Source organism: Benincasa hispida, chromosome 2 (genome assembly GCF_027475165.1).
Source record: "Benincasa hispida cultivar pf3 chromosome 2, pf3_genome.v1.1, whole genome shotgun sequence".
Taxonomy (NCBI): domain Eukaryota; kingdom Viridiplantae; phylum Streptophyta; class Magnoliopsida; order Cucurbitales; family Cucurbitaceae; genus Benincasa; species Benincasa hispida.
In genome coordinates this window covers 12,982,883-13,054,971 of record NC_143479.1, presented here as the reverse complement: position 1 = coordinate 13,054,971, position 72,089 = coordinate 12,982,883, and the positions used below count along the sequence as shown (strand labels likewise).

Sequence of the window (72,089 nt, the reverse complement as noted above, 5' to 3'; positions counted from 1 at the left end):
AAGTATAGTTGTGGATATCTATCAACGATATGAGCAATTTCTCGATTTAAACCTCCAAGGAATTTAGACATGATGTCTTCTTCTTCTTCTCGAATATTTGCTCTTTCTATCAAAGTTTCCATCTCTTGATAATATTCAGCTACACTTTTTGTTCCCTACCTCAAAACTTGCAATTTAGTTCTCAAATCTCTTTCATAATGTTTTGGAACATACCTCTTTTTCATGGCTTCTTTAAGTTCTTCCCAAGTTTCAATGGGATCCTCCTCTTTCCTCCTTCTCTTGGATTTGAGATGTTGATACCAATTTTCCGCATGGTTAATGAATTCGGCAATGGCAAGTCTCATCTTCTTATTCTCACTGAATGTGTTTCAATCAAACACATATTCTATCTTCCTTTCCCATTCCAAATATGCCTCCGCATCCGACGTTCCACAAAATGGTGGAATTTTGAGCTTGACTCCACTATCTCTATCTTCATGCATTCTTTCTCCTCTTCTAGGGTGCATATTATTTCTTCCTTTTCCTCTCATGTTTCCTCTTCCTCCAATTTGTCTTTCTTGTTCAACTAAGTCGATTACTCCCTCATCTTCTTGTAAGACTCTTTTTTGCTGTGCCCTTCTTTCTTATCTATATTCCCTCATCATTTCCATCATGCCTTGAATGGCTTGAAGAATAGCCATATTAGTATCTTGTACTTGTGGTACTCCTTCATCCTATGACATTTTAAAGTTAGTAATAAAAGGACCTCACCACACTTCTCACCAATTTCACTCAAGAACACTCGTGTTTATCACTCAAGGGTAGGCTTTTGGTACTAGGTCAAAGATGTAAGGGTTGGCTTATATTTTTGGTGCAATCTCACTAAGAGATTGATAAAAACCAATTCAAAATGATCAACTCTCACAAACTAAGACTAGAGTAACTAAACTTAGGCTAAAAATAAAACAAATCTGGTTTTTTTTTCCTTCAAATGAATGGCAAGAAATTTTCATGTGCTTTGAAACTTTGATTTCTTTTCTTCTTTTTTTTTCTACTGTTTTTTTTTTTTTTTTTTTTTTGCTGACTTTTTTTTTTTTTGCTAACTTTTTTTTTCTTTATGATCCAAGAGTTGATTTGAAGAAGTTTTAAAGACAATTTGTAGTATGTCTTGTTACAAGATGTAAGCAAATGCTATGGAGAAAAAAATTGAAATAAAATAAAGATAACACCTCTAAAGTCAGCCAAGAACGATGAACAAATGCTCTGATACCAAATGATAAGCGCTCGCGATGCTTGTTGGATGCAAAGTTAGAGGTCCTTCTAGGATCCTTGCAAACACTCACAAAGAAAACTACTTAGATCGAACTTAGAATATATGATGGTCACTCTTAGATCCTAAGACAACTCACTCCAGAATTAGCTTGATCAAGACTAATCCAATGAATTTATTTAAATATCAAATCTAAAACAAGATTTGAAAGAAAAAGACAATACCAAAGGGTTGAATAAGAACAAGCTTTTTACTATTGATAATTTGAGTTTTGAAGAACATTACAAGCCATTTTATAGGTCAAATGGTCGTGGATGCAAGAAACTCAAAAGCCATTCAAATACAATTAATTGCAAATTGTAGAAAATAACACCTAGAAACTTGAAACTTAATTGCATACTAAATTATAAGTCAAAATGCAAAACTAGGAATGTAGAAAGTCTTCAAATTGCCTTAAATATCTCCGCTAGAAGGCGGCAAATTAGTTATGCACGTTTGACAAGGTTTGACATCACATTTCCCCATGCAGTGCACACTTGACAGCATTTTCTTCACAAAATCTGCACATTTTTTTTACCACTATGTCATCTTCCAAACTATAGGACTTTTCCTATGCCATCTTCATGTCATTCTCTTCTTGACTCATTGAACTAACATTATATAAAACTTTGGTCTCAAAATTATTTGTCATTTCTTGTGAATTTACTAGTTTTTTAAGATGTAGTGTGAATGCCTCTTGAATCTTTTTTGCCTTGTTTCTTGTAATTAGTCCTTTAGGTACATGCAATGATTCAATGGTTGAATTTACATCACATAGTTGATGCGTTATTTTATGCAATGAAATAATGGAAGGGTTGCATTGGTGGAAAATGCGTTGTGCAAACAAGTTTTCTTAGCAGGACCCAAGTATAAATCCTACTGAGTTTCCTGGTAATCCTACTAAGTTTCCTGGTAAGTCTAGGGTTGAACTCAGGGACTAAAGAAAACAATATGCGGTAGTAATTTTTAAGATCACTTTGCGGTAACAAATAAATTAATAGTTTGGTTGGTTTGTTGTTTGAAGTATGAAAAGTATGCAGCGGATTTGAGAAAAGATTGATTATGCGACAGATATACACTGAGTATGCGGAGGAACGGGTTGAGAAGGTCTTTAGCTAGCGTTTTCTGAGAATGTGTTCAAACTATGCAATCATGCTACACTCATGCGACAACAAATCATTTTCCAATGCAAATGCAGTAGCTCCTAATTCTAGGATGCATGCGATGAATTTGATAATGTCTATAAAGCTTATTCCTAAGTCTCTACTTCTTGTCTATGCGATTATGCAAGATGCACACAAGGACAAGGTGACCGCATACAATCATAACCTATCTCTACGATGCATGCGATACGTTAATAGCAAATAGTGCTTATTCCTAAGCTTCTATCTCTTGATTATGCATTTCTAATCTGACTCTCCCGAGCCTAGATTCTAACCTGACTTTTCCAAGCCTAGATTTTATCCTTAGACTACCCTCCCGAGTATCTCTAATGGACGAATGACGCATACATAATATAAGATAATCGCATAGAATGAAGATCCCCAGTTATGCTAGCTAAGTGCTTCTCAACCCATTCGACAGATTTAGCTACTCATGTATAATGTACAGAGAGTGAACAGATATAAAGATGTAAATTCCATTTCTATAAATAAGTTCAGAGTACAAAACAACAATGGAAGATAAAGATAGAGAGCCTGGTAGCAATTCCTTGCTTTCCAAGGCTTTTACATTGTTAACTCTATTCTACTCAAAAGATGTTCCTGCTTCCACAGGAGTTGACCCTTTCTCTGATCTCGACGCTTCCGGCACTCTTCCAAGTTCATTGGAACGATCTCTCTGTACAATCTCACTTCCCTCATTTCCGCCTTCTAAGTTAAAGAAAACTAAGAACAAGGCTACTTCTATCTAAAGGGAAATTCTCTAACTATACGAGCTGAACTAACTGACCTAACTACACGAACTCCTTCACTGAAGGTGGCCTCTAGTATTTATAGAGCTTCGGGGTGAAAGGCTTCTTCTCTCTTATGATTGCATTGATGGGATGGCATTAATTCTCTGTCTGATGCACCGAATATTTGTCACCGAAAAGTGGAGTGTGCTTGCTACAGTAGTTCGTTAACGGCTTGTCAACTTAATTCGGAATCGACCGTCATCAGCTTTCTGTCCCATCGTGATTTATTACGCTTTTCACCCAGATGTGCCCACCAAAGATGCACCGGCTTTATGCGGCAACCTTCTCGAGCAGATATTCACGAGCGCAAATGATCGCATAGTCTTGCGTTAACGCAATCTCTTAATGCGCTCGGTCGTTGATTTCTTTGGATCGCATTTCACCTTGCGTCAACACATATTCTGCACAAAATACACAAGTTAGCTATTTTAATGTGATGGACGCATGCAACCGTAATATTGTGAACTTAATACTTTTGGACGCAATCTTGTATATTTTTATCAACGTAAACCTGCATTGTTTTATAACTTAGCACTGTAATAACATGCATTTCTGCCTGTTATCAATAGTACACTTAAGTTAGTGGGATTATCCAACAAAAATGTTGCATAATTCCACTAACTCTTAGTCAAGGGCAAAATGGTCTTTTTCTATTTGGTCAAAGTCAAACTTTGACTTTTAGCGAAAAATCAACCCTTTGACTTTTTACAGTTTTAACCCTCTTGACTAATTTTGACCTCCCAAATATGAATCCATATTCATATTTTCGAAATTCAAATCACATTTTAATATAGAGCGCCATACAAAAAATCGATAGTGATATCGCAAATACTTGTCGGTTTTAATCCCTTTTCTTAATTTGAACAATTCGAATTAATCCAACATACTGTTCTAATTTTAATCCATATGAGCTAGCAGAGGGACCTAATGGGGCTACAGATCATGGGCTCCAACAATCCGAGATTAACCGGTAAAACTCTTTAACCTAATTAGTCAACATTTGTTAACTAACGGGTCATTCCACTAAAGTCCCGTAGTTGCACTCCCCTCACTATAGATATATTTCTGTCCATCTGATATAACCATAACCAGTAAGTCAATCTTTCACAGGTTGTTTGTGGTTTTGGCTGGGTAAAAATATTGTTTTACCCCCGAGAACACTTCTTGTTCCTTCAGTCCCACTGAACCTCTAAAGAACAATTGATTTGTGGTCCAACCAACAAATCCAGTCCCTCTCAGCCTAGTGAGAGGATGGGGCCCCTTGTTCTTATTTCGAAGTTAGCACTTAAGGGAACAACCTATCTACTACCCTTAGAGATGGGTAGAACTGAAGTCTGTCTTGCACCCTATGTCCCCAGCTATAACCATAACAAGGGAACAAGAAATGCGTATCAGTTGAAAAACTCTTCTTCACAGAAAACTCGTTCTCTCCAAACGAACTGCTTCTCTCGCTCTCACTGAGAACGTCCACTCCAGTCGTTCACCAAATCACAGTCGTCTACTCACGAACAGCCTCCACACGAACACAACAATGGGAAGGACACCACCACTTAGAACCCTCGGTATTCTTAGTGTGAGAATCCAGAAGGTGTGGGCTCTGTTGGATTTGGTAGAGGGAAGGAGAAAAGGAAGATCGTATACCCCGACCAAGCAAGTGGGAGAATATCGGGTCTATCGTATAGACAATGCTCGATCGTTTAGGAAGCGTTACACGATCGTTTAGTAAATAAGTTGCAATCGTATAGATGATCATTTAGTAAATGCTCGGGCGCACGATCATTTAGGTAAAAGCTAGACGATCATTTAGCAAATCCTATGTGATCATTAAGAAAGAGGCGTGCGTGTATACAATCGTGTAGAAACGTTGAGCTATCGTGTAGGCTCTCGGTTTTTTATGTGATAGGCAGTATACAACTCTTGAGCGAATTCCCTGATCTCTTTGCAAAATGAAAATTATTTTCATTTTATTCTTTAGTTACAAAAACTGCAAGCAACCTCCTACTATCACATGGTTATGGAGAAAATGTCGGCACAATTATCCCATAATTGTCCAATTAAAAATAATAAATATAATCATATTATATTCATTAACCTGCGGTTTAATATCACATCAAATGCAACATATGAACCATAATCTTTTCTCCTCAAGAAATCATATTTATATCATTTTCCTCCAAATAATGTATCTTATACATAAAGTCAATCATATCATATATAATTAACCAGTTCAATCATATCATATATAATCGAACTCCCTCTTGTTAATTTGAACACTTCAAGCTGACCCAAAAATTGATTCTCAACTTGAATCCATTAAGCTACCAAGGGGACCTTATGGACCTATGGCTTGAAGCTTCAACAGTACGTGAATATCTGACTAAACTCTTTAGCCACGAGATCCACCATCCGTTAACTGCCAGACATTCCACTAAAGGCCAACAACTGCACTATTCTCACCACAGATATATTTTTATGTCCATCAGATATAACCAATCAACAGTACGATAATCCTTCACAGATGCTCGTAGTACAGTTGGACCAATTTACTATTTTGCCCTTGTAGTTACATCTAACTCCTTAAGTACCACTGGTCACTCTAATGAACAATACAACATAGTCCTACTATGTGTGGACACCTCTCGGGCCATGAGAAGGTGTGTGGCGCCACATCGTTCAAGCCTCAAAATCAGCTCTTAAGGGAGCAATCTATCTACTTACCCATGCTTCGGGGAAGGAGTGAATTCCATCTTGTGTAGTTGAGTTCCCAGCTCCTAAATAAGATGAATCCCCAAAGTGGTAGGTTTGAGTCGGTGATCTGGCTACTCACACCCATGCAAATCAAAGGACCGCCCTTAAATGTAGGAGTTCCCAACTCACTCAGGATTGAGGTCATGTTACCTATGGTCATCCTAGTGAAGTGAAATCTCTGTCATGAACAACGTTATATTACAAGACTATAACACTTCGTGGTTCGGTCTTATACAAACTCTTTGTATAGGGCACCCCCGCTTGCATGTCCCCACATGAATGATCAGGATCAGATCATCTATAGCAAGTCACAAAACTTGTAACTATTCTATAAAGAGGGCCGCACCCATAGCGTTACCAGGATAAGGTTTCCCTCTTATATCCATATACTACAGACCATTTTGATTATCTCTTAAGACATGATCCACTTGTATGTCTCCACATATATTGTTGTGGACGCTTGTAGATTGATCGAGGGAGTTTGAAGAATGTTTCTTCAAAGGAATGCATACTCTATCCCTTGATATTCTATGTAAGCATGCTGTAATTTCTTGTTGTGTATGACCTATTAGTTTCCGTTCTTGTACTGTAATTGTTTATATTCAACTTGAATGGAATTTAGAACGATCTCTTCCACTACTCATGGAAATCCTCGTGTCTAATTTCCTTCAGCTAGGTTAGCCCGATTTAATGTGTACCTAAAAAAGGGGGAATGACCGTCATGGCCAATAGCAAAAATGAACTGATTCCCCCACGAACCGTGATAGGTTGGCACATTTGTATGGATTACCACAAACTAAATCAAGCCACAAAGAAAGACCACTTCCCTCCCCCCCCCCCCCCCCCCCCAATTAACCAAATGCTTGATAGACTCACGGGGAATGATTTTTTCCTTTTTTTCTAGATGGCTACTCTAACTATAACCAAATAGCTATTACATCGAAGGATCAAGAGAAAACCACCTCACATGCCTGTTTGGCACTTTTGCCTTCCGAAGCATGCCATTTGGCTCTACAATGTGCTCGGCACCTTTCAGAGGTGCATAATGGCAATATTTTCTGAATTCTTGGAAAATTTGGTGGACTTATTCATGGACGACTTCTCAATCTTTGGTAATTCATATAGAGTGTGCCTAACGAATCTGGAAAATGTGTTGAAGAAATGTGAGGAGACCAACCTTGTTTTGAACTGGGAAAAATGTCATTTTATAGTTATAGAAGGTATTGTGTTGGGCCATAAGGTGTCTAAAGCTGGAATTAAGATCGACCAGGCAAAAATTGATGCTATTGCCAAGCTGCCACCACTAGTAAATGTGAAAATACTAAGAAGTTTTTTGGGACACGCAGAATTAATGAAGATTCATTTGTGGTTTTTCCCAAATTGCAAGAGCTCAGTGCACTTCTTGAAGTTGACAGGATGTACGAATTCGATGATGCTTGCTCTCAAGCATTCAACACTTTGTAGGATGCGCTCATATCTGTGCCCATTTTGGTGGCGCTAGATTGGTGCAACCCTTCGAAGTGATGTGTGACGCAAGTAATTACGCAGTAAGAGCTGTGTTGGGCCAATGACAGGATAAACTTCTTCATCATATTTACTATGCTAGAAAAACTTTGAATTGTGGGATGGTACCAGCACACAGCAGAAGCGACGAGGATCGATAAGCACTCTAATTGATTATTTTTGGCAGAAATGAAAACATGCTCAAACAGAATTTAATGGGTTTCAAGACATATCTTTGAAGAATCGTTGAAATCTCAATTTTCAGCTGCTAATTCCTCCAAATCTTTGTGCAGACCACCATAAGATCTTCCCTACTATTCTCTTGGTGCTCTAGATTGAGTTGTGGGACTCAAAGTAAGCTGGAATCAAAGAGAACTTGGAGAATGCTCACAGCAGCAACCCAATGAAGAACACCTTCTTCTACCCGAATTTTCAGCTAAAATTCTATCAGTTGCCTTCTCTCAACTTCACTCCAATCTCTTCAATATATTACAGGCTATCATGCAAAGAGATTTGCTGCATGGGATGCAGCTCATGCTTAGATTTATTGAAGGTTGAAGATAATGGTTCTTTGTGAGCTAGTTGGAGATAAAGTTGAAAAATCCAATTTTTCATTTTTGTATTTTTCTATTTCCAAAATCCAAAATATATTTTAAATTCATATTTTATTTCTAAAATAAAATTTTATTAATTTTACAGATTAATCTAATAAAATTAATAAATAATTATTTAAACAATTTAAATAATTCTAATTAATTTAATATCCTATATTAAATTAAGTTTATACAAATCCATCTTTATATATTTAAAACATATTTAAATATATATTCTCCAATTCTGTTTGATTCTAATTTTTACGTTTCAAATTAACTTATCACGTTAATCTAGAGCTAATCCATTTTCGAGCTAGTAGGGGGACCTCATGGACCTACAAATCATGGGTTCCAACGATCTGAGATTAATCGACTAAACTCAATAGACCGATATAACCCCCATTCGTTAACTAATGGGTCACTCTACTAAAGCTCATAGTTGAACTCCCCTTACTGTAGATATATTATGTCCACTCGATATAACCATGATTAGTAAGTCAACCCTTCATAGGTTGTTTGTAATAACGGTTGGGTCGAATCTCTGTTTTACCTCTAAATTACCTCTTGTTTCTTAAGTCCCCACTGATCCTCTAATGAACAATTGTTTTGTGATCCAATCAACAAACCCAAGTCTCTCTCGGGCCAGTAAGAGGGTGGAGCCCCTTGTTCAAGACCCAGAATCAGCACTTAAGGAAACAACCTCTCTACTATCCCTAAAAGCGGGTGGCAGTGAATTCTGTCTTGTGCTCTATGTCCCCAGCTATCTATCCAGTCTTACCCCTGAAATTGGAGGTTTATTGAGTCAGCGCTGTTGAGCCAACCCTCACCTATGAAAATCTAAGGATAATTCCAAATAAACGGGAGTTCATAGTTAGCTCAAGATTAAGGTCAAGTTACCTAGTTCATCGCTTTGAAATAGTTAGTCTTAAACAGTAAACAACGTTATAAAGTAAGAGCGACTAATTTCATGGTTTGATCTTGTACAAACCCTTTTGCCCAAGGACACGCCCACTCCTCATGTCCCAACATGAACGAATTACGATCACTTTATTTGTAGCACTTTACAACTCCTTGTAACAACTATAGAGCAAGCCACATCCATTAGTGTTACCAGAATAAGATACCTAAACTTATTCATATACTATAGATCATTTTGACTATTTACTCGAATCTGGTCCACCTTTATGTCTCCACATAAGGTTCAAGTACTCATCCAATAGTCAAGGGACTTTTAGAATTATTGGATTTCTAATAAGCAATACATCTATTCAATAACACTTTATTGAATTCCAGAATAAGTTCTATTGTTTACATACCACGAGTTTTAGGACATAAAACCTAACATGAATGACTCACAGGAAAATTACACCACCACTGAGAAGGAAATGCTTGCAGTGGTGTTTGTGCTAGAAAGGTTTCACCAATACTTAGCGGGAACGAGCATAGTGGTATATACGAATCATTCTACGGTCAAGCACTTAATGGCTAAAAAGGATGCCAAACCCTGATTGATTCGGTGGGTTTTTCTTTTGAAAGAATTTGATTCGGAGATCAAAGATAGAAAAGGAACCAAGAATTAAGTGGTTGACCATTTATCAAGATGGGAAAACCTGCAGACACAGAGGAAAGAAAAAGACATAGAAGACTGTTTTCCCGATGAAAAATTGATGATTATGAGTGGAAAAGAACCTTGGTATGCAGATACTGTAAACTTTTTAGTTTGCGGCCAAACACCGGAGGACTATTCCCTGCAGTAAAAGAATAAGCTACACCATGAAGCCAAGTTTTACTCTTGGGATGACCCTTTTTTGTGTAAGCTGGGGCCAGATCATATTTTACGTCAATGCATTCCTGAACATGAAACTCAACACATCTTGGAACAATATCATGAGTCCCCATACGGAGGGCAAAGAACTGCAACTAAAGTCCTTCAATGTGGCTACTTCTGGCCAAATTTATTCAAGGAAGCCTGAGCCCATGCGGTGAATTGCGATCATTGCCAGAGAATAAGTAATATGGCCAGAAAGAACAAAATGCCGCTAACTTCCATCCTGGAAGTGGAGTTGTTTGATATATGAGGCATAGATTTTATAAGTCCTTTCCCAGCATCAGAGGGGCATCAATACATTCTAGTTTCAATTGATATGTCTCAAATTGGGTGGAAGCAATCTCTTGCGCCAAGAACGATGCGAACACGGTGGTAAAATTTTTAAAGAAAATATCTTTACGTAGTTTGACACGCCCCATGCGATAATCGGCGATGAAGGTACGCATTTTATTAATCGCATCATTGCTAATCTTTTAATGAAATTCGATGTTAGTCACAAGGTTGCAACAACTTACCATCCACAAATAAATGGTCAAGCAGAGGTTTCCAACAAGGAGATAAAATCCATCTTGGAGAAAGTTGCCAACATCTCCAGGAAGGACTAGGCACAACGACTTGACAAGGCTCTATGGGCATATCGCACCGCCTACAAAACTCCCATTGGAATGTCTTCATATGCATTAGTCTTTCGGAAGGCCTGTCATTTACCGTTAGAGCTGGAGCATAAAGCACAATGGGCACTCAAAAAGCTAAATCTGGACTTAACAAGCACGGAAGAAACCAGGAAACTTCAATTGAATGAGCTGGCTAAATAGTGCATCGCTACTTACGAAAATGCTAAGCTCTATAAGGAACAGACGAAGAAATGGCATGAGGACAAGATTTGTAAGAAGAACTTTGCCATTAGGCAACAAGTTTTATTATTTAATGCATGTCTTCGTCTGTTCCCAGGAAAATTAAAATCGCAATGGTCCAGGCCCTTCATCATCAAGAACATATCCTGCATGGAGCTGTCGAACTAACTAGTAAGGATGGAAGCAATGTTTTTAAGGTCAACGGTCAATGTATAAAGCCTTACTATGGAGGCTTATTGGATCGCAGCAAGGAGGCCATTGATTTAGCTGGGCAAGCTTGATAGCCTGCATGGATGCATCTTGTGGTATCATGTTTTATTCTTTCAAGGGCATCCATCCCTACCCTTTTACTACTTTCCTAGATTAATCTATGATCTTGTCTTTCATCTTTTATTTGAACTTGCTATTTTGAGAATTTGTTGCTTACTCTACGATTGAGTTAAATTTATATTGAATTGATTGTGTTATTTCCCGCGATAATGGTCGCTTAATGTGCCTGTAGTTTTGTCCTTCCCTAGCTCACGCGATAATTCATTAGGCGTCAGCACAGGAATGAGGATGTTTTATAGGTTACATTTTCAAGGCATCAAAAATGCGTCGTCAGACAAAGTGTCCTTTCGTCTATCAAGCATTTAATGATTGGTAGGCTTTTAGAATTCCCGAGCTTGCCAATTATTCATCATTGCGATGCTTGAAATTCCCGTTTGCCCAACCTATTTCAACCCATCTCATTCCAGTTTTCTCGCTTCTACCTACACTTTGAGCATTCTACTCTCTCTCAAACTTTAAGTCCTCAGTTTTCCAATTGTTTGAGTCCTTTTCGAAATTAATGGCCGACCAAGCCTCCCACCCCCTGTCACATCATCTTCGCCAGCCGGAACCCCTTCCTCTACCCGAGAGACCGTCATCCTAGCATCCAGCCATCGCATTTCAATGTAACCAAAACCACTGCCCCGACCTTCTGTTAAACCCAAAAAGTGAACCATACCTTCATCCACCATCGCCTTACCGTTCGTCAACCGAGAGGGGTTGTGGAAAAAGAGTGCTCTAGCCACCAGCTCTGAGGTGGTAGCATCCCTACTCTCATCTGAAAGTGCGCTAAAGAGGAATGATGATAAGGAAGTGTTCGGGAGCATTCTGAGTAATATGGAATGCGATGGGGGGTTGCCAGAAGCTAGTGTGGTGAATCAGTCTATGCCCCATGAGGATGCAGTAATTATTGTGCCGCAAGTTGAGGTCGTTGTGACAATGGATCCTAAGGAGAATGCGCCAACAGACTTAAATGAGGGACCCATAAGGGTTGTGTTGGAAGATGTAGAATCAAAGCGAAGGGTTGACAAGGAAAAGGTCACCACGAGCAGGAAGACTTTGAGGAATTGGAGCGAGCCCAACGAAGAAAAGAGAAAAAAGAGAAAAAGAAGGTTAAGAAGGAACATTGCAAAAAGGAAGAGAAGTGCATCAAGTGCGAGGAAAAATATCGGCAGCAGGCTGAGAGCCCGGTTGTTGAGGGAGAATCAACCACCGCAAGGGTGAAAGAACCTTTGACAATGAAGCATGCCGAGCCAAAAATGGAAGAACATCCCACAATCCCTCATGATCGTTTGGCCACATCTGAGGCTCAGTCGCACAGCCCTCAGGAAAATGATGATGCGTCCGTTGCTCCACTCGTCCGTCGATCAAGGAAGCGGACTATAGAAATTAAAGATGTTGAAGTATTGAACGCAACCCAAGCGGGTGAACTGGTAATTGGTGGCAGGGTCTTTTGTGGACCCAAAGAATGCGCAAGTACTTGAGCATATTAAAAAAGACAAAGAAGAAATGGAGCGAGTGTTGAAGGAAAAAAAAAAAGCAAAAAGGGAGAAAGCGCGCCAATTCATCGCATCTGCAGATTTGGCAAGACACTTACATGATGAAGAAATGTGTTGTGTAAATACGCTAGCAAAAAATGAAGCTAAGAAAAATCTCGAAGATGAACGGCGTATAAAAATTGTCACTGAGCAATAACAAGACTTAAAAGAGGAAGAAGAGGCAGAGAGGAAGCAGAAGGAAGAGAAGGAGACGCATAGACGGGCGAAAGTCCAGCGTAATATTGAGCTAAAAAGAAAAGAAAATGAAGAGTGGAAAAAGGAGAAGCTAGACCATGAAAGGGAAAAAGAATGTGCAAAGCGGCAGAGGGCTCTGCTTGCCACTGTGCAAGTGAAGGGCAAGGAAAATGTGGAAGGGAGTAGGTCATCTCCTGCTCGGGGGCATTCAAGATCTGGCAGAAAAGAAAATGATGATCTGTTTATGGAGATGGGATTCTTCCCTGCATCATCCCCACTGCTAGATTTCATCATGGGTATTGTGGTTGAGCTTGGATGGGAAATGTTCTGCTAGTGTCTGTTCATCGTAATCCCAAGAGTGGTGCGAGCATTCTACCAATGCCGCATACATGAATCAACAGACGTGGTGGTCATTGACGATCGGGCTGTGCCATTCAGTGCCCAAGATATCAACCAATTATATAAGTTAAAAGACTTCACAGATGCGCTCGGTAATCGGTTGATAAAGAGCTCCGATGACGAGCATTTGGAAGATGCGCTGAGAGTGTTGGCACAACCAGAAACTCAATGGACCATCTTTTTTACCGAGATTCACAACTGGCTTCCAATCACCTTTTCCTCGAAGCGCGCTTATGGGTCTATTTGGTGAAGAAACGATTCATCCCGACAACACATGATAAGACTATCTCACGGGATCGAGTCATGGTACAGCATTGCTCGTGGAATTCCAATCGATGTTGACACTTGATCGTAAGGCAAATACGTGGATCGGTTGGCAGGCCTCCTGGCTAACTCTTCTTTCTTTGGATCGTCACAAACCTCTACCTATCGGTTGGATATAGAATCAAAGAGGAGCCAATGGCTAAGATCCACGGATTGATTAACACCAAAATCCTGCGAATTCTACAAAAAGATTCATCGCATTGCCCAGAACTCCCTAAGCGCCCAGTCATTGACCTTAATGCCCCACAACCACCCAGACCCAAAAGGCTGCACAAATCTACTAAAGGGAAAGAAGCTACTCCTGGAAGCTGAGAGTGCATTCCAATTGATGAGTGCATAAATTACCTTCTCCCTTTGACAATTATCCTTCCAAGTCCTTTTGCTCCTTTGTCGCCTCTTCTTGAAGCCTTCACCAACCTCCTCCCCCTGCCTGATTCCAATCATCAGTCTCTAGCAACTTCACCCCACCAATCAATCACTGCAACTCCATCCATCTCTGCCTCGCTCGCCCCATGTTGATGACCCACACGATTCGGATGTTGTCCCTCTCATCAGCCCTGAATTGAAGCTGATGAGACATCCAGGGCATCACCGCATCATTAACCTCCACTCTACACAATTGCTGCCATTGATGATCTTCGAGCTCTCCTTAGCCATGAACTTTCCTTCTTCCATCAATCGCTCACGGAGCTGCACTCTCACAATGCCACGCTGCAACAAGCTCTTGTGAATGTGCAATGCAACATATTCACCATCGGCCAGAATCAACACCAACAGGCTGAGCACATCCACGAGTACTTTTTTCTCAACTGCATACTTACATGACCCCATGGTTCCTCCTCATTTTTGCCAGCCTCTATTCTTCCACAAGCCGCCAGCCACTGCACCATAAGCTCCTCCCCACGATGCATCGCTAGTCCCTCCCAACAATGATCCTCCACCACCAATGTAATTTGAGGGTGTGTTTTAAAAGTTGTTCTCTAAATCTCACTATTTTCTTTTACTTGTAATTTATTTTGTGTTTGTTTTAAGTGTACCTTACGCTCTATCATTTTTACTTCTTAAATTCCAGTGGATATGCATTTTTTTTCCTTTCCTATATTTCTTTGCCTTATGTACTACTCGTTTATCCTTTTGAAATTCATTCCTTTCAATCATCTTTTTGCGTTGTTAGCTTAACAGCTATGATGATATATATGCAATTACTTAACACATCTCAGTACATCACATGCTTCTTTTTACCCAAGAACCTTCTTCAACTCTTATCCATCTTACCTTGTATTTGCGCAAGCATCTGCTCAAGCCTTTTTTTCAAAATTTTTGAACAAGTTTGTTTCCCTTTTTTTTTAACAAGTGCAATGAGGACCTTGCACCTATAAAATTTGGGGGTTGGGAAAGGTTTGAGCAGATGCGTTCACCCTTGAATTTTCTATCTTATATATATATATATATATATATATATATATATATATATATATATATATATATATAATATATACTCTCCACTATCAGTATAAAGGAAAATCCTAACCTGATAAGAGTTAAGTTGAGAAAGGAACTTTCCCTTAGTTGGATACTTCACATGACACCCGTGCAGGTAAGCCAAAACAAAAGTAGATTAATAGGATCAATGTAATTCAAATATAATGAAATAAAGACAACTCTACAATCTGGCACGAGTAAAAACTTAGCCAAGATAAGAGTTGAATTGAGCTTGGAACACAATCGTAGTTGGATGTTCGCATGACACCCGTGGGGGCAAGCCAAAATGAAGAGTGTGACCAAGTTCAACCTCTTGAGCGCAAAAAAATAATCGAGATGCAAATTGTACCCCTGCAAGAAACACATGTTGTTTTATTAAAATATATATATATATATATATATATATATATATATATATATATATATGCAAAAGTTGTTTAAATCTAGAAAAATACTTTTGAGCAGAAATTTGTTGAATCTAAGACTAAAAAAGATTTCCTAAAGAAGCGACCAAGAGTTAAAAGAAACAAATTATTTTGAAGAGATTGTGTAAAGTTGAAGCATTTTGAGCACCTAGTCTCCTCTTCTTCAGGTCATCCTCAAAATTTCACCAAGTGTTTAAAACACTTAATTGACGGTTGATGCCCTAAAGTCTCGTGTCCTGTAGTTTGTAAACAGTTTGTATGAACGCTTGTGTTGTATAATATATAATATTTACTTCACATCTTGTATTTTGCTCAGTTGCTTGTTTTATTTATTTTACCACAAACCAATAAACATAAAATCCCTGGTTATCTGTATGTGACTCAAGCATGTATGTGGTGACATACAAGTGGATCATGTCTTGAGTGATAACCAAAATGGTCTGTAGTATATGGATATAAGAGAGAAACTTTATCCTAGTATTGCTACGGACACGGCCCGCTTTGTGGAATGGTCACAAGTGTTGTGACTTGTCACAGATGGTCTGATCCTGATCATTCGTGTTGGGGACATGCGAGTGGGGGTGTCCTGTACAAAGAGTTTGTATAAGATCTAACCACAAAGTATTAACGTCTCGTTATATAACATCGTTCATGACAAAGACTTCACTTCACTAGGATGACCATAGGTAACATGACCTCAATCCTGAGTGAGTTGGGAACTCCTGCCATTGAGGGCGGTCATTTGATTTGTATAGGTGCGAGTGGCCAGGTCGCCGATTCAAACCTACCATTTTGGGGATTCATCTGATTTGGGAGCTGGGAACTCAGCTACACAAGATGGAATTCATTCTTTCCCCGAGGCAGGGGTAAGTAGATAGATAGCTCCCTTAAGGGCTGATTCCAGGGCTTGAACGATGTGGTGCCACACACCTTCTCTTGGCCCGAGAAGTGTTCACACATAGTTTGACTATGTTGTATTGTTCATTAGAGAAATCAGTGGTACTTAAGGAGTGAGATGTAACTACAAGGGCAAAACGGTAATTTGACCCAGCTGTACTTACGAGCATCTATGAAGGGTCATCGCACTCATGATTGGTTATATCCGATGGACACAGAAATATATCTGTGGTAAGAAGAGTTCAGCTGTTGGTCTTTAGTGAAATGCCTGACAGTTAACGGATGGTGGATCTCGTGTCTAAAGAGCTTAGTCAGCTATTTACGGACCGTTGGAGCTTCAAGCCACAAGTCCATTAGGTCCCCTAGGTAGCTTGGATAAAGTCGAGAACCAGTGTTTGGGTTAATTTGAAATGTTCAAATTGACAAGAGGAAGTTCGATTATATATGATATAATTGGACTGGATAATTATATATGATATAATTGGTTAAATGTATGAGATACATTATTTTGGAGGAAATTAGATATAAATATGATTTATATTAAGTAGAGGAGAAAATACTATAGTAGATATGTGATATCAAACTATAGGTTAAAAGTATAATATGATTATATTTATTATTATTTTAGTTGGTTAATTATATGATAATTAACCCAAAAAACACGTTTGAACGTGGGTTAGTGGGGCAACGTCGATTATTGTAACTGATGAAATAAAAATGAAATTGTTTCATTTTGAATGGTGCGCGAAGTCGTCGTCCAAAAAGATCAAGAGACCGCGCTGGTAGAATAGTAAACGATTGCTTAAGCATTTCAAGAGCCTATACGATAGTCACTCTCCGCCTAAACGATCGTCTACCTCCGCCTAAACGATTGCACATTATTTCCTATACGATCAGATAGCTTCTCTAAACGATCGTATAGCATGCCGATTTTGTTAAACGATCGTATACCGTTTCCTAAACGATCGTTCAGTAAATCCTACACGATCATGTAGTGCCTCCTAAACGATAAGCATCGTGCTATGCAATAGTGCCTTTTTCCCTTCCACTTGCTTATCGCCTATACGATCCGTGTTTCCTCCTTCCTCTACCAAATTCACCAAAGACCACACTTTGGGTTCTCACTCTGAGAATATCCGGGGCTCTTTTCTGGTGTTGTCGTCCCCGCGGCATTCATGTTCATGCGGTTGTTCGTGCTGTTGTAGTCGACGTTGCTGCTGGGCATTGGTTGATCAGGTGGAGGGTTCCGTTGCGTTGAGTTCCGAAGATTGAAGATTGTCTTCAACTAGTATGGAACTCTCTCCTTTGTTATATCTTGTTCATAGCACGCCATTAATTAAGATTTGTTTGCATAATTGTATGTTTAAATGTATATTGTTGTATTTTGGTCACAGTGAGATCGGAGCGATCCGAATGCGCTCATGGAACTCTTCAGTAAGAGTTCCTTCAACTTAACTACCCGAGAACTTCACTTCATGATTTAACTTAGAATTTCTCAAGCTTAACACTTAGAGAAAATCCCATTATTATTTCATTCCTTTACCAAGTTCCACACCTATATCATAAGGATTAAAATTTACTAAGTATCTTAAAGCATACAACACCAAAATTAACTTCAAAGTATAGATGCTTAGGAACTCAAGTTCTAGGGTTTAAAATTTACCTTGCCCTTAGAAGAACTTCGTCTTCAAAATTCAGTTGAACGTCCTCATAGGAAAAGATGTGGGTATATGCTTCTCATCTGAGCTTCTGTTTGCCAAATGGCCTCTTCCACTTCATGATTGTTCCACAAGATATTTACTAAAGTAATAGTCTTGTTTCTAACATTTGTTCTTTCTTGTCCATGATCTGAACTAGTTCCTCTTCATATGTCAAGTTCTTCTTCAGCTGAACTGACTGTGGTTAAAGAATATGAGATGGATCTGGAAAATATTTTCTCAACATTGATACATGGAATACATCATGTATTCTGGACAGCTCTATTGGCACTTCTAATCTGTAAGCTGATGGTTCAACATGTTCTATAATCTTATATGGTCCAATATACCTCGGACTTAGCTTCCCTTTTCTACCGAAGCGTAATACACCTTTCAATGGAGATAACTTAAGAAAGACCTAATCTTTGACATCGAACTCTAATTTTCTTCATCACTTGTCTGCATAGCTCTTCTGATGATCTCGAGCTACCTTTAGGCTTTCCCTGATCAACTTAATATTCTTTGAGATAGCTTGGACTAACTCTGGCCCTATCATCTTTCTTTTTCCTACTTCAGTCTAGCACATTGAAGTCCTACACTATCTCCCATACAATGCCTCATAAGTTGTCATTCCAATATTGGAGTGGTAGCTACAGTTTTAGGAAAATTTCATCAAAGGAAAGTGTGTACCCTAACTACCTTTGAATTGTAGCACACATGCTCGTAACATGTCCTCTAATGTCTGTATGGTCCTTTCTGGTTGACCATCTGTTTGAGGATGAAAAGCTATATTGAAATGAAGTTTAGTTTCAAGAGCTTCCTTCCAATCAAAGTAACATTTACTCTTGACAAGTTAGCTAAGCTTTATATGGGCAAGATTGTAAGTTATGGGCTTCCCAGCTCACTTTTTCAAAATGTTTTCCTTCCCTAGGTAGCGATTGGGTTCTCGATACCTAGCTTACAACTATCAGTCTACCATAAAACTATGAGAAGATTTAGATAGACCAAGAAGTCCTTAGGTCTATACTAAGTTTGAAGTATTTTGTATTCATGTACATAAGAGCAGAAAAAAGGTAGAGACCTAAGTCTATAAATATGTCAGTGAGTTTGCTGAGTATGAGCTTTGGTCTATCAATAATTATACGAAGTTTATCATGGACAACCTAGCTATGTTATTATCTGAAGTTCATGTTGCCTCTATGGCTTATGCTTGGGACATCTGGATATACATACATATATACATACATACTTACTTATTTGTTTATTAGATTATGCAAAAACGAGGAGACAGATTACAGGTACTAAATGAGCAGTAAATGTCATAAGAGGGTTGACATCTGTTGTCTTCACATCTCTTTCCAGATTAATAGGGTGTCTTGGGAGAGGGTGTGACAGGAAATCCTAAAAATTAGATAAATGGTAATAATCATTTAAACCACTCATTGTTACTGATAAACCCAAGTGATGCAACAATAATTGATGATGTATGAGGACAAATTTATCGATATGATTTTTTATTCCATTTAGTAGTAGACCAGAAACCCTAAAAATTGGGTAAATGGTAACAATCATTTATACCACTCACCATCACCGATAAACCCAAGCAGTGCGACGATAATTGATGACTTGTGAATTGCAAATTTTGGAAAATCAAACAAAATTATCAACAAAAAAAAATGTGCATCCCACTCAATATTCAAACACAATTCGATTGATCATCCTACACCTTTCATTCATATTACATTACTTCATTACGGATTTTCAATGGGAGACCACGTATTAGGAAAATTGTGGGACACCAGTAAACACAATCAAACGTAAAAGATGAAATAGATCCCACTTTTCAAATTACCGACCTTTACGATTGAGAAGTGATATTAGATATGAAAATGAGAGCAATTCATGATAAGCTTCTCCAATGAAGATAATTAACCATCAAATTCCCATACATGATAAAACTCCCCAAACGGCTCTCTCGTAGAATTCCCATACATCATAGAACTTTGCTACAACATCAAATTTCACTAAACTTTTTTTTCTCACTTTGTTTGGTTAATTAACCTCAAATTAAATAATCTTCTCACTACGCGCCATGGAGAAAATATAATATATAAATATGTTTTTAGAATTTTTAGCATGTAAATATGTTTCTTGAATTTATAGTAAAAATACTCCATAGATAAGATTAAATTTAAAATTATTAAAATGATCTGAACATAAAGTTGGACAATTGACTTAGTTGGAATAATTTTTAACCTAAATAAAACCACCACCTTGTTCAATATATATGGAACGAAAATAAAAATATTTTTAAATATAAGAAAAAAAAAAAATGGCTTCATCATCCATGATAGGTATTGATATGATTTATTTTCTTATAGATGAAAAGAGTATTATTTTTATTTATTTATTTATTTAGGCAGAAGATAAAGATATATATATAAATAAGAAAAAAAGAAAAATCGAGGCGCAAATGTGGGCCCGGCGTCTATTGGGTGCAAGCCACCGACCAGACGCGGTGGCCTACAGGGCATCTTCAACGTCGAGACCGAACGGACGAAAAAGGAAGAGGAAGAGGATGAAACAGTAAAAGCACGTGTTAATGGTTGTAAAACCCATGGGAATCGTATCTCGGAATCCTTTTGTTTCAAAATCATACTTCGACTTCGCATTTGAGTCGAATCGGAATCTTTTCCCCTTCTTCTCCTCTACCTTCGTACCAAATACCCAACAACAACCATTCAATTTAAGGATCTCGTTTCAAATTAAACCAATTTTACATTGAAACCCCAATGATACAGTATCAATCACAAGTCTCGTAACAACAACCGATAAATTAGGAAAAGAAAAAAAAAAAGCCAATAAAGAAACGTACAGATAACAGGGGCATAAATTAAAGAGAAGAACAGAGTTTAGCCAGTGTAGATATGAACGCCGATGGCGATGAGGAAGATAGTGATGAGGCCGAAGAAGATGACGGCGTGGACTAAAATGGAAGCCCCACTTGTTTGCATGTTCCCAAATTCAACGACTCGTCCTGATCTGGCTGGGATCTGAAAGAGGAGGCCAGGACTGAGCAGCACGAACAGCACCACCGCTATAACCACCGGCCCCCAATCTGCCATTTAGTCTCTAAAATTAAAACCACAAAGAAAGTGAGATTTGGCTTTGGCGATAGGGATGGGGTTTGGCTGGATAGAAGGTTTAAGAAGGGAAGCTGTGGAGTGGAGTGGTTTTGGAAACTTGAAAGCGGGACAGCGATTCGACAACTGCGTTGATCTTGATGCTTCACGTGGACGGATGAGCCTCCCCCATTTTTCCGTTTCCCCTTTATTTATTTTTTCTGTCATCCTCTCACAAACTTTATGACCTAAATATAATATTTTGCTCTCTGTTTTTTAATTTTGGTAAACAATTGTATCAATTCTATAAGTTTTTCGCATCACTTTTAAGAATCCAATTTATATTGTAAATTTGGGAACCGATTTTAATATTTATGGGCTCAATTTTATGTTATTACATATCACTATTTTATGGAGATTTTTACCATTTATCATTTTTTATTAAAAAAAACACCAATAAATTAAGGATATAAAGTAAAGACAAAAATCTAATCAATTTTAAAATATTAGTTAAAAAACACATGCATATACACGTGAAATCTTGTAGTCTTTATTAAAAAAATTAAAATAATGTAAATCATTTTTTGTTTGTAATTACCCAAAACTTTTAAGAATTAGAAAATGTAACAATTTTTATTTTCATATTTTCATATGATTATTTTTTTTCATAAATAAATTGTTCTACATTGTAGAGTACTAAACAAATTTTATTGTAAGTATTCCTGGAAAAGGGTGATAAAAGATAATTTTACGAAAAACTAAGAATTAAATAGTAAGATATTAGGTTCTATAGTTCCATAAAATTTTGTAGTTTTAATTTAAAGTAACTAAAAAATGTTTAGTTTTTATTTAAAGATCATTTTATCATAACTAAATAGTATTTGAAGTTTGTTTTAATCTTCATGAAATATATGGAAAAGTTTAAAGTAACTAAAAAATGTTTAGTTTTTATTTAAAGATCATTTTATCCTAACTAAATAGTATTTGAAGTTTGTTTTAATCTTCATGAAATATATGGAAAAGTTGATTACAATATAGTTTAAAAAATCAAGATAAAATTTTAATTTTAAAATAATTAGTACAATACATGTGAAATTTTAATTTGAAGTTTAATAATTTCTTTTGGAATTCAACGATCTCAATTTTCTTAACTATTTTAGGATTTATATTCTAATTTTTAAGTAAAAATTCAATATTCTTAAAAAAATTGTGCATGTGTATATAGTTTAAGTCTCCCAACTTTTATGTATCAATTTATTTTATTTACTTTCATACTTGTCTCTTTAAAAGATCCTGTATTTTTTTCCCCTCAATTTCAACTATATAAACATGATTTTGTCCTAACTAAATAGTATTTGAAATTTGTTTTAATCTCCATAAAATTATGAAAGAATTTAATGCAATATAATTTAAAAAATCAAGATTCTATTTTAATTTTAAAAGACCAATATAATACATGTAAAATTTAATTTGAAAATTAATAATTTCTTTTGGAATGAAGTAATCTCAATTTTCTTAACTATTTTGGAATCTTTATTCTAATGTTTACATAAAAGTTCAAGATTATTAACTAATTTATGCATGTGTATAAAAATGGAGGGAAATTCTTATAAATAAAAAATCTAAAAAATATTTACACTTTATAGCAAAAAGTTACAAAAGTGTTTTGTTGCTATAAAGTATAAATATTTTTAAATATTTTTTAATATTTAAAAAGATCTCTATAATTTAAATCTCCGAACTTTTTATATATTTAATTTACTTTATTTACTTTTATACTTGCCTCTTTAAAAGATATTGTATTTTTGTTTTTTTTTTTTTTTTTTTTTTTTTGTTCTAAATTTTAGCTATGCAAAATATTCTTTTAATTAAGAACATAATCAAACAATTTATTTTTTTTCTGTTATATCTACATTTCACACCTATACGAGAAGAAGCATATGTTCGATGTATAACCACCACCTTCTAAATAGTCACATTCCATTTGCATTATTTGGTGCTCATCAAACACATACTCTCAAAGATTTGTATCCACCAACAACAATTGCACCTATTCTATGTAAAACTTTAATTTTGAAATATATAAATATAATTTGTGAATTTAAAATTAGAAGGTCAAATCTATTTTATTATTAATGGACACCTACACTCGAAAATGCTCATTTTATTGACAAAGAGTAATATAAGAATTCAATAAAAATAAAAATGCAAAATAGGTATATAAAAATTATCCCCTTTTATAAATAGAATATTGGGGAAAAAAAATGTAAATATGAATATTAACATATCATTGCAAATATCTAGTTATGTGTAATGGCTTGGAATGCAAGAAAATCCTATCCATATACATTGGTTCTTTGCCTTTGCGAAAAGGTGCAACTAAAGAAACATACAAAACAACAACAACCAATTCATTACTCCAATACCTTTTAAAACATTCACAATGTCGTATATTATTTCCTCTCAACACCTACACAACATAAGTTATAAAAATTCGTCCAATTAGCCAAAGTAAAAATTCCACAACCATTAACATTTTCTCCAAAATGTAATTTGAACAAAAGTAAAATAGAGGGAAAAAGAATATGGAATTATCGTTTTGAAATTCAACTTTAATTTTTCATTTTGGAATTGTCATTTAGTCGTATCAATGCATAAATTGTAGAGTCATGTGTGTTTCGATCCCATTTCAATCTCTGGTAAAATAGTTACTTATGAACAAGTTACAAAATAAAATGCTACAAAGATTTAAATTTAAAAATAAAAAAAAAGAAAAAAAAAAGAAAAAAAGAAAAAAGGTTAGGGTGGTTATCGTAGAAAGGAAGAAGTCTCTTTGCATAAGTGTGTTCGATAAAAGAGTTTGATTGGTGAGGTATCTACCAGTAAGATTTTAACCGAAGAGATATAATAACAACATTTTAAAAATTGTAAGGGTAAAAAAGAAAGAGAAAAATTCTCTCCTTATTGCTTTTTTCAATATAGTATATATTTAGATAGAATGATAATTTAAGTTTTATCTAATTTTCATTAATCCACCTCGCTTATAACTTACCACTTTCTCATTTTGAAAAATATTAGTTATCTTTGAAATTAAAAGTGCATTATATTGCGACATTCATTCAGATTCATATTTTAGTTTATTATTAGTATTTAATATTGACATTTGGTAGAGTAGTTAGCTCAAAATAAAAAGAGGAAATAAGAGGAAACTGAACAAAGAAAACAAATAAACATTGCAAAAGAAAAATTACTAATAATAATATTGAAACTAAAGCAATACAACGCAGCTAGATATCACAAAAACATGGAATATCTTAACAAAGTAATAGCAATTAGTTAATTGATAAGGTAGAGAGCAGCAGGCCTTTTTTCGTTCAGAAAATAATTTAGCATATCTAATCATAGTTTGTTGATTAGTTTCTAAAAATCCAAAATCTCCACGAATCCCCGTCTCCAAATTCACTTTTGAAATCTTTTTCTTCAACAGGTTTTTCCTAATTCTCGCAAGATGATTCAGATTCCTCTCTGTTGTCCCATCCACCGAAGAAACATCATTACTCTTTAAACTATCGTCTTGAATTTGAAGGTAGTTATTCTTAGAGTGATAAACTTCAAGAATCTCATCAAGAAATAAATCTACCAAATCAAAACTTGCGTAAGAAAATCCATCAATAGTTAGATTCAACCACTCTAACAAATCTCACTCTGCTTTCTTTGTCGTGTATTTATACATCTCCTCTCTTGACGACTCTATCCCTATAGATATCACTAAAAATTGCAACGAAGACGACTACTATCTCCTTTATTACTTCGGAAATCGTCAACAATGTTTGTCAAGTAATTGTGAAAAAACGAGCACATTTTTTAGAAATTACGAAGGAAAAAGATAATTTTTTAAATAAATAATATTTGAAACTTATGAATTAAGTAAAACTAAAACATACAACTTATGGGTGATTGAAGTGGTGCGTCGGAAGATATGTAGGTGCTGCTGAAGTTGAGATACATATATCTGATACCAAGGCGTCTAATAAAGGATTTTTCTTTAGTTGTGTGTCACTAAAAATTACATTAATCTAACAATTAATTACGAAAAATTAAAATTTGGACTAAAATTAAAGATTTTAACTAATTTAATTAATTACACTAACCTTATAAGTGAAGATGATGGTTGACTAGAGGAGTTTAATGTCGAATGTTGGGATAACCACATTCGTAAGAATTTGGTGCAATATTATTCTTCCGAGTTTCTCCCTAATGATCTTATGGAGATACTGTCTGCTGTATTTTGATCCTATCAATTTCTTGAGTGTCAATGGTATCCATCTAGCATTTAAATATGATATAATTAAATTTATCTTAATTCATCAATTTTATTTATTTTTTTTAAAAAAAAATAAAACCGTCTTGGGGGAAAGTTTTATGACAATAGTTAAGGTAAAAATCCTTAATATCTTTAGTAGGAAACAAAGGTCTGTTGTTTTCATTTGGTATAGTTAACATTGTTGGGACTAGTCCGTCGGTGCTTATTCTGGCAGTCACGTTGAAGTAATTTGCATAATTCTTGCTTCCCCTCCATCAAGTTTCTGCATATTTAAAATTTAAAAAAAAATAATATAATATATAATAGATAATTAGATTGTTATAAAAAATTAAAATTTTAGAATTAACGAAGCACCTGAAGTTGGGACTCAAAAAAGGAGAGGATAGTGGCGGCAATGAGGCCTCAGATTCCATCGCCGTCGATGCTCAAAGTAGTAATGAGCTTTACAGAAGAAGATGAAGCTGTCGTGTTCATAAACTGTAATAAATTTGGATAATAATGTGTGTGGTTTAAATTTGAGAATGGGATTTTGTGTAATCCACAAGCAAATATATATAAAACACACTTCCAGCAATAGATTTTCCTTAATTGGCAGCACAAAATTTTCCTTTTTTATGTTAAGAATTTTGTTTCCAGTAAAATATTCTAATCTATAAAACTATACATGTACTAAATTTTTAAACGTTTTTTTTCTTCATACAATTTCGAAGATGGAATGTCTTTTTTCTTACCAATTTCAAATATGGATAAATTGTTCAGCTATGATAATTTTCATTACCAATTTCAAATACCAACAGCTACGACACAATTTTTATTACCAATTTTTTTAGAAAAAGGTTTAATATAAGGACTAAGTGTTATAAAGAAATAATACTAAATTTTAGCTGATAATTTGGTGAATCTTTAGTTTACATTTCACATTGGAACGTACATGGATTGGGTTGGATTGAGGGTGTTTTTTTGGACCAATCCAAAGAACCTAAATAAAATCTCTAGGTTGGGTTGAGTTGTTGGGTTATAATTTGTTTTTTTCTTTTTAATTAAAAATATATAAATTTATATACAACACATGACTAATAACTAAAATCTTATAAAATTCAAATATCTAAGAAATTTATTGCAAACTTCAAATAGACACAAATATCATAACAATTTTAAAAGAAAAATATTTAAAATTCACAAGTTAATCAATATAAAGTAACCAAATTTTAAACAAAGAAAAATATATATAGTATATTTTATTTATATATATATAATTCGAATTGGGTTGGGTCAACCCAACTTTTTTAGCGAGACCCAATCCAACAAAAATTGAAGAAGTTTAATCCAACCCAACCCAAAAATAAAATTAACCCAACCTAACCTTTATATTTTGGATTACGTAGTCCGAATTGTTCGGATTGTCGGGTTATTTGAACCCTAATTTCACGAATATTGTATTAAGAAGAAAAAACTAAAGTGAAGTTGAAATAATTTTCTAGTTGATTTTGATAAGTTAAAAAATGAATCTTTATTTGATAATTCAATGAATTATTTATTTTTTATCCTTTATAATATTCAATCTTGCATAATACTTTGTTTTTCGATTTATTCCATGATGTGTGAGTCGGTGAAAAATGTTAAATTGAAAATTAATATTTATTTGACAGTTAAGCAAGTTAATGAAAAATGTCAAATTGAAAATGAATGATGATAAAGAAATCTTTTTTTGACAATTTAGTACCCATAACTTTGATCTCATTCAAAAGTAATATTTTCTTGACGAATTTAAAACTTTTAAAAATTAATTGATTTATAAGAGAGAGATTTGAATTTTTTATCTAATGAAATTCTAGATCTTTAGTTTTTTTTAAAAAAAAAAATTATTGCATGAATTTTAATAAATATATCAAAGCTCAACTATTTCTTTATAATTTTAAAACTTCAACAACTAAATAATTACAAACTTCAAATTCCAAACTAAAATAAAATATATGAAAATTTTACTTTTTTTTTAGTCTCAACGCTTTGAAAAATAGGTTTTTTTTATCGACAAATTTTCAAAATATTAAAATTAGACCATCAAACTTACAAAATTTATCATAATTGCAATTACACTCTCAAATTTTTAAATGTAGCAATTGAACCAACAATTTTTTATAAAGGTTAAAATTTGATATTCAAACATACAATAATTGTAAAAATTGAACCATCAATCTCAAACTTACAATATTTATCAGACTTGGTTGATCGATCCATTACTTGAGGCTTCTACATCTTCCTTTTAATATGTGTATTTCTTTATTTGACTTCCCGATTTCGTTTGAATTTGGGCTCACTCATCAACTGTAAGTCTCATCCAACATAAAAACGAAATCAGAGCATCAAGATAGGAATCAATACCAAATCAACTTTAACTTGATCCAATAAGCTACAACACACATCTTCCTCTGTCCTTTCAATTCCCCTGTTGAAACTTTCTTTATTCCAATTTCCATGTTCAGAGTTGGGGAAAAGGAATATTTTTAAAAAGGACTATTTTTCATTATTAAATCAAGTCCGACAATAAATTTCAAAAGTAAACTAAACCTCTCCACATTTGATATATATATATATTCCTTTTGGAAAAACATTACTTTTAACTATAAACTTCAAAAGTATTAGAATTTTAAAAATATATTCAATTCTAGCTCACCTACTCATTTTAATAATAATAATAATAATTAAAAGGAACACACGCACACACAATCCAAGAATTCTTCATAAATTCATTGATTTCAATAAAATATATTTTTACAAAAAAATAAACTTTTTTTTAATGAATACTTTGGATGAGAACTTATAAAAGGATTAAAATTGCAGCCGTGGTTTAAGTTTCGACTATTTTTAAATATAGAAAAATAAATCAAAATATTTATAAATATATCAAAATTTTAGATGATAGACTATAATAGATTATTATTTGTGTCTATCGGATAGATTATGATATTTTGCTATTATTTGTAAATAATTTCAACAGTTTTGTCATTTAAAATAATTTTTCTTTAAGTTTAGAATTACAATTCATGAATTTGAAAATTTATGGTCCATATTGATGCAACCCAACAAATTTAAGCTCAAAATTGATATTTTCTCTATTTATTGCTGTTAAATGTATATATGTATATATAAACTCATGGACCATGAAGATAATCTAAATTATTTGCCGAACTTTGAAAAATTTTGTTTTAATGTAACAATCCAACTTTCTAACCACCTAATATGGTTGTTACTTCATGCATGCATAAACTTGTAAAAAATATATACATTTAAAATAAGAAAATTGAAATATTGTATTAAATAAATAATTCAAACAAAATTTCAGTTAAAGAATTCATATAATTTAAATCATGTTCCCTAAAATATAAATTTTAAATTTGGAAAAGATTAGTTGAAATTGAAAATCTTTTAACATCTAGATTCGGTCAAAAATCAAGTCCATGAAAAGAAAAACGTAAAACATGAAAGAGGCGTATAGTTTTCTAGTCCTGTTAACACTATGAGGGATGGATTCCTCTTGTTAGTATTCTTGCCCTTACTTGAATGACGTATAAACATAGGATGAGTATAAAATACCTAGCAAGTGACTTCATTAAATTAAGGGGATAACCTGTATCGCCTTAACTTGCATGTCTAGTGGCCTGATGGCACACCGTCAAATATGGAAAAGAAACATAGAACGTAAACATGTCGATTCATGCATGTCTAATGGCTTGATGGCGCACCGTCAAACATGAAGAAAAAAACATGGAAGTAAACTTGTTGGTTCAAGTATTTCTAGTGGCTCAAAGATACACCGTTAAAACATGATACTGGACCCATCGGTCTCCTGAAATAAAAACATGCATTAGATTGTCTCTGCTAGTCTATCATGCATCACATACATGAAATTCATAATTAATCCCACAACATAATTCATAACATGTCATATAGATCCAAATATGCTAAAATTTTCCGTAACATTCATAAACATAAAGAGTATCACAAATTTCAAATCATGCTTTTAAAATCCATTAAACAACTTGATAAATCTAAATTAGGATGCCTAATACCAAACTGTCACTTACCTTGAATTAAATCCGGAGAAAAGTTATCACGATAACCAACTTTAACAATTTACTATAATTAAATTCCACGAATGGATCGAAACAAGTTTAATTCCGCTAGAAAGCATCTCGAATTCCTCCAAAACGTACTCCAAACAAGCCCCAAATATTATGGGTAAACTACAAAATCTAGGATTCCGGCGAAGATGGCAGCAGGCCTAATCGGCGACCGACGGCGGCATCATCGGTGCGTGGCTGGGCACAGGCGGCGGCTGGCGGCGCAGCTGAGACTCGTGGAAGAAAGCAGCCGCGAAACAGCCGATAAGGGAAATACGCCAACGATCCACGGTGTTGGGCGGCGGTCGACGGCCGCGAAACAGCCGATAAGGGAAATCCGCAGCGGTGTTGACGTCGTGCGACTGGTCCACGCGAAGAAGGGATGCGCGACAGTGCTTTCACGAAGAAGATGAAGAATTTTCCCCTTTTTTTTTTTTTAACTTTCACGCTAACGGAGAACTTATTTAATTAGTTCTTTCTTGTTTCCATCATCCCTAGACACACCAAAAATATATTGGGTTATTTTTTACGTTGAGATGATATAGGATGTGGGATTTGAAGAGTTTCTAATATCTATGTGTTTTGGTGTGGAAAGTTGTTATGTTTGAGTTCATATGTCTGTGTTGGATCGACAGTTAGTGGAAGAGTTTAGGATCCATAAACACTTTAATTCATTTTGGAAACAATTTAATGAGTTTTAAGAATATAGCCTCCAAATAATCGGTTATGGGATGCAGCTCATTGGTTGAAGGAAGAGGTTGGTTTCTTTGTGAGTTATTTTGAAGATGAACATGAAAAATCTCATTTCTCATTTTTGTGTTTTTATTAATTTCCAAAATCTATTTTGATTTTAAAATTATATTTTATTTCTAAAATAAAAATTTATTGATTTTACAAATTAATTTCAAAATTAATTTTCTAATAAAATTAACAAATAATTATTTAAACAATTTAAATAATTCTAATTAATTTAATATCTAAAATTAAATTAATTTTTACACAAATTCATTTTTATATATTTAAATTATATTTAAATATATTTTTCCAATTCCGTTTGATTCTAATTTGAATTAATCGACTAAACTCATTAGATTAGGTTTTTCGTAATATTGATTAGGTCAAATCTCTGTTTTACCCCCAAAATTACATTTTGTTCCTAAGTTCTCACTGATCCCTAATGAACAATGATTTTGTGATTCAATCAACAAAACGAGTCCCTATCGGGCCAATGAGAGGGTGGGCCCACTTAAAGCAACAATCAATCTCTACTATCTCTAAAACGGATGGGAGTGAATTCCCTCTTGTATGTCCCCAACTATTTATCCAGTCTTACCCCTGAAATGGTAGTTTTATTGCGCCGATGTTGTCGAGCCAACCCTCACCTATACAAATTTATCCTGAATAAATAGGAGTTCATAGTCAGCTTAGGATTAATGTCAAGTTACCTAGGTCATCGCTTTGAAATAGTCAATCTTAAACAGTAAACAGGGTTATAAAGTAATAGTGACTCATTTTGTCGTCCAATCTTATAGAGTAATAGTGACTCATTTCGTGGTCCAATCTTATAAAGTAATAGTGACTCATTTCGTGGTCCAATCTTGTACAAACCCTTTTGCACAAGGACACCCCTACTCCTCATGTCCAACGTGAACGAATTAGGATCCCATCGTTTGTAGCACTTTACAACTCCTTGTAACAACTACAGACGGGCCATATCCAATAGTGTTACCAGAATAAGGTACCCAACCTTATTCATATACTATAGATCATTTTGACTATTTACTTGAACCTGATCCACCTTTATGTTTCCATATAAAGTTCAAGTAATTATCCAATAGTCCAAGGACTTTCAATTTTATTGGATTTCTATTTAAGCAATAGATCTATTCAATAACACCTTTACAACATGTGTTTGAGTGTGCATAGTTGTTATGTCTGAATTCATATATATGTGTTTGAGTGTGTAGAGCTTTTATGCCAGTGCTATCTGGTTTAGTTTTTGTACTCTATAATAATTTACTCGTATGAACACTATTTTTTAAAAAAAAAAATCTTATAATCCAATTATTGTATCCATCATATTTGCAAGAAGACATTGATTGCATTTTTTTTATTCTTTCCAACATCAATATATGGTATACAATCCAATTTTATATTAAAATAATTAAAAATGATTGCATTGATAATTTATATTAAAATAATTAACGATGATTATATTAATTACTGAAATTTATTAAATCTAAGTAATATATTTATATTTATCGATTAATTAAGCTATATTTTTATTGTTCAATATTCCAAAAATATAAATCCCACACTTTTGCAAGGTAACTTAGGTAACTTTAATATTAAGAAGCATGTAAACATTAAAATTAAATGAAGACATTGCAAATACTCATAAAAAAAATTAAAAAAAATATCAATACCAAAAATGTCAAACAGTCCGTGCAATAGATCCATTGTATAAGTAACACACCAAAAATAATAACACAAAAAAATACAACTGAAATAGAATATAGAGGAATACAAAAAAAAAAATAATGCACCAACTTCGAACTAATTGAATATTTCGTATTAGTTTGGGTTGCATAACAAAACAATAAAAAAAAAGTTAGAAAAAATCTATAAATACTTATAATGTAGAAGGATAACTAGTTCGGGAGAAGTACCTATGTTACTTTTATAAAGTATGATATAGATGGAGTCCACAGGTTGTTGGATCAAAACACAACGAGACACCTTACCACCCACCAAACAACCAAAAGTTAGAAAATCAATAATATGAAAATATCATAACCAAACATTAGAAAGTAGAAAATGACAAATCAAAGTTAAACAACTCACCGGATTGACAAAATAAATATTGGACAGTGGAAGCTTTAAGCAAATAGAGAATGACCAATGTTGTTATATAGAAAAAGTGAAAGGAGAATGGTGGTTGTTGAACATTAATAATAACCCAAAAAATATTTAAAAAAAGTGTGACTAGCCTAGAATATTAAGTTTACATCGTGAATGAACTTAAATCCAATTAATAAACTGGTTGAGTCATTAATAAAGTGGTTGAATGGGTAGTGGAAATACACAAGTGGAATAAAACCAGCAAACAATTAGAACAGTTATTACTAAAGTTGGTGGGTAGTTGAATAAATGAGGTAACTAATAATGCATAATATTGAAAACATGCAAAATACGCGAGTATGATCAAGTATGAACAAGTATGTTCGATCATGATCGAGTTTGAACAACCATGATTGAGTATGTTCAAGCATGATCGAATATGATTGAGTATGTTAAGTATGATCGAGTAGAACGATTGAGTATGGTCGAGTATGTTCAAGCATGATCGAGTATATTCAAGAATGATCGAGTAGTTCAAGTATGATCAAGTATGAACGATCAAGTATGATCGAGTATGATCAAGCATGATCGAATATGTTCAAGCACTGAGATGATATATGATACACGAAAGGAAAATGGCGGTGAGATACGAAACACGTTTCAAAAATGGGCCCACAAACAATTAAAATCGATGAGATGGGATAATGGGCCTCCAAACACTAAAATGATATATTAACCCATGATATACCATCTCATGTTGGGCCCTCAAACAATATTTATATGTGTATATATATCAAAACTCCTTTTCGTTTTCATAATTAAATTTCAATTTCCAATTATTCTCCTCTTCCCCTCTTAAACACCAAATCTAAATTCAAAATCAAAATATCAAATAAATCTAAATAATTCAATTAAATTCAAATTAATCAACGCGGTTTTACAATCATCTCAATTTGATTCCAAATTCATAAAATTAAAGGAAAATCAAAACTCAATAATATAAGATAATTAATTAGTTTTTTTTAAAACTCGAGACGTTACATTTAATTCTTGAAGTTTTTTATTACTAAAATTTTTAGATGGAAGAGATTGTATCGGCTCATACTTGTATTCTTCATTTCAATTCCACGATCCCGGATTTTCTCTCATTTCATTGAAGGGTTACTTATCGTATATATTTTTATTTTTGTTAATTGAGCAACAAATAAAATACACAATATAATGGCAAAAATATTTTAAGGATGTTTTAGTAAAAAAAGAAAAAAAGAAAAAAAGAAAAAAAGAAAAAAAGAAAAAAAGAAAAAAGAGTTTAAACTTGGTTAAATTAAATTTTTTCAAATTGGAGGTATAAATTATAATTGAAACCAATACATAGTATAAGAGTACTTTTTTCTACTGTTTAGCCTTTTTATTTTCATATATTGAGATTAATATAATTTGTCCTCTCACACACACATACAAACCCATTATCATATAACATGTTTTTAGATTAAACTATAAAATTTCTTCCTATAATTTGAGCTCTTGATTTTAATTTGATTGTTATAATGTTAAAAAAAACTTCTAATTATTTATATATTTTTTGGTGCAACTTATTATTTATATACGTTGTTTTTTCAGTTCAAGAAGGGAGAGATAAAATTATCGACATGATAATTAATGACTTTATGGTCACATAAACATAAATAATAGTAAATACATGGTATGTCTTTATATTGGCATGACTATGTCAGCAAGCTAGATAGTTTACATATTGCTAAGAAATTAATTAAAAAAAAAATGAAAATAGTATTATTATTTTTTCTGGCTACAATTTAAAAATATCGAATTGTAGATAGGAAATTGAAACTAACCTCAAAAATTAGAATAAAGCTTTTATAAATAAATTGATTAAATAAACGAAGGAAAATGGGAAAATCGTAACTTGAAGAGAAATCAATTTCTTTATTTAGCGCCAACCGGAAGCATTCCTCAGAAATATTATCTGTTATTTTTCAAGTTCAACTATTTCAGTTAGTTTTGTGGACGTGGAGGACTATGATTGGTCCACTCTCCCCATCCTCTTAAAAAATTCGATTTCTCCCATTTCTTTAGGTTTTCTCCTCTCCCTTCCCTCTCGTTTCGCTATCCCTTTCTTGTTCGCTCGACGGTCGGTAGTTTCTCCCGGATAATTTTTATCTTTCCGATAAGATTACCGACCGTTGCTACTCTATCTTTCTTTGAATTTTTGAAGTTTTCCGATCGATTATCGCCGTTGACCTCATTTCTCTGTTCACTTTTGGTGATTAATTTGCTCGCGCTCGCACGATTTGGGTTTAACTCTCAATATTTTGAATAATCTCTCTCTGAGGGCGTAGAATCTATGTTCAAGATTTTTCAATAGGGAAAAAAAAAAAAATTAAGGAGAGATTCAACGCTGAAGAAGAAGCGATATTTCAGGTTTTTAGATTTTCTTTTTATTTCGTTATTTCGATTCTATGCTTCAAAAACTGATAGATTGCTCATTAGAATTGAATCTTAATTGTTTACTATATTTTTTCCCGTCTGAATTGGGTTATGTTTCTTTTCTCATATTCAATTTTTTCACGTGAGATTGAACGAGCTTCGGTTGTAATGTTTTCAAGGTGTTATCTGAGATTGTGAAAACCATCGGGAAGAAATGACTAGTCAAGGCGGTTCTTCGAGAAGAAGTCTGTCCTTAACGAACATATCGTCTCAGGGCAAGAAGAAAACCCATGAGAACGGAAGCTCGGATGCACCGCGGAAGTCTCTTTCATCCTCTCGTTCATTGTAAATCGCTACTTCTAAATCCCTTCTCATCGATGCTCTCACTTATCCTTATTTTGTTATGCCTACACATACATCTTAAGTGACATGTTATTTATTTGAGTCCGTTTAGATTTTTTTTTTCGGTAAGTTTCAAAGCTGAAAGTTGAAACTTGTTTGAAGTTGCGTTTCTTCAATCAGATGATCTTCTAAAACTCTTCAAAGGTTTGCAGGAACCTTCAGAACAGCCCGGTTCCCAAATTTTTGGTGTGAAACTGCAAAATATAGTAGTTCATGTCATCAAGAATCTGTCTAGGCAAAATGGAATTGAAAATACATGAAACTCAAGTACTAATATTTCACTGCTTAACCTTTTAGAGGATTAACAGATGTACTTGAACGTTAGTATTCTGCTATATCATATGATTGCATCATGTATGCATTGTGTATATTTTCTTATTTTATCGTGGAACTTTTTGAGGGATTTCTTAATTTACTAGAATGGGAGTACTTAGCGATACCTTTCCTGGTTCAGTAACAATTTATAGGATATTTGTTGGATACAATTATTTAACTGGTAAAGTCAAGAGATATTAACCTGATTTCCATTCTCCATTTACGTTTGAAAAAGACAACTCACTGGTGAGCGTACGGTAAAACGATTGCGGCTGTCAAGAGCACTGACAGTTCCTGAAAGTACTACTGTCTCTGAGGCTTGTCGTCGGATGGCTGCTCGTAGAGTTGATGCTTTGTTACTGACTGATTCAAATGCTTTACTTTGCGGTATCCTCACAGACAAGGTTTAACATTGGCTTTCCTTTAGCCTTAAGGGTAAAAGTCCCCTTGCAACCAAAAAAAAAAAAAAAAGTTTTCTAATATATTTATGTTCCTTTTGATGGAAGGATATAGCAACAAGGGTTGTTGCTTGTGGCATTAATCTTGATGAAACACCTGTATCCAAAGTTATGACGAGGAATCCAGTTTTTGTTCTTTCTGATACCCTAGCCGTGGAAGCCCTCCAGAAGATGGTTCAAGGTTCGTATGATTCTGACAAGCACATTCACATTTTAATGTGCCGTGCTGTTTGGTACATGGTAGTGATTCTTGCTATGTGGGTCTGATATGTGTGTCTACAGGAAAATTTAGACATTTGCCTGTAGTTGAGAACGGGGAGGTCATTGCATTACTTGATATTGCAAAATGTTTATATGATGCTATTGCACGAATGGAAAGAGCAGCTGAAAAAGGAAAGGCTATTGCTGCAGCAGTTGAAGGTGTTGAAAAAAGTTGGGGAACCTCTGTTTCTGGTTAGTGGACTGTCATTTCCAATGGTATTAATACCTTCCAAAAACAACTCTAATTTGTGCTAACATTGATGACCAGGTCCTAATACATTTATCGAGACACTTCGAGAGCGTATGTTCAGACCATCTCTGTCTACTATAATCCCAGAGAATTTAAAGTAGGTAATACTTTTCTTGCGTGAAAGATATTTGGTCTTTAATGTTATCTGCATCGCATCTTTTATTGATGTTCCATTTTCCAGGATTGTTACAGTTCCACCAACAGAAACAGTTTTGATGGCCACGAAAAAGATGCTAGAACTTCGAGTGAGTTCTGCAGTTGTGACAGTTGATAACAAGCCACAAGGAATTCTCACGTGAGTACCATCATAAGTCTTCTGGACTTAGGATTTTATACTTGGATAAAATTTCACGTATCCTGTATTTAATATTTTTCAGGTCAAAGGATATTTTGATGCGATTAATAGCGCAAAATCTTCCACCAGAATCCACACTTGTGGAGAAGGTAATTTCTTTCAGCTAGCATGAAGTATAAAGGATAGTGCATTGCCTCCCCTCCTGTCTGTGCAGTTCTATTGGTTAAATTGAAAGGGGGCGCTGGTTTAGATTGGGGTTTGGGGCAGAGATAAATATGACAGAAATTGCAAGAAGATTAGATATTGGAGAAACACTACTCTGTATCATGTAAATTTTGTTTTAATCTCTTTGACGATGCAAGATATGTGTTCTTCAGAACTGAATATCACCTCTCTGTTTCATGTTTTAGGTCATGACTCCAAATCCTGAATGTGCATCAATTGATACACCAATAGTTGACGCTCTGCACACTATGCATGATGGAAAATTTTTGCATCTTCCAGTGGTAGATAGAGGTAACGTTTGTGTAATTGTAAATCCTAGGAACAAGAAAAGGTTTCATCTGTGAACATAAGCCTGTCATCTTTATTTCTGATGCTGATAGTTAATTGGCTGCAGATGGAAATGTTGTTGCTGTAGTTGATGTAATACATATCACCCATGCTGCTGTTGCTACGGTGAGTCCATTAATTTTTGGAACCTTATATTTGTTAGAACTGTTTGACTTTGCTTCTTGTTATTGCAAAAATAAAAGATATACTATGTTCGTGCTATATCACTTTCAAAGGGCTATTAACATATTACTGGAAGTGTAATGTCCAGATTATTAATCATGTTTTCCATGATAAGATTTGGAATTTGAGATCAGTGGTGTTGCTAGTTTCCGAATGGAACAGTTCTGATATACCAGTGAGCAGTGTAGTTTGAATAGTTAAGTTGGTATGGGTAAATATTAGACCTTCTGAATGTTCTTTGAGAAATTTTCTATATTATGTTGCTATAAGAATTGCTCTCATATATGTAGCAACTCAATGCCTTTCCATATATTATTTTTGTATTTAAATAGTCTTATTTTTTTTTTTACTCCTATAGTGTTTGCTGTGCTCTTTAATTTTAAGCTTAGTCAACTAAAATCGTCAAGATTCCCCCTCTAATTTCTTATGTTCTGCGCAAGCTCTAGCTATCACAATCTCCTCTTCCAGTTCGAAATCTTTGTAGTATGAAGGCTATGTTTTTCGCTTCTCTGAATTTTTTGATTTACAGCCTCAAGGGTTCGTTATATTGGTAAATATGTTATAGGCTCAAGGATTTAACCTAGTAGTCTAGTGTTAAGACCCTGTCAGCCATCTACTTTGAGTTTAACCTTGTGAACATTGATGGGTGAGGATTTTTAGGACTGACATACAAAACATTTGTGGACTCATTTAAAGTCATAAACCAATGAGCGTCTGGCAGGGAGAAGAAATATTTAAATTTTTAGAAATTAATATAGAATATTAGTTGTGCTTTGAACAACGTACTTAAATTTATTGGAGCTCTTTAATCTGTGATTGTGATTTGTGAAGATTCACGTGACTTGTGCATTCCTTCGTGATTAGGTTGGAAATGCATCTGGAGTTAGCAACGAGGCTGCAAGTTCCATGATGCAGAAATTTTGGGATTCTGCCATGGCCTTATCACCAAATGATGATGACGATGAATTGCATAGGTTGTGACTGTCAAATAGTTATGCGCTTACATTTTTGCTGCAGTTATTTAGTTATCTCACACGTTTGTGTGATATCTCAGTGAAGGTTCAATGAAATTGGCTTCCGAGGAAACGGATACTGGAAGAACTCTTCCCTTTCCATCATCTGGAATGTCAAATACTTTTTCTTTTAAACTTGAAGATAGGAAGGGCCGGATGCATCGATTTTCTTGTGGTACGTTTCTCATTCTATTTTCATTATCATCAATCCAAATGTGCAAGTTATGGATGTATTTTCATGGCTCTTTGTGGCACTTGATTATTCCCAAATGCCAAATAAGGTTACATTATCTGTATTTTAGTAATCAACTTTGATTGGCAAGACCGTGATGGATGGCTAAACATGTTTTCCCAGAGCGATAATGGCTAGAAACAAACATTATTCCTTTTGTTCCTTCGTGTCTTTGTAGCTAGCTTTCCACATTCATTGTTAATATCAACATTAACATCCATTTAAGTGGGGCTGACTGGATTTCTTTGTCGTTTTATCTGAGATAAGATACTCGGAGTTTAACAGATGTTATAACAGCAATCCTTCAGAGAATTGGCGAAGATATTGACCGCAACAAACTGCCTCAGATTTTGGTATGCACTCGGACCCATATTACCGGTCTCTTTATTTGGCTTCACAATTTTGAGTTTCCTAAATAACAGAACTTATTGATGGCCCACATTTTGTAGTATGAAGATGAAGACCACGATAAAGTTGTTCTAGGATCAGACAGTGATCTTGCAGCAGCTGTAGAGCACGCAAGGTTGGCTGGGTGGAAGGTACTGTATTGGATCATTATTTGTGAATGACAATTTATCGAAGAAAAGAAATGGTTCAACTGAAGAAAAAGACATGTTGGTTTTGCACAGGGTCTGAGATTGCATTTGGAATATCCAGGAAGTCATGGTCGTAGAAGGGGTTCTGGTGCAGCAAATATGGATTATGCTCAAAGAGACGCATGGGCGTCGGCGTACAGTGCAGTTGCAGCTGGAGCCGCACTTGTTGCCGGGTTAGGCGTGTTAGCATACCTGAGAAGATCTGGTAATTAATCAATAAAATTCATACACATTTTATTCAATGATTATGGTCCGAGTAACCTCCGAAAGGAGGACCCCTTTGTTGGGACCGGTTGGAATAGCATCGGTGCTTGTGCTTATAATCTGTTTTTCATTGGAAAAGTCATAATTTTATGAAGGAAAAGTTAAAATTTTGGGATTGTTGATTTGATGCATGAAAGAAATGCATTCCATTCCATTTGCTGCTGCCAGAATTGATATGTGTTAATGTTTCTGAAGGTTTTGCAGCTCCATGAATTCGTGATCTTGTGTATGTGAATCAACTTTCTACACTCCATTCATAATTATATAGTCTCAGCAGTACACTGCTTGCTTGATTTTCTATATGATTGTTGATGTAATACACAAAACAAATGAGAAAAAAAAAAGAAGCAAAAAAAGAAGGGAAAAAAAAAGTTGATGATCGATGTCATTACGCACTTAGGGCCACAATGGCTGAAGAAATATGATTACTTCTGTCGGTGCTTTGGTGTGAAGGGCCCTCTGTTTTTACTGCTTTTTAACTTTTTATTGTCTTGGATAAGACAAATTTTGTGAATGGCATCGTCACTAACTTTAACCAAGTTCGGTATATATATATATATATATATATTTATGAATTTTATGAAAATTACTGTTAATTGTACTTCCCAAAACGTAAAAAAAAAAAAGAACTCCCATGAACCCATTGTCGGTCCTGATAATAAATAATTATTAGCATTTAAGGAAATATTTGCAATAAGCAAATTATTATACAATATATTTTATACTTCAAGAGGGTTTTTTTTTTCTCTTAAATAGAAAAAATTTAGGCGATAGCAAAAACCAACAAAGTTGTGTCATGTAGGGAAAGGTGTCACGGAGTGTTCACACGTTGCTATTTTGTACATTTGTGGTTTGGCAAATCCAAAAGCAAAGCCTAAGCACAGCCTGCGGCATGATTTGATTCACATGCGTATTGAATTGATTTTTTTTTTTAATAAAATCTTTTAATAGTAAAATACGACAAAATTTGCGACCAAGTTCAGCCAATTACTCTGGTTTCTGATTTCTGTAATGTAAAATTAAGACAAAAAGTCTCACCAACGTTTGTTTGGAACTTGAATATTTGACTCTAGCGAAGAGTAAAAAGAGAGTAAAAACAAATGAAGCTCAACAAAGAAAACTCATAACTGGGTGTTTTGGTGTTGGTAGATTGAGATTCTATAAATGAAGGAATTCTAAGATGCCATGTGATAGTGATAGTGGGAGGGAGGGGCGGTTTTGGTTTGAGAGTGATGGGAACAATTTTAAAGAAGTGAGAAAGTGGCATTGGCTGCACTGATTTGCTGAAATAAAAAAGAAGAAAAAAAAGTTAACCATTATCTCCAACTTAAAGCTTGAAAAGTGACTCAAGCTGGGAGTGGTGCAGTAATGATGCAAAATAAAAAAAGAACAAAGTTATTCTCCACTCTTTTAGCTTTTGATTCCTCGTTGCTCCATGATTTGCGTTGGTTAGGTCAAGAGATAAGAGTGATTTATTTCAAGAGACTTTAGTTTTTAGGAAACGCAATTGAATTTATACAATTTGTACAAATTCAAAAAAGTTATAGTATATCTTATAGGGTTGATTGGGACCTCTAAGTTTTCTCTATACTCCAGTGGTATCCCAACTCCAAAATAATTAAAATACTGACTTTTTTCTTTTTTGAAAATAAATAAATAAATAATATGACGTTTTCTTTACAATATGTGGAGTAATCCCAACTTCCGTTTGTAAGTCTAATTTGAGTGGTTATTTGAATTAAATTATCATTCAGTACCTTTTGAAAAATGTATGAAGAAATTAAATTATAGAAATTCATTAGGAAACTGTAACCGCAAATGCGATCGAGAAGGATTAGATTATTAACAAAAACAATGGCAGAGACCCAATTTTCAAATTTTGCGCTTCACCTTTTATTGATTCCTTACTTTAACTGCACTGTTTCTGAAACGCGCAAGACCAGAAACTTCTTCTTCCTCTCTCTCTGCTACACTCCACTCTTAGCTTCTCTCTCTCTCTCTTAAGTCACAGCCAGAGGATTTTGCCTTTTTTTAAAGTGGGGTTTCTCTGTAACATTCTCATCCACAATCCAATTTCCCCATTTTTAAATGCTCTTTTGGAATCTCAAGAGTAAATTTGGCAGAGTTATCTTCTTCTATTTTGCTTCCCACTGCTCGCAGTGATAACAATGAGAGGACGACGAGGCAATTTCCCATTTCATTTGCCTTCCATTTTCTTCCTTCTTCTCACTCTCTCATGGGTTCCTCGACCCAGTTTCCAGCAGCAACCCATCAAAACCGTGGTGGTTTTGGTTATGGAGAATCGTTCCTTCGATCACATGATTGGATGGATGAAGAAATACATCAACCCAAAAATCAATGGCGTCACTGGAGACGAATGCAACCCTGTTTCAACAAAGAATCCCAACCCTGAAACGATTTGCTTCTCTGATGATGCCGAGTTTGTAGATCCGGATCCGGGCCATTCATTTGAAGACGTGTTGCAGCAGGTATTTGGCTCTAATTCCATTCCTTCCATGTCTGGCTTTGTGGAACAGGCTCTTTCAATGTCACCAAATCTCTCTGAAACTGTCATGAAAGGCTTCAAGCCTGAAGCTGTGCCCATTTATGGAGCTTTAGTTCGTGAATTTGCAGTGTTTGATAGGTGGTTCTCTTCAATTCCTGGCCCAACTCAACCAAATAGACTCTTTGTTTATTCTGCAACTTCTCATGGTTCAACAAGCCATGTGAAGAAGCAATTAGCTATGGGTTATCCCCAGAAAACCATTTTTGATTCACTACATGAGAATGGTATCAACTTTGGAATTTACTTCCAGAACATACCCACTACTCTGTTCTATAGAAACTTGAGGAAATTGAAGTACATTTTCAAGTTTCATCAGTATGATTTGAAGTTCAAAAAGGATGCTAGAAATGGAAAACTCCCCAGCTTAACTGTGATTGAGCCACGGTATTTTGATCTTGTGGGAATGCCTGCAAATGATGATCATCCATCTCATGATGTTGCAAATGGGCAAAAGCTAGTGAAAGAGGTTTACGAGACTCTGAGGGCTAGCCCACAGTGGAATGAAACCCTTTTGATAATAACTTACGATGAGCATGGTGGATTTTTTGACCATGTCAAGACTCCTTTTGTCAATGTCCCTAATCCTGATGGAAACACTGGCCCTGCTCCTTATTTCTTCAAGTTCGATAGGCTTGGAGTTCGTGTGCCAACAATCATGGTCTCGCCTTGGATTAAGAAAGGAACTGGTAAGATAAGTTTTTCTTGAAAATGGAACCTTCTAGTCATCTCTTAACATAAGCAAAGTATACTCACAAATGGCCTATGTATTAAACTCAGAGTTGATGAGTTGATTGTTTGGCTATTTCTTCTTCTGGGGTGTGTTTATAGCTCTAAATCTCTGTTTTTGCAGTAATAAGCAGTCCAAAGGGTCCAACTTCAAACTCTGAGTTTGAGCATTCCTCAATCCCTGCTACCATAAAGAAAATATTCAATCTCCCCTCTAACTTCCTGACTCACAGAGATGCTTGGGCCGGGACATTCGAGGACATTGTTGATCAGCTAAACTCGCCACGAACCGACTGCCCAGGTATCATCAATCTCTATCGACATTTTCCCAATTTAAATTATATTTTGTTGTTAATTTCCCGTACACTTGTTGCAGTAACCTTGCCTGAAGTGACACCTTTGAGGAAGACAGAAGCAAATGAAAACAGTGGATTATCTGAGTTTCAGAGCGAGGTTGTACAGTTAGCTGCTGTTCTGAACGGCGACCATTTCCTGAGTAGTTTCCCTAATGAAATAAGCGAGAAGATGACGGTGAAGGAAGCACACGATTACACTAGAGGAGCTGTTTCAAGGTTCATCAGAGCAAGCAAAGAGGCCATCAAGTTGGGTGCTGATGAATCTGCCATTGTGGATATGAGATCTTCCCTTACTACAAGATCATCAATCCACAACTGAAAGCATTCATCGAGGGTATAAAACCTACACGGCTACATGAATTCTTATCCCTTACAAGCTAGATTTTAGGAGTTGAGAGCAAGTGTAACTATGTTTCATACGCTGAAGCTATATTGTTGTTTTTGTGTGCATTCACGTGTATTAAAGAGTGTCTAAAGGGTTTTTGTAGATGACTTGTAAGAAAAACTCAAGTAATCACTACTCACTAGTGCGTTCATTATAAGAGTTAACAGATTTTCTAAGTTGTATTGTCAACTCCCATACTGTAGCTCCTAAATGGGAAAATCGAACATTTTATTCGTGGCACTTGATTTATCAGAGCCTTCCTCTATATTAACAATCTAGTGACAATGGCAAATGTATAATCACTACTTTCATTGAAGATATGTAAAGATACGTTCTAATAACAGCTCATTTTTTTTCAAGAAACAGAGCATCACAATTTTAAATTTCAACAGCTCAATTAGTGAGGGGACTCGAGGCTAGTCACGTTTTTTCAGACAGAACAAGGACTTTGCCATGTAGATACATCTGCAACAAGATCTCGTAGTTGATCTATCAGAAGCTTGATATGCAAATTCTTAACTACAAGTTCCTGCAAAGACACCGCAGATAGGACCCATATAAGAACTAGTAGTTGAAGGGAAAATAAAATGTCACTTCAAGGACCTTAACAAAGGATAAAAATAAGACGAAGGAAGAAGCATATTATCTATAATATCTATATGATGTATCCTCCATAATGTTGTTAGTTACAATATTTGATTTTCTCAATCGTCTTCTTAGTTTCAAAATCTTTCCTTAGATTAATACTGGGATAAAACAAATAAGAAGATAAATAGAATTGTTGTCTTGATGGTGTAAACCAAAACTCTAATTTTTTAATCAATATCCATTCCCTTTAAATGAGGGAGAGAGATGTTTTATTTATAGAAAAATTGATTACAAGTAGGCTGAATAACAAATAACTAACTATTTACTAACTTTTATTCTAACTCCCTTACATTGATTCTCGGTACACTATATTCCACCCCCTTAAAATTCAGACTCGACCTTGAGGCTATCAAGAAGTTAATTGGAATTCATCAGGGACAAAGTCCTTTCAAATCTGCTACACTGAATACTGGATTGATGTGAATGTCAACCGGTAGCTCAATGCGATAAGCATTCGAACCATATTTTTGTATGATTTTAAAAGGCCCAAATTGTCTATCTTTCAGCTTGTTGTAAGTTCCCGTTGGGAATCTTATCTTACGTAGGTGGATCATTACAAGGTCCTCTTCTTTGAAATTGACTTCTCTCCTTGATTTGTCTTTAGTTTCCTTGTAAGACTCCGTGGTCTTCTCTAAATGGTCATGAATTTCTCAATGCAATTCTTCTATTCTTTCAATCATACTTTCAGCTTCAAGAATAATATCTACAGAAGAAGGTAAATTGGCAAGATCAAATGTGAGTCTAGGAGGTTGAGTGTATACTACTTCGAAGGGGCATTTTCCTGTTGATCTATTCTTCATATTATTGAAAGCAAACTCCACTTGAGCAAGAGACAAATCCCATTGCTTTGGTCATGAACCACTTAAACATCATATAAGATTTCCTAATGTTCTATTGATTACTTTAGTTTGGCCGTCGATTGGATACTAATTCAAACGTTTTGTCTTGGTCAAAATGCCCTGCTAAACCTCTGGAGTGAGCTTCTTTTAAGAGGGCTCTCGAAGAGATGTATAAGGAATACACAACTGCTCTCCTTTGAATAAGAAATCGTCCATAATAAGAAAGTCTTCAGCATTCAAGAAATTAGTACACTAGTACCAAGTATCAGCAAAGCCTTGATCATTTTCATATAATTCTGTTAGGTGAGAAAATGTAGTTACTTCTGTAGCTAAAGTAGTTAGAATCAACCATTTTCTACTAAGAGCATTAGCAACCTTATTCTCTTAGCCTGATTGATGTTTGATCACGAATTCAAATCTTTGTATAAACAAAATCTATCGTGCACGTATACGGACAATATTCTCTTGATATTATAAGTATTTGAGTGAAAAGTGGTCTATGATTAGGAGAAACTCCTTGGGTAGAAGATAATGCTCCCCATTGTTTGAGAGCACGAACAAGAGCATATAATTCCTGCTCATATGTACTCCATTTTTGCCTTGAAGGATTGAGTTTTTAACTAAAATACTCAAGTGGGTGGCCTTGTTGAGATAGGACAGCTCCAATACCGGAAGTACAAGCATCCATTGCCACTTCGAAAGGTAAGGAGAAGTCTGGTAGTTTCAAAACATGGCTGCTGCTCAGTTTGTTCTTGGTGTTTTCAAAGCTGTTTTGTTGTTTTGGGCCGCAAGTGAAGCTCCCATTCTTTAGACAATCAGTCAAGGGTACTGTCGTAGAGTTAAAGTTCTTGATAAATTTCCTATAAAAGGCGGTCAAGCCAAGGAATGCTTGGACATCTTTCACAAAATTGGGGTGGGCCATTGAGTGACAGCTTAATTCTTTGGATCGATTCTGATTTGACTGTGGCCTATTAGGAAGACTTTCTTTCCTAAGAAAGCGACGCTTCTTGTGATTGATATATAATTTTTCTGTTGTCAAAACTTGAAACAATTTGTGAAGATGTTGTAAGTTCTACTTAATGCTCTTGCTATAAACCAAGATATCGTCAAAGTATACTACAATGAATTTATTAAGAAAATAGTGTAATACTTGGTTCATGAATCACATAAATGTGCTAGGAGCATCCGAAAGACTGAATGACATAACAAGCCATTCAAAAAGTCCCTCATTGGTCTTGAAGGCAGTCTTCCACTCATCACCCGGTCTTATTCTTATTTGATGGTAATCACTCTTCAAATCAACTTTTGAAAAAATCACTGCCCCTCCAAGTTGATCAAGTAGGTCACTGTTTCTTGGAATTGGAAAACGATATTTCACTATGATTTGGTTGATTGCTCGGCTATATACACACATTCTCCAACTTCCATCTTACTTTAGACTAAATAGAGCGGGCACTGAACATGGACTCAAGCTTGGTTTGATGTGGCCTTTCTTTAGGAGCTCTTCAATATGTTGATGCAAAATTTTGTACTCCTTTGGGCTCATTCGATAATGAGGAAGGTGTGGTAACGTTGCTCCCAGAATTAGATCAATATGGTGTTGGATATTCCTCAAGGGTGGTAGTTCCTCGGTTCATCTTTTAGATGAGGAAATTCATCAAAAAGTTTCTATATTTCGAGAGGGAGGCACCTCACCATTTTGAGTGTCTTTGGACTTTTCAGCAACTACAAGTCCTAAGACAACGGCCTCTCTTTCCTTCATCAAGCTTCTGCACTGATTGTGGTAAAATGGTAGTTGCTGTCCTCTTTTTTCTGTTTAACTCCCTCATTATTCTTCTTACTCGATGGAAGTAGAACTACTTTCTTGCCCATCCAAAGGAATTCGTAAGTATTTTCTCTCCCCTTGTGCAAGACTCGAGTATCATATTTCCATGGTCTTCCTAAGAGTATGTGACAAACATCCATTTCGAGGATGTCACATTCTATTTGGTCTTTATAACTACTGTCAATTCAAAGAGGGATGGTACAGATTTCACTTGGGCTTTGTCGCTTTTTTTCACCCAACCAATCTTATAGGGGTTTGGATGAGCTTCCACCTTAAGATTCAAGGTTGCCCACTAACTTCTTGGAGACAAAATTTTCGCTACTTCCACTGTCAATAATGACATTGCATACTGTCATTAATTGTACACCGTGTTTTGAAGAGGCAATGTCTTTTAGGGTTTGAGTCTCCTTTGGGAGTGATTAGCATCCTTTAGAGAACACAAGATACCCCATCTCCATCACCGGTTCAATGAGTTCTGTTTCTTCTTCTTCTTCACTTTGTTCAGTCAGGACTTCTCCATCTCCTTCTTCCATGTAAGCTACTGTCTTTCTGTGTGGCCATTCATTAGATAAGTGACCAACTTGGACACATTGGAAGCACTTACCCAAAAAGGGTCGATTATATGAGTTTTGAATTTTCTTCTTGGTTGTTTCTGTGGACTTTTCTGTCATTCCCTCCGAGCCATCTTTCTCTTTTTCTTTGGCCGAGGACATGGAAGATGGTTGATTAATGATTTTGGATGAGGAAGTTACTTTCTTGCTTGAAGATGTCTCCCACAGGTTCTTTCTCGAAAATTTCTTAGATCGCATTTCATTAAGTTCCTCCAAGTCTTGGCAAATGCAATCACATCAGTCAACACATTAAATTGTTGAAGTTTCACCTTCTCTTTGATGTCCATACGCAAACCTCCAACGAATCTTGCAATCAAGAGTTGTTCATTTTCAGCCAAATTGGTTCTTACCCCAAACAATGGAACTCTTCCTCGAAATCAACCACTGATCGAGAGCCTTGTCTACAATTTTGATATTGTTTGTATAAGGTATGCTCATAATTTGGAGGAAGAAACCTCTCCTTCATCAACTTCTTCATCTTCTCCCACGTTTGAATAGGTCTCTTGCCTTGTCGTTGACGCTTTCCCTCCAATTGATCCCACCATGCGGATGCACCCCCCTTCAATTTAAAAACTACTAATCGTACCTTCTTGTGCTACGGAGTATTCATATAATCGAAGAAGTTTTCCGTGTTCTTGATCCAATCAAGAAATGCATCTATATCACGCTTACCATTGTAAAATGGTAAGTCTATCTTCATCTTAAAATCATAAAAATCTCCCTGAGCGCCTTCTCGACCTCTTCTTGCATCAAAATACTCTTATTCTAAGTGATCCTCGCTCGAAGAACTCCAATCTTGAAATTCTTGATGCCTTTCTTGCACCATCGAGCATCTTCTTGGTTCTTCTTGGAGCGGTCTATGGATTCTTGGACCTTGTTCTTGAAAGTTCTCTTGATGGAACTGGAAATTTCTTCGACCTCCAACGCCACTTCTTCCTCTTCTCCTTCCCCAAATTTGATTGAAAACTGGAGCTTCTTCCCCAACTTTGGCTGGTGCCAACATTGCATTCATTCTTCTCATGATCATTGCCATAGATTCTTGAAGATTATTCAGCGTTCCTTGGATTCCTTCCAAGGTGCTTTTCACGAACAACAAGCATCGCGTGGTGGATCTTGGAGAGAGGGTGGGGGTGTCTTCCACCTCTTGAACTAGCGCTAGAGCATCATCTCTGCCTCTTGGATGCACGTGTCTTCCTCCCACCGTTCATCCGAGGATGTTGCTGCTCTGATACCACTTTGGTGTAAACCAAAACTCTAATTTTTGAATCAATGTCAATTCTCTCCAAATGAGAGAGAGAAGTGTTTTATTAATAGGAAAATTGATTACAAGTAGGTTGAATAATAGTTAACTAACAAGTAACTAACTGTTTACTAACTTTTATTTTAACTCCCTTACATTGATTCTCGGTACACCCCTTGAATTCTTTTAAAAGCTTAGCTTCTTAGTTTCAGCAATATTTGTATATATTATAATAAATCTTACTAGAGATATATCTAGAAGTAACAATACATCGTTCGTCGTTGAAGCTAAGTAGACTTCAAAGTCTTAATAAGTAAATTATTTCCAGAAGTATTTGGTTCCTTCACGAAATCTAAGCCTGAAAATTCTAACAGGTGGTAATTCAATGAAAGGAAGTGTTCAGGTGCATCCAAAATGTCTTGAAGAAAAAATAAATTACCGACATGAATTCACAAGATGAAGATACAATAAAATACCTTTCTGAGACTAGAGAGGTGTTGTTCCAACTTATCAATTTCAGATTGGTCTGCAGGCGAACCACTCGTACCCGATTCATATGCTGTTGCCTATCAATGAACACGAGTCTCTGGTTAGAATCACTTAATCCGCATAAGTGGATAACAAGTCGATGCAGTTAGCAATGTATCAAATTCATAGTACATGAAGTAAGTCCGCGCATCAATCAGCAGTAGTGAAAATGAAAACCAGATCAAATGTAGCATCTGCAATCTACAAATTCAGGAAGAATTTTATGCTTTCGTTTGAAATTGAGTACGAAAATTCCATGTTCCAGACATTTCATGCTTTCAACAAAGCATTTTGTACCGTGGGGGAATCCAAAAAAAAAATAAAATAAAATTCGAAATGAGAGACACTGGCTAATGAACTTAGATGAAGAATTGGAAGATCAATCAGTAATTTTACCTTCTGAGAATTGGGAATTGCAGCAAGAATAGCACGAAGTGCAAGGACTGAATTCTTGTAGCGAACACGGGCCTCCTCAAGGGCTCCCCCACTACCGCTGCCTCCGCCACTGCTGGAGTCGGTATGATGGCTAGTGCTTTCGGAACTTGCGTCGCCGTTTACAACTCCATTAACAGAATGCGAAGATGGACCATTTGGGCTGGCGATTGCTAAACCAGAAGTAGCCGTTGTTACCGTTGAAGAAGTGGTGGACCATAATGTGGGATTGCAGAGCTCATCATTCATGGAGTAGAGGATCTGGAAAGCGGATTCTATGGTTTCTTCAAGATGCTTGATGCCCTCCATTGCAAGCTCTTGAGTTGTCTGGGGAAGAGCTAAAACATTAGTGGGCTTCTCTTCCATCATATTATTCCAGAAGAAAAAACAGATGCTCCTGTGTTGCGAATGCAATCGGCAATAAACCGAATTTGTAAAAAGAGAGTTCGAGATCTTTTAAATCCCCAATTCCAACTTCCAGTCACACATCTGATGTTCATTAAACCCTAGACCTCATTTGTAATCGAGAAACCCAGAAGGGGGAAAAAAATGAAATTATAAAGAATCGTCGATAGCAGGGTTCGAACCTGCGCGGGCGAAGCCCAACAGATTTCAAGTCTGTCTCCTTAACCACTCGGACATATCGACTTGTTGAGCATTTTGTCAATTAATAGATAAAAAACCTAAATGAACCATATGCACAGCGTTAAATTAAAAGCAAACACAGGCCGTTAAGGTAGATATACATAATTGTCTAAAGTTTGAATTCTATCCTTGGTGTAATAAAAAATAATAATAATAATAATCTATCCTTGGCATGTTGTCGGATTTGAAAAAAAGACTATATGAATACATGTTTAGTCAATATTAACCATTAAGACTTTGTTTGCTAACAATTTCACCTTTTTAAAAAGCTTATGTTTGTTTCATCCTGTTAGATGCAGATGTCGAAAAGTTGTATCGTCGTGGAATAACCATTTCCCTCAAGAAATTTTGGTACAACCTCGGTGCCAATCGCTACTGTCGGTTGCTCCCAAAGTTTAAACACAACTTTTATACTTCAGGCAAGCACTCGTAGGAAAATGGATTGGAATCAAGACAATGCTTTGAACAGATAAAGTGAAGATCGAAAATCAGAATACAAATAGATGGATTATAGATCTCTTACCATGGGTTTATGAGGAAGAAGAAAAATACAATACAACTAGCGTTGAATGGGAAGAAAACAGTCAAAATAATGAATCTCATTTAATATTCAAATATTTATTTATTTTTTTATAATAAAATCAGTTTAAAAAAAAGTTATACGCAGGCGCAATTACCTAAACCCGCCCATTCGATCAGACGAACGATGATGGCGGTGGCACACGTGAGTGGTGAAAGGGTTATATTTCCACCGTGACCACACTTTGGAATCACCTCTAACATGTCTTGGTATCTATACCTTTTAGGCATTGTTTAATTCTCCAATGTGGGACAACATTCTCCCATTTCCTTTTAACTTTTGCTATGGGCCTAAGCCCAAAAGTCATTTCCAATAATCTCCCACAAATGACTGCTACAGCAAGATTAAAAAAAAACAAATTATTTGAAGATACTGTTCTGAGCAAAGATAGAAGATCAAACTTAAACACCAATTTCTAATGATTTGAATTGCTGTATAGTGAAGTAGGGCAACAACTTCACTAGAATTATGAGGGCTATTAAGTAAAATATGCGACAAATATGTTAGGAATTCATGAGAAAACGAGTTGGCGTCGATCGACATTAAGAATCTCAGCTAACCTACTATTATGCGTTATTATGCGTTCAATTGTTTATTTTTGTAGCAACCGCAGAAATCGATCGCATACGCAGGATCCAGGTTATCGCGGAGACGATCGCATGCGCGATCGCATATGCTCGACGCATAGATGTGCACCCATCTACCACATGCGTCCATCACATGGATGTTGCGGCCATCAACCGCATGCGTCCATCACATAGAAGTTGCGGCCGTCAAGCGAATGCGGTCATCGCAAAGAGATTACAGCTACAGATAATAACCATAATAGAGGGGCAACCGCAAGGTTGGTGAAATGCAAACATGGACGCATACCTTGAGAGTATCAAAAGGTGATGTTGACATTTCACCTACCACGCCGTTAGCAGCAGAGATTTAGAAAAGAACCATCATGCCGCGAGTGTCAAATTCAGAGCAGGTCCATTATTGTTGTCGGCGATCAAGCTCTATAAATAGAGGCCGTTGAGCAGAATTTTAAATTATCCAAGGTTTTTCGCCTGAGACTCCCCGCCTTAGAGCGGATCCTTATGATCTAGATCAAAGTGTGAGAAGATAGCTTGAGAGTTCTTCATCTCCTTCATCCATTCCGAGTGATGACCAGAGCCTTCGTTGGAGTTAGAGCTCGAGAGAGTCGACTCCATCGCTCATCCATGGCACCACCGGCAGCCTTGACTCACATCTGTTGGAAGCAAGACATTGTTTCCAGTTGGTCCTTCCATTTATCTTCTTGCGTTGTCTTGTATTACAGTTTGGCTTAAGGAATTAATACATTTTGTGATCAATACATTTCTACATTTCCTTCAATTCCATCTTCATCTCCATTGCTAGAGTATCACATACTTAATCATGCGGATTAGGGATATGAAGCATGTAGCAAACCACCGGGAGGTGTGCGTTGCGCGAGTGTTGTGAGAAAACCTTATTTGCTTAGTGTGAACCTGTAGCAACGGTTGTCTATAAGTGGACACAATGCTTGTCCATGAGTAGAATCAGCAACAACTAACTGCCCGGGAGGGTAAGTGGTTGTTGCATTAAGCATTGTAAGCAAGTGTTCACTAGGAATAGGAATAATCTTACGTCAGCCAGGCTTATGTGATTACCTTGTCTTATGTATGTGTCCATTCACCCCTATAGAGCTACTCGAGAGAGAGTCTAAAGAAAGAACCTAAGACTCGAGAGAGCTAGGTTAGAATCGAGGCTCGAGAGAACTAGATTAAGATCGCATAAGCAATAATGGAGACTTAGGAATAAGTTCCGTTTGCTATTACACATCACGTGCATCTGCGTCGGGTGTGTATATCATGATCGCATAGGTTTACGCTGGCTGGGGTTACCCTTGCGGTCAGGCTTAAGGTTGTGATGAAGACATCCTCACCTTTTTATCTATTTTTCCATGCATTTTACTACGTGTCAACCGTTGTCGTGTCTCTACCTCTCAGTCATATTCCCACCGTTTAATCTGTTAGTTAGAAGTAGGAGTAGTTTATAGCTTATAACCCCCTTCATTCTTTTATTTATCAACCACAAACACATTACCGCATACCCTTTAGCTACAAGTCCCTGAGTTCGACCTCGAATCACTCGAGAAACTTGCGTTCGCGTTATACTTGACAAGAGCACAAGAAAACTTGTGACAAGAGTGCATGGTCATTGCATATGAGGTCAACGCATATATTTCATTCCATCGCATGACCACAGATGCATGAGAACCAACGCATAACTTAAGACATGCATCGCATATTGCGTTTGCCTAATTTAAGTCATCACCCTACAACACGTTTCACTCCTAGAGTTTTTCTTGATTTTGCGGTGTAGAGTGTGCTAATTAAGGCCATGCACATAAACCTCGAGGTCACCATGAAAGCTCTAGAAAGAGACCCTTAAACTCTATCATAGAAGGCGAACACACCTTCACTATCACGTCAAAGGCTTCATTAAGCCTGTTAGAGACAAACTACTAAAAAACTAAGCTATGAAGACTTCATCATCTAATCTGTACTAGGACCAACTTCATCGAGTCTGTCAAAGACAAACTACTCAAATACTGAGCTATGAAGATTTCATAATTATCTATCAAGTCCATATCAAGACCACTCAAAGAAAGGGCCATGGATCATTTAAGGGTTTTAGTCTTATCCATCAAGTTTGTACTGGGACCACCTAAACAAAGGGCTATGGACCATTAAGTCTATCGCAATAGACCACCCAAATAAATGGCTATGTATCATCAAGTCTATCGCAATAGACCACTCAGATAAAGAGCTATGGACCACTATAAGGGTTTAAGCCCCATGTTCACTGAGGATTCTAAAATCATTTTTCTTGTTAGGTCTTTGGTTAGAGGATCAACTAAATTCCTCTCAGACCTCACATACTCCAAGGAAATAACTCTTCATTTTAACAACTGTTTCATAGCTTTATGTTTGAGACGTACATGCCTTCTTTTGCTATACACTATTCTTAACAATTCCTATGGCAACTTGTTAATCACAATGTAAAGAGATTGGTACTCATACCCCCCCTCCTCCACAATGGTACATCTTATAGTAGGCTTCTAAGCCATTAAGCCTGTTGTCCTGCTAATTATAGATCAATAAATTCAAATTTCATTGTGGATCTAGTTATGCATGTCTGTTTTGCAGACTTCCATGATATGGCTCCTCCTCCGAGTAAGAATATATATTCACTAGTAAAACTAACCTCGTCATTATCAGTTACCCAATTTGCATCATAATAACCTTCTAATACAACAGAAAATTTAGTGAAACGCAAAAAATAGTCTATTGTGTCCTTAAGATATCTCAATAGACGACGAAGAGCACCCTAATGATATTTATCAGATTATGTGTATATCTACTAAATCTACATACAATGTATGCAATATCCGGTCTAGTATAGATCATTAGAAACATAACACTACCTATGATTTTTGCATATTCAAACAGAGAGATACAATCTCCTTTATTTTTCTTAAAACTTAAATTGGCATTGTAAGGTGTTCTTACAAGATGATCATCATAATAATCAAATCTCTTTATAATTTTTCAATGTAGTGTGATTGGCACAGAGAAAATCCATTTTCAGTTTTTCTTATTTTAACACCAAATATTATGTCAGATTCCCCTAAATCTTTCATTTCATAATGCGATGATTATAACAACTTGGTATTATCAACTACCTCTATGTCTGTTCCAAAGATGAGCATATCATCAACATACAAGCATATAATCACACATTTGGCTTAAAACAATTTTGAATAGACATATGTATAAGAAGAATTCACCTTAAACCCATTGTTTATTAAAGTATTATTGAAAATTTTCATACCATCGTTTGGAGGCTTGCTTAAGACCATAAAGAGATTTTATAAGTTTACATACTTCATTTCTTGAATGGCAATTGCAAAGCCTTCAAGTTGTATCACATAAATTCTTCTTCTAGATCACCATTAAGAAATGTTGTTTTTACATCCATTTGGTGAATTAGAAGTCCATGGATGGTAGTTAGTGCAATCAAGACTTTTTAGCTATTTTAGTTATAGAGGAATACGTGTCAAAGTAGTCAATACACAATACATTGTTTTTCTATATACTCTACTACTACTAATCTAGCATTGTATATTTCAATTGAACCATCAGATCTTGTTTTCTTCTTGAAAATCCATTTTCACTTAATGGGCTTACTTCCTTTTGGGAGATCTACCAAGTCCCAAGTTTGATTCATGGTTAGAGAATCCAGTTCACTCATAAGAACATTAAGAAAGCTCCTGGCGTTGGAGGATTTTGGGAACAAAGCTCATTTTGAGCACAAAATCCTCATCCCAAAATCGTCACCCAGAAACCATAACCCTAAACCCACGAAATTTGTGCCACTTTTTCTTTGCCACCTAAATGGTCTTAGATGATCGAAGACATATAGTTGAGTGGTTTTGTAGAGGAATTTCCTGCCCCAGGTACTTCTCGTGCCTTAAGAATTCTGGTCCCGACCAGAGCACCCAGGTCGTCAATTTTTGTGTGCGAACTTTCTATCCTGATTCTTAACTCTACCATATTTGTATAATTCTTATGCATAAAATGTTCATTTTATAGGTAATTTCATCTAAAGAGGCTAATGGAGTCACTTAGGAGAAAAATGAGCCAAATGGGTGTCAAAATGGAGCTTAGGATCAACAAAATTGAAGAAGTCGAAAAAATTACCAGAATGCCCCTCAATAGAGAACATTTGGCAATGCAGGCAGCGTCACGACCCTTGCTTGTTGGGGTTGATGCCCTAAAATCTCGTGTCCTATAGTTTGTAAAGAGTTTGTATGAACACTTGTGTTGTATAATATATGATATTACTTCACATCTTGTTTTTTGCTCAGTTGAATGTTTTTTTTGCTTTACCACAAACCAATAAACTTAAAATCTCTGGTTATCTGTATGTAACTCAAGCATGTATGTGGTGATATACAAGTGGATCATGTCTTGAGTGATAACCAAAATGGTCTGTAGTATATGGATATAGGAGGAAAACCTCATCCTGGTAACGCTATGGATGCGGCCTGCTTTGTGGAATGGTCACAAGTGTTGTGACTTGTCATAGATGGTCTGATCCTGATCATTCGTGTTGGGACATGTGATGACATGTAAAAATGCATGTCATCTTAGGCCTTTTACTTAGAATTATAAAGGTTGTTAGGCAAAATATGTGTTAATCATGTTAGGAATTCATGAGAAAATGAGCTTGCGTCGATCAACATGATTAACTCTCAGCTAAACCGTTATTTTGCGTTATTATGCGTTCAATGTTCTATTTTTGTAGCTAACGCAAGAAATGAATGCAAATGTGGAAATCGAACCACCGCATAGATGACCGCATGCGGAGAAACACTCCATTGCAAAGGCAAACGCATCGATCAACGTATGGATGTTGTGGTAATCTGCTGTATGCGTCTATCGCATGGAAGTTGCGCTCGTCAAGCGATGCGGCCATCATGTAGAGTTGGGATATTAAATGAATGCGGTTATTGAATGATTGCGGCTATGCGACAACGCATTCTAATGGGATTAACGCAAGATTGGTGGAATGAATGCATCAACGCATCTACCTCGAGAAAAACCAAAAGATGATGTTGACATTTCACCTACCACGCCGTTAGTGGCAGAGGTTCAAAAAGGACTAACGCGCCGAACGTCAGACTCAGAGCAGTCCAATTAATGTTGTTGGCGACTCAAACTGTATAAATAGAAGTCGATGAGTTGAAATTCAAGTCATCCATTGTTTTCGCCTGAGGTTCGCCTAGGGCAGATCCTTGTGATCCAGACAAAATGCGTGAGAAGACGCTGAGAGTTCTTCACCTCCTTCATCCATTCCAAGTGACGACCAGAGCCTTCGACCGGAGCTAGATCTCGAGAGAGTCAGCTCCTTCGCCCATCCATGGCACCACCGGTAGCCTTAACGCACCTCCGCTGGAAGCAATTCTTTGCTTCTAGCCGGTCATTTCATTTTTCCTTTCTCTTCTTATATTGTATTGTTTAACATTTTATGATTAAGGAATTAATACAATTTTTTTCAATGCATTTCTGTGTTTCCTTCGACTCCATTTCCATCTTCTCTGCTTAGCATCTTTACTTTCATTGCAAAACTTAGTAAGACTGCTAGAGTATCGCATACTTAGTCGTGTGGATTAGAGATATGAAGCATGTAGCAAACCATCGACAGGTGTGCGTTGTGTGAGTGTGTGAGAAAACCTTATTTGCTTAGTGTGCAGCTGCGACAATGCCTGTCTATAGGCTAACGCAATGCTTGTCTATGAGTAAATTCAGCAACAACCAACTGCCTGGGAGGGTAAGTGGATGGTCGCATTAAGCAATGTATGCATTGTTCACTTGAGATAGGAATAATCTTACGTCAACCAAGTTCATGCGGTTACCTTGTCTTATGTATGTGCCCATCACACCTTTAGAGCTGCTCGAGAGAGAGTCTAAAGAAAGAACCTAATGACTCGAGAGAGTTAGGTTAGAATCGATGCTCGAGAGGGCTAGATTAGGTTTGCATAAGCAAGAATGGAGACTTAGGAATAAGCTCTGTTTGTTATTACACAGTGTATGCACCCTACGAAGAGGATAATGGCTGCGTTCAGGAAGTAGGATATGGTGGCAGTATGTGGTCATCTCGACATTTATGCATGCACACCGCATACGTCCTAGATTTAGGCTTTTAGTGTGTGTAGCATGATCGCATAGCTTGCATTGACTAAGGTTGCCCTTGAGGTCTCTCTTAAGGGTTGCAATGAAATCATCCCCGTATTTTATCTATTTTCCCATACATTTATTTCAGGTCAAGTGTTGTCGTATCACTACCTCTCATGCATATTCTCATTGCGTTGTCTGTTAGATAGGAGTAGGAGTAGGATTAACTTAACAACCCCTCTAACATTCTTTTATTTAACTGCCGCATGCACATCACCGCATACATATAGCTACAAGTCCCTGTGTTCGACCTCAGATTACCCGAGAAACTTGCGTTCGCGTTATACTTCGTGTGAGTGCAAGAAAATTTGTGGCAGGACGCATGGTCATCACATACATTCATTAACGCATTATCGGTCCAACGCATGACCATCGACGCATGACTATCAACGCATATCTTAAGAACATGCACCGCATACCGCGTCCACGAGATTTTTGTTGTCGAGTAAAATTTACTTCTAATTTCCTGCCATCAACATGTGAGCGGGGGCGTCCTATACAAAGAGTTTGTATAAGACCTGACTATGAAGTATTAACGTCTCGTTATATAACACCGTTCATGATAGAGACTTCACTTCACTAGGATGACCATAGGTAACATAATCTTAATCCTGAGTGAGTTAGAAACTCTTACCATTGAGGGTGGTCATTTGATTTGTATGGGTGCGAGTGGCCAGGTCGCAGATTCAAACCTACCATTTTGGGGATTCATTTGATTTGGGAACTGGGAACTCAGCTACACAAGATGGAATTCACTCCTTCCCCGAGGCAGGGGTAAGTAGATAGATAGCTCCCTTAAAGGCTGATTCCGAGGCTTGAACAATGTGGCGCCACACACCTTCTCTTGGCTCGAGAGGTGTTCACACATAGTTAGACTATGTTGTATTGTTCATTAAAGGAATCAGTGGTACTTAAGGAGTGAGATGTAACTACAGGGGCAAAACGATAATTTGGCCCAACTATACTTATGAACATCTGTGAAGGGTCATCGTACTCATGATTGGTTATATCCGATGGACACAGAAATATATCTGTGGTAAGAAGAGTTCAGCTGTTGGTCTTTAGTGGAATGTCTGATAATTAACGGATGGTGGATCTTGTGGCTAAAGAGTTTAGTCAGCTATTCGTGGACCGTTGGAGCTTCGAGCCACAGGTCTATTAGGTCCCTTTGGTAACTTGAATAAAGTCGAGAATCAGTGTTTGGGTTAATTTCAAAGGTTCAAATTGACAAGAGGAAGTTCGATTATATATGATATAATTGGACTGGTTAATTATATATGATATAATTGACTAAATGTATAAGATACATTATTTTGGAGGAAATTAGATATAAATATGATTTATATCAAGTAGAAGAGAAATTACTATAATAAATATGTGATATCAAACTATAGGGTAAAAATATAATATGATTATATTTATTAATAATTTAATTGGTTAATTATATGATAATTAACCTAAAATCTCTCTCGGACGTGCGTTAGTGGGGGAACAACATTGTTATTGTAACCGATGAATAAAAATGAAATTTGTTTCATTTTGAAAGGTTCGAAAAAAAAAAGGATCGGAAGGTTGCGTGGTTGTGAAAACATAATCGATCGCTTAAGCTCGAGAGCCTATACGATAGTCGCTCAGCCCCTAAACGATTTAATTCTTTTACATTTGCGGTTGTTTGTAAAGGCCTCTACATTTTTGGGCATTAATAATCGTAATCGTGTTATCATTCAAAGTCTGTTTGAAGTCTTGAGTCGTTCGTGATGAAGATCGGAGCAAGCGTTGCGGTTCTTCGAGGAAGGAGACGATCAAGGGTTGATCGCATCGTGCAGATGATGGGGTACGCTATCGTTGTTGATCGCATCGGTTAAACGATGGGGTATGCGATCAACAGTTGATCGCATCATGTTGACGATCGGGTACGCGATTGCTGAGTATCAGGTCGTGTAGACGATGGGATACTCGTGTATCGTTGAACGCGCATGCGCACTGGACGATCGTTTAGGTCAGCAAGCTTCATCGATTAGTAACTGACTAAACAATCGCTTAGTAGCACAAGATAAATCATTTACCTATTGCCGCATTGAGCGATCGCATAGACGATCAGGCTTCGCAGCCTCGTTGTTGTCTACGCGATCGTTTAATTTTGCTTCTATCGTCTAGTGCGCGCTGGACGATCGTCTACCTACGACGTTTACTACACGATGGAGTCCTCCTGGCAGTTCAAGACCCGGTTCACCTGTGAATCGATTTGCTCAATGAAAAATGTAATAGATAGGGTTATTTCATTTCGATTTTTTGTAAAGGCTCATCCCGGTCCATTACTCCTTTATTTAATACATGCGATGTATATATTTTTTTATATGTCATATGGTATGCACATATAGTAAATCCCACCTTAGGTTATGCAGTGGTCATGCATCATCTCTTTATTGTAATTGTTATAATTTAAAGAAGCATGATTTAATTATGTAGAAACATGCTCATGCATCATATAATATAAGAGTTATATTTATGCATGCATAGAAAGCATTGACATGCATCATCTTGATATTATAATCGTTATAATATAAGGGTGAATGATAGCATGTTTGCTTGGTTAGTACGTGTTATGTAAAAGTTATATATAGTAATGACCGGACATTGCATGAAGCATGACACATAGGTTACTTTATAAATGTTATAAACACCTCGTTGTGAGCAATGGTTTTAGTTGTTTATTTTTAAAAGTTAAAGAGAAATTAGAACTAAAAGAAATAAGAAAGACATGCATGCCTACTTAGGTTAATATCAAGGTGGATGGAGAGAGTGTTCATAGTAAGTAGGAGCGGGAAATGCGACAGCATATCCCTCGGTCTCCCTCGTTAGGTTGAATAAAGTTACTGCGCATAGCCTCGAGGCACCCTAGGAGTGTCCCCCTAAAGGATGGCAGTTTTGCACATTTCTTTATTTGATCTCCTGTAAGATGATAAGGTAACTTAGTCTCTTTTCCTAATTCGCTTCTTCCCTACAGTGGGCTCATTAGGGCGAGACTCTGGTACCGAAAGCGAGGGGTCACACTTACGTGGAATAGTTAAAGGTTAACAATTATGAACCGAAAAATGGTGGCTGTTAGGTTTAGTTCCAAGAGTTGGTTTTGCCTAATGGTTGAGAATGTCTCATCCCAGTGAAGGGGCAACTAATCACCCTACCGGTGACGTTTGTCCTGCCTCACTAGGGCATCTTTGCAAAATAGAAGTCTATAACTTAGGGTACTTGAACCTATTTTGCAGAACTGATTGGTTTAAAAATAGTTTAGCAAAATTTAATAAAGTTTTGTTCGTATTTTCAGCAATTTTTTCAAAATAGCAACAACCACGTTGGCTTTGTTAAGCGCCAAAAAATTGATTTGCGATAATTTTGCAACATGAAAATACATGATCACGATGATCCTAATCATCGAGGATCTCATGTTTGCTCTCACGGAGGTCTGTCCTTCTATACCAGCTCCTAATGCTACTCGAAATGTTCGGAGGCATACGAGCGATGGACAAGGGAGAATGAGAAGACTCAAGCCTACATCTTGGCAAGCCTTTCTGAAGTCTTGACCAAGAAACATGAGCCTATGATCTCACCACATGAGATCATGGAGTCCCTGCAGGGGATGTTTGGACAACCGTCTGAACAGCTTATGTTTGAGGCTCTTAAATACATATTCAACTCCAAAATGAAAGAAGGCACCTCTATTCGTGAACATGTGCTTAACATGATGGTTCACTTTAATGTGGCAGAGTTGAATGGGTCTACCATCGATGAGGGTAGCCAGGTTAGCATAATCCTGTATTCTTTACCGAAGAGCTTCTTGCACTTTGTTAGCAATGTGATTCTTAACAAAGTGAAATATAACTTTACAATTCTCCTCAATGAGTTGCAGACCTACCAATCTTTACTGAAAAGTAAGGAGAGGAAGAAGGGTGAGGCAAATGTTATTTCATCCTCTAGGACTTTCCATAGAGGTTCGACCTCAGGAACGAAGTCTGCATTTTCTATTTCTAACTCTGGAAAGGGGAAGAAGAAGAAGGGTGGTAAGGGAAAAGGGAAGGCATCTACTAACCCACCGCCTGTCGCCCCAAGGAGGCGTCCACCGGTTGCTAAGGAAAAATGTTTCCATTGCAACCAAGATGGACACTGAAAGAGGAACTGACCTTGGTATCTGAAAGAGAAGAAAGCAGCCAAGGCCGATAAAGGTAAATGTGATTTACTTATACTTGAAACTTGTTTAGTGGAGAATGATGATTCTTCCTGGATAATTGATTCGGGCGCCACTAACCATGTTTGTTCTTCTTTTCAGGGAATTAGATCTTGGCAACAGTTAGAGACTGGTGAGATGACGATGCGAGTAGGCACCGGGCACGTCGTCTTAGCTGTGGCAGTGGGAGGGCTCTAGTTAGCTTTACATAATAGGTTTCTTGTTTTGAATGATGTATATATTGTTCCCAAACTAAAAAGAAACCTCATTTCTGTAAAGTGTTTATTGCAATGTAAATATACTGTCTCTTTTAATGTGGATAAAGAGTTTATTCATAAAAATGGTGTTTTTATTTGCACAACAAATATGGAATCAAATTTATATGTGCTAAGCCTGTTAGCCATTAATTCCCTCCATAATACTGAATTGTTTAGAACTACCGTAACTCAATCAAAACGTCGATGTATTTCTCCAAAAGAAAATGTCCATCTTTGGCATCTATGTTTAGGGCACATCAATCTCAATAGGATTGAGAGATTGGTAAAGAAAGGACTTCTAAGTGAATCAAAAGAAAATTCTTTACCAGTGTGCGAGTCATGCCTTGAAGGTAAGATGACTCAACAACCTTTTATTGGAGAAGGTTATAGAGTTAAGGAGCCTCTTGAGTTAGTACATTCTGACCTTTGTGGTCCTATGAATGTGCGAGCCCGAGGTGGCTATGAGTATTTTATCAGTTCTACTGATGATTACTCTAGGTACGGGTATGTTTATCTTATGCAACGGAAGTCTAAATCCTTTTAAAAGATCAAAGAGTTCAAGGCTGAAGTTGAAAACGCATTGGATAGATGGATTAAAACACTTTGATCGAATCGAGATGGAGAGTTTTTGGACTCGGCATTCCAGGACTATTTGATAGAACATGGAATTGTTTCCGAACTCTTAGCACTGGGTATACCTCAACAAAATGGTGTAGCAGAGAGGAGAAATAAGACCTTGTTAGACATGGTTCGCTCGACGATGAGTTATGCTTCCTTACCAGACTCGTTTTGGGGTTTTGTAGTTGAGACTACGGTATACATACTCAACTGTGTTCCCTTCAAGAGTGTCGTGAGAACACCTCTAGAGTTGTGGAACGGATGTAAAACTAGTTTCATCACTTCCGTATTTCGGGTTGCCTTGCACACATGCTTGAGGTTAATCCCAAGAAGTTGGAACCACGGTCAAGGTTATGCCTCTTTGTAGGCTACCCCAAAGGTATACGAGGGTATTATTTTTTATGATCCGACAGAAAATCGGGTGTTTGTTTCAACAAACGCTACTTTCCTGGAGGAGGATCATATAAGGGAGCACAGTCCATGAAGCAAAGTCATGTTGTGAGAGCTTTCCAATGAAACTATTGAAACTTCAACAAAAGTTGTTGAAGAGCCTGCTACATCAACAAGAGTTGTTGATAGGAGTTCATCTAGTAGGTCGGTTCCACCTTAAGAATTGAGGGAACCTCGACGTAGTGGGAGTGTTGCGAACCTGCCCGTTCGCTATCTGGGTTTCATGGAAATCCTTGCTATGTTAGTAGATGGCGACGTTGAGGATCTGTTGTCTTATAAGAAGGCAATGAAGGATGTTGACTGAGATGAATGGGTCAAGGCCATAGATTTTGAGATGGAGTCGATGTACTTAAATTCAGTATGGGATCTTGTAGATCAGCCTGATGGGGTAAGAACTATAGGTTGTAAATGGATCTACAAGCACAAACGGGATGCTGATGGGAAGGTACAGACCTTCAAGGCTCAACTTGTGGCAAAGGGTTATACCTTGGTAGAGGGAGTCGACTATGAGGAGACTTTCTTGCCTGTTGCCATGTTAAACTTGATCCACATCCTCCTGTCCATAACAACTTATTATAATTATGAGATATGGCAAATGGACATCAAGACGGTCTTCCTGAATGGAAATATCGAGGAGACCATTTACATGGTGCAACCCGAGGGATTCGTAGCCCAAGGTCAAGAGCAAAAGGTTTGCAAACTGAATTAGTCCATTTATGGACTGAAACAAGCATCTCGATCTTGGAGCATACATTTTGATATTGTGATCAAGTCATATGGCTTTGACTAAAATGTTGATAAACCTTGTGTCTACTAGAAGATCATCAACGCTTCAGTAGTCTTCTTAGTATTGTACGTAGACGATATCCTACTCATTGAGAATGATGTAGGTCTACTGACTGCAGTTAAGAACTAGTTAGCGACCCAATTCCAAATGAAAGATTTGAGAGAGGCTCAGTTTGTTCTAGGTATACAGATCTTTTGGGATCGTAAGAAAAAAGTGCTAGCACTGTCTCAGGCATCGTACATTGACAAGATGTTGCTCAAGTACTCGATGTAGCACTTCAAGAGGGGCCTACTGCCGTTCATGTTTGGTTGTCTAAGGACATGTGTCCTAAGACGCCTCAAGAGGTTGAGGAGATGAGATGGGTCCCATATGCATCTGCTATTGGCAGTTTGATGTATGCAGTGCTGTGTACTCATCCAGACATCTGCTACGTTGTAAGAATAGTCAGTAGGTATCAGTCTAACCCAGGCTAGGGTCACTGGACCGTAGTGAAGAACATCCTCAAGTATCTTCAGAGAATGAGGGACTACATGCTTGTGTATGGTTCTATAGATTTGATCCTTACCAGATACACGGATTCTAACTTTCAGACTGATAAGGACTTTTGCACGTCTACATTAGGGCCAGTCTTTACTTTTAACAGAGAAGCTGTAGTGTGTCGAAGCACTAAGCAAGGGTGCATCACTGACTCTATTGGGATTGATGTCCTAATTCTCCCGGAGTCTCATTGTTTTGTAAAGATACACATTGTTCAATGAATAAAATAAGTGTTATTTAATTCTGACATTTACTCATATCCAATAAACAAAGCTCCTTGGTTATCTTATGTGAACTTAAGCATATATATGTGATATACAAGTGGATCATGCCTTAAGTGATAACCTAAATCGGTCTGTAGTATAAGGATTAAGGTGGGATACTCGATCCTGGTGTCATTACGGATACAGCCCGCTTTGTAGAGGTTTGCAAGTGTTGTAAACTACGACAGATGATAGATCCTAACCATTTATGTGGAGACGTGGAGCTGGGGTGTCCTATACAAAGAGTTTGTATAAGACCTAGACCACGAGATGACTAGACTCTGTATATAACGCCGTTGATACTAGATACTTGCATCTCACCTAAACGACCATAGGTGACACGACCTCAATCCTGAGTGTTTTAGGAACTCCTGCCTTTGAGGGCCGTCCTTTGATTAGTATGGGTGAGAGTGGCTAGATTACCAACTCAACATGCCTACCTTTTTGGGGACTTATCTGATCTGGGAGCTGGGAACTCAATCCACAAAATAGAATTCACTTCTTTCCCAAAGCAGGGATAAGTAGAGAGATTGCTCCCTTAAGGGCTGATTCTGGGGCTTGAACATATTAGCCACAACTTCTCTTTGGAAGAGAAGACTCAGTCATAGTAGGACTATGACTTATATTCATTAGAGGGATTAGTGGTACATAAGGAGACAAATGTAACTACAGGGGCATATGACTTATGTTCATTAGAGGGATTAGTGGTACATAAGGAGACAAATGTAACTACAGGGGCATAACGGTTATTGACCCACCTGTACTTATGAGTGATCTGTGAAGTGTTGTCGCACTGCTCATTGGTTAAGATGAACACATAATATATCTGTGGTAAGGAGCGTTCAACTGTCGGTCTTTGGTGGAGTGCCTGGTAGTTAATGGATGGTGGATACGGTGACTAAAGAGTTTAGTCAGTTATTCACGTACCATTGGAGCTTCGAACTACAGGTCCATGAGGTCCTCTTGGTAGCTCAATGGATTCAGTTGAGGATCAGTTCTTGGTGTTGATTTGAAATGTTCAAATTGACAATAGGTATTTTAATTATATATGATATAATCGGTTTGATGTATGAGATACATCTAGTGAAGGATTGATGTAAATGAGATTTACATTAAGTACCATGGAATAGAAAAAGAACTATGGTTTATATGTTTCATGAGATGAAATATTAAAACTATAGGTTATAAATATATTGTGATAAGTTGGTTATCATTTATGTTTATAGTAATATTAATTATTAGATAATTAATTCTTTTTCTTTTAAATAACCAAAGTAGTGGGTGGTTATTGGATCATGGTAACCGTGAGTTTAAAAGGAAAATGGTTTTCCTATTTCAAAAGAAGTTTTTAAAAAAGTTTGAAAATGTTTTGAGTTTTCTCTCCGCGCAAAAGAAACTTATGTAGTCGTCAAGTAAATACGGATTTAATAAACGACGGCTGGGCGAGCTAAACGATTGTGCAGAGTAGAGCTAAACGATCATGCAATATTTACTAAACGATCGCATAGCTTTGTTAGACGATCGCTGGGCCAAGGTAAACGATTGTGTAGAGTCTCTAGGCGACAGACAGAGCTAAACGATGAGCTAAAAGATCGCATAGCTTTTGCTAGACGATCGCTTAGCTTTATCTAAACGATTAGGCATTGACCTATATGATAGGTATCTGTCATCTCCCACTTGCCCAGTCGTGTACGCGATCGTTGTTTCCTCCTTCGTCTGCCTCATACCAAGTCTAAACAGAGCCCACCCTCTGGATTCTCACACCAAGAATACCAAGGTCGCCTTGTTGGTGGTGTCAGACTCAACTCGACATTGTCGAGGTTTTCTAGAGGCCGTTTGTGGTGCTATAGAGGAGTTCAGTCATGTTGCGGAGGAGTTCGTGACCGAGGAGATTGTTTAAGACGAGCGCAAAGTGTTCGTACAGTGTTGCGGTCGTGTAGATTTGGCGTTTGAGGTTGCTGTTTTTCGAGCGACCTTGCACATTGGAGCGTGGAGACATTTCTTCCATTGTTCGTAGAGTTTGTCTCTGTTGTACATTTGTATTGTTCATGCTGTAATTTGATGAATTGTATAACTGCTTGTTTGAAGTCGACTGTAAATATATGTTCATTCATGATAGTAATTTGGAATAGTCTTGTTTCGCTGCTCATGGAAATCTCGCTTCCGATTTTCTTCAATTGGTATCAGAGCTAGGTTCTCTGATATTCCAAATTACAGATCTGAATTGAACGCATTTTCAGTTGCAGTGGGTTTCTGCATTTGTGGTTAACTGTTTTCTGCATTTGTGGATGAATTGATGAATGTTTCGAGTTTAAATTACCTTTTTGTTAAAGCTTTTGGTATTACAAAGTGTTAATTGTAAAGGCCCCTTTTTTGGGCGAAATTAACTTTGCATTCGAGTCTGTAATTCAAAAAGTTCGAGTTCTTCGAGTCATTCGTGATGAAGCTCTAGCACATGGCGATGCAGTTCTCAACGAAGAAGAAGACCAAGCATTGGTCGGATCGTGTAGCCTCAGGTAAATGATCGTTGGGATTTAACTAATTAGATATTTTTTCTAAACGATCGTGTAGTATTTTCTAATCGATTGTTTAGCTAATGCTAAGCCCTAGGGTAAATCGTTTACCCTATCGCGTAGCGTTGGTTGCGCGATTGCGTAGGCGCTGGAGGTAGGCGATCGTAGTGGGAGCATGTGATGCTCGTCGTTTAGGAGAAGGCACGTGCTAGACGATCGTGTAGTTAGCAAGCTTCATCGCTTAGTTACTACCTATGCGATCACACTTATGCGATACGAAGACACTAACTAAGCAATCGCTTAGGCGATGGTGCTTCGTGGAATCGTAGTTACTTAGACGATGACGGAAGGCGAGCACTGTGTGGAGCGTGCTAAGCGATCGTGTACTTCAGGCTTCATTGCTTAGTAAAGGTACACGATCGTGTAGTAATAATTAAACGATCTTTTGGATTTTCTAGACAATCGTATAGTAAATGCTAAATGATCGTTTAACTCTGGAGCGCTGGTATGCAATAGAACAAAGTGTTTGTCATATCGTGTAGACGATCGTAGGGTGCTTATTACACGATGCATGGAGAAGCGATGCTTTGCCAAGCAGTTCAAGACCCGATTCTCCTGTTTGAATTGGAGACTCCTTGTCTTTGTAATAGTTAGCTTTCATTTTTTGTGTTTAAGGCAATTTTACCCGGTTCATCAACTTTTATTGTTTATACATGTGATGTATGGTGCTTATATGTCAAAGTGTTTGTCATATAGTTAAAACCCACCTTAGGTTGTGCAATTATTCATGCATAATGTATTATAATTGTTATAATCGAGCATGAAGAAATTACTTGAAAGCATGCACATGCATCATGAAATATAAGAGTTATATTTTGCATGCAGTGAGCATTATCATACATCATCCTTTTATTATAAATGTTATAGTCTAAGGGTGAATGGAAGTATGTTTTGCTTGTTTCATTACTGTTTTGTATAAGTGTTATATAAAAGAAGTAGCAATGAATGGACAATGCAATGCATTGAGCATGACACTTAGGTCGTTTATATTCGTTATGAATGCCTTGCGTGTGTTATCTTCGCATTATGGTGGTTGTTTTCCGTTTATAAGTTTTATAAAGGAAACTAGACCTAAAATCAATAATTCAGAGTTGCATGCAGACTTAGGGTGAACTCAAGTTTTTAAAAGGATTTTAAAATTGGATTGAGATAGACCTACGTTCAAGTGGTTTTAAAGAGTTTAGTAACCTAGATTAACTTTTAAAATCGGTTTAATAGGATTAAATTGGTTGAATAAAAGATTAAATTTGTTGTAAATCTATTTATAAGGGACCTTTTATCTAAGGCGGGTTCTGGCTAGGCTGGGGTTCTTAAGTTGATGGAAACGTAACACCCCTACCTGGGAACTTACCTGGAAAGGTGAATTAGATAGATTTTCAACAAGATGCGACGATTTGGTCAAAGATTCTGTTAAAGAGTTTAATGGACGATGATCAAAAGTTGTTCAACTATCTAAGGTAAAAGTTACTCTTGGGAAAACCTAAAAGTCACATAGTTAAAATCCTTAGCCGTGTTTTTCTAAGTAAGCTAAACCCTAGGTTATAAAATACTCAGTGGGAGGAGGAGGTGTATCAGATATGTCTATGATTCCACTCACGTTTCTCCCTGTATGTTCACACCGTGAGATTCACGCTTGGCCTCGAGATGCCCAGGATGCATCCCCCTTCGGATGGTGTTTGCATGAGTCAATATCAAGGTGGACGGAGAGAGTGTTTATAGTAAGTGGGTAAAGGGTGTGTGTCAATATGTCCTATGGTCTCTGTCATTGGTTCGCATCGTGAGATCATTCTGTACGCCCTCGTGTTGCCTTCGGAGCGTCCCCTTTCGGATGGATATTGTGCAGTTGGTCAATATCAAGGTGAACTCTAGAAATTGATAGGGTCGCTTTAGGTTTTGCTCCAATCGGATTTTTTCCCTTTGGATTGGCCTTTTGGGACAGACCTTTAAAGCTTAAAATGGTGGGTCAAACTTATAGGAGATTGTTAAGTAAGTTAATGATCTCTTGGCCAAATCAATGATGGCTAGTCGTTATAGGAGCAAGAGTTATTCTGGTATTAATGACTGGTTGAGAACTTCTCAATTCAAAGGAGGGATAACTGACCTCCCTTCAGCGGCTTTTGTCCTAAACCTTTGAAGCATCATTGCGAAACTAGATGTCACACGGGGTTCATGTTAGTTTTGCTAAAACCTTATTGAATGTTGTTTTGTTTTACAACGGGTATTTGCTTAAAACCTAACGTAGGTCAATGTGTTTTTCTTTTCAGCAACTCGTTAGTATTTCTGTTTAAATCTTCTAAAAATGACCGATTGTTTACAATGAAAAGAATCATGTAAAACGAATTTTGTGGCAAACGACCTCCATCCCACTACTCTCCAAAAGAGAAGACAAGACAGTAAATATGATTTATTGGTCTTGGATACATGTCTGGTAGAGAATGATGATTCTGCCTGGATCCTTGATTCAGGTCCTACCAATCATGTCAGTATCTCTTACCAAGGATTCAGTTCCTGGCAAACGTTGCCACAGGGAGAGATGACTCTTCCAGTCGGTACTGGTGAGGTTGTTTCAGCTGTTACTGTAGGCAGACTGAAGTTATTTGTTGACAAGAAACATTATCTGTTACTGGATAATGTTTTTGTAGTTCCTCATATTAAGAGGAACTTAATCTCGGTTTCTTGTCTCATTGAACAAGGCTACACCGTCTCTTTTTCTAAGAATAATGTGTTTATTTTCAAGAATGGAATGGAGATTGGTTATGGTTCAATGGAAAATAACTTATATGTACTAAAGCCATTAGTCATGAAAGCCTTGTTTAAAACTGAAATATTTAGTACGGCAACAACAGCTAAAAGACCAAAGGTTTCTCCAAAGGAAAACGCCCATCTTTGGCATCTAAGGTTAGGTCACATCAACCTCAATAGGATCGAGAAGTTGGTGAAAAGTGGAATTTTAAAGAGTTTAGAAGAAAACTCCTTGCCAGTATGTGAATCATTCCTCGAAGGCAAGATGACCAAACGCCCTTTTACTGGAAAAGGTTACAGAGCCAAGGAAGCCTCAGAGCCATTACATTCAGACCTCTGTGGTCCGGTGAATGTTAGAGCTCGAGGTGGGTATGAATATTTCATCTCTTTTTATAGATGATTATTCAAGGTTTGGGTATCTCTTCCTAATGCAACGTAAGTCTGAAGCCCTTGATAAGTTCAATGAGTATAAGGCTAAATTGAAAACTTGGTAGGTAAGAAGATAAAAACACTACAATCTGATCATGGTGGAGAGTATATGGACCTCTAATTCCAGAATTATATGATAGAACATGGGATTGCGTCCCAACTCTCGGCCCCTGGTACACCTCAGCAAAATGGTGTATCAGAAAGGAGAAAAAGAACTATGATTCGGTACATCTAGTGGAAGATTGATGTAAATAAGATTTACATTAAGTACCATGGAATAGAAAAAGAACTATGATTTATATGTTTCATGAGATGAAATATTATAACTATAGGTTACAAATAAAGTATGATAAGTTGGTTATATGATTTATATGTTTCATGAGATGAAATATTATAACTATAGGTTACAAATAAAGTATGATAAGTTGGTTATCATTTATGTTTAGAATAATATTAATTATTAGATAATTAATTATTTTCTTTTAAATAACCAAAGTAGTGGGTGGTTATTGGATCATGGTAACCGTGAGTTGAAAAGAAAAATTATTTTCCTATTTCAAAAGAAGTTTTTACAAAAGTTTGAAAATGTTTTGAGTTTTCTCTCTGCTCAAAAGAAACTCACGTTAATCATCAAGTAAATACGGATTTACTAAACGACGGCTGGTGATGATGTAAATTAAGGGGAACGCAATTATGAGATGCATGTTTTAGGTTATGCGTTGATTCTCATGCGTCAGTGATCATACGTTGGACTATGCAATATGCGATTACGAATGTATGCGATGACCATGCGTTCCCGTCACAAGTTTTCTTACGCTCTCGCCAAGTATAACGAGAAAACAAGTTTCTCGGGTGATCCGAGGTCGAACTCAAGGACTTGTAGCTAAATATATGCGGTGATGTGTTTGTGGCGGATAAATAAAAGAATGATGGGGGTTGTAACTATAAACTACTCCTACTTTAACTAACAGATAAAGCAGTAGAAGTATAAATGAAAGGTAGAGACACGACAACTTTTGACGCATAGTAAATGCATGAAAAAATAGATGAAAAGGTGAGGATGTCTTCATTGCAACACTAAGCTTGACCACAAGGGCAACCCCAGCCAGCACAAAGCTATGTGATCATGCTACACACACTTGTACCCAATTCTAGGACATATGCGATGTATATGCAATAGTGTCGAGAAGCCTATTTTTAAGCCTCCATAACCCGCTCACGTGCTCTCACATATAAGCATGATGACCACATACCATCGTATCCTACTTCTGGACGTATGCAATATCCTATTCGTAGGGTGCATACGCTGTGTAATAGCAAACGGAGCTTAT

General features: G+C 36.5%; 4 protein-coding genes, 1 non-coding gene and 1 pseudogene across 6 annotated transcripts; 2 read left to right on the top strand and 4 right to left on the bottom strand.

Annotated features, from left to right (window-relative positions):
- Positions 1–20,774: 20,774 nt before the first annotated feature.
- LOC120071480 (DUF3339-domain containing protein) lies at positions 20,775–21,565 on the bottom strand. Its single transcript, XM_039023791.2, has one exon. It carries the CDS (start codon positions 21,157–21,159, stop codon positions 20,947–20,949), a length of 213 nt encoding a protein of 70 aa, XP_038879719.1. The 5' UTR covers positions 21,160–21,565; the 3' UTR covers positions 20,775–20,946.
- Positions 21,566–25,103: 3,538 nt separating this feature from the next.
- LOC120071975 (patatin-like protein 2) lies at positions 25,104–25,954 on the bottom strand (annotated as a pseudogene).
- An 8,384-nt stretch (positions 25,955–34,338) lies between these two features.
- Positions 34,339–40,006, top strand: LOC120071366 (CBS / octicosapeptide/Phox/Bemp1 (PB1) domains-containing protein). 2 transcript variants are annotated; one of them, XM_039023609.2, is made up of 16 exons: positions 34,339–34,881; positions 35,067–35,232; positions 35,840–36,008; positions 36,111–36,243; positions 36,345–36,515; positions 36,592–36,670; positions 36,755–36,868; positions 36,951–37,017; positions 37,279–37,384; positions 37,488–37,546; positions 38,468–38,577; positions 38,658–38,791; positions 39,116–39,201; positions 39,298–39,387; positions 39,478–39,649; positions 39,904–40,006. In XM_039023609.2, the coding sequence occupies exons 2-16, from the start codon at positions 35,102–35,104 to the stop codon at positions 39,918–39,920; spliced, it is 1,638 nt and encodes a 545-aa protein (XP_038879537.1). In that variant the 5' UTR covers positions 34,339–34,881; positions 35,067–35,101; the 3' UTR covers positions 39,921–40,006. The 2 variants fall into 2 exon arrangements, with proteins under 2 accessions (XP_038879537.1, XP_038879538.1); XM_039023610.2 differs by lacking the exon at positions 39,904–40,006 and having other exon boundaries at positions 39,478–39,878.
- A 1,338-nt stretch (positions 40,007–41,344) lies between these two features.
- NPC6 (non-specific phospholipase C6) lies at positions 41,345–43,981 on the top strand. The gene is made up of 3 exons (XM_039023611.2): positions 41,345–42,960; positions 43,125–43,301; positions 43,377–43,981. The coding sequence occupies exons 1-3, from the start codon at positions 41,877–41,879 to the stop codon at positions 43,673–43,675; spliced, it is 1,560 nt and encodes a 519-aa protein (XP_038879539.1). The 5' UTR covers positions 41,345–41,876; the 3' UTR covers positions 43,676–43,981.
- On the bottom strand, positions 43,953–50,489 carry LOC120071369 (mediator of RNA polymerase II transcription subunit). Its single transcript, XM_039023612.2, has 3 exons — positions 49,829–50,489; positions 49,381–49,470; positions 43,953–44,270 (listed from the first exon to the last, which is right to left on the bottom strand). The coding sequence occupies exons 1-3, from the start codon at positions 50,231–50,233 to the stop codon at positions 44,172–44,174; spliced, it is 594 nt and encodes a 197-aa protein (XP_038879540.1). The 5' UTR covers positions 50,234–50,489; the 3' UTR covers positions 43,953–44,171.
- TRNAS-UGA (transfer RNA serine (anticodon UGA)) lies at positions 50,431–50,512 on the bottom strand. Its single transcript has one exon. It is a non-coding gene; the product is annotated as a tRNA-Ser (tRNA).
- Positions 50,513–72,089: the final 21,577 nt, after the last annotated feature.

Coding starts and splice junctions, on each gene's coding strand:
- LOC120071480 (XM_039023791.2), bottom strand. CDS start 21,159: ATGGCAGATTGGGGGCCGGTGGTTATAGCGGTGGTGCTGTTCGTGCTG.
- LOC120071369 (XM_039023612.2), bottom strand. CDS start 50,233: ATGATGGAAGAGAAGCCCACTAATGTTTTAGCTCTTCCCCAGACAACT. Junction 49,471..49,828: donor CAATTCCCAATTCTCAGAAG/GTAAAATTACTG, acceptor GTTCATTGATAG/GCAACAGCATATGAATCGGG. Junction 44,271..49,380: donor ACCTCTCTAGTCTCAGAAAG/GTATTTTATTGT, acceptor GTGTCTTTGCAG/GAACTTGTAGTTAAGAATTT.
- NPC6 (XM_039023611.2), top strand. CDS start 41,877: ATGAGAGGACGACGAGGCAATTTCCCATTTCATTTGCCTTCCATTTTC. Junction 42,961..43,124: donor TTGGATTAAGAAAGGAACTG/GTAAGATAAGTT, acceptor CTGTTTTTGCAG/TAATAAGCAGTCCAAAGGGT. Junction 43,302..43,376: donor GCCACGAACCGACTGCCCAG/GTATCATCAATC, acceptor CACTTGTTGCAG/TAACCTTGCCTGAAGTGACA.
- LOC120071366 (XM_039023609.2), top strand. CDS start 35,102: ATGACTAGTCAAGGCGGTTCTTCGAGAAGAAGTCTGTCCTTAACGAAC. Junction 36,009..36,110: donor GCGGTATCCTCACAGACAAG/GTTTAACATTGG, acceptor TTTTGATGGAAG/GATATAGCAACAAGGGTTGT. Junction 37,385..37,487: donor TCTTCCAGTGGTAGATAGAG/GTAACGTTTGTG, acceptor AATTGGCTGCAG/ATGGAAATGTTGTTGCTGTA.